The sequence below is a fragment of the Mixophyes fleayi genome, chromosome 9, assembly GCF_038048845.1.
Source record: "Mixophyes fleayi isolate aMixFle1 chromosome 9, aMixFle1.hap1, whole genome shotgun sequence".
NCBI lineage: Eukaryota > Metazoa > Chordata > Amphibia > Anura > Limnodynastidae > Mixophyes > Mixophyes fleayi.
In genome coordinates this window covers 62020815-62092903 of record NC_134410.1, presented here as the reverse complement: position 1 = coordinate 62092903, position 72089 = coordinate 62020815, and the positions used below count along the sequence as shown (strand labels likewise).

Below are 72089 nucleotides of genomic sequence, written 5' to 3'. Positions count from 1 at the left end.
AAATTCATCAAGGAGTAGATCTGTAGATACCTGCACTGATGAATTCGGGTGTAGGTCTGCTCTACTCTACTACACAAGACACTACACAATATATCCAATACCTATTAGGAATATAAATTCGCAAAAGCATGCACAGAAAAAAAAAAAAATGTCACCTGTTAATAAAATAAGCATTAATGATAAAGCAGTTTAATAACAAAGTATTTTTGTTATAATTCTCCCCATGAAATACATTTATTAATGATAATAATGTCTACAGAATATAAAATTCATTTTTACAGCTGCTCCTAATTGCAAACAAATGTTATAGCATGCATAAGCGACTGTGATCACTATTAATCAGGACTAAGATTACCCCTGTAGCTGGAGCAATAGATATGGCAGAAAAAACAGTAACTTTTAGGTGCCCAAATTTTGAATAGGACGTGGCTGCATGTGCTTGAGTCTGGCACACCCTTACTATATACTGACAACAGGCAAACATTCCATTCCAGCCTCGTTTGTAAGCTGTAGTAAGTGTCCTTTGCAAACGAAGATGAGTTAAACTGGTCAAGCTACAGAACAACAGGTCAGATGATGAGCTATTCCCTGTGACAGAGGGACAAGTGGTCAAGCATACGCTCGACATTTCCACGTCAGAAGAGTGGTGTTGTAGGGACCCAGCAACACTGGACCAGTGTCCAGCGAAGGCTTCTACAGTTCGGTGTAGCACACAGTTTCGTTAGGTAAAAATACTTTGCCTTCCCTGTATTTCGCAAAGTCACAATGGACCACTCTTCTTCCTTTCAGGTTGCAAAGAAGTGTGGAGAAAAACCTGGGACAGATAGAAGATCCAAGCTGTGGAGCAGCACATGATTAAGTTTATCCAAACATGCCAGGTGCGCGGAAAGAGTGACTGCATCGCATGCCTCATGGCTGAACCATCAGCACTGAAAGATTGGAACTTTTTGGGGGTGAAATTCTACATAAAGAACTGCACAACAGCTTTAAAGAGAGATCAAACTTGTAGAAACAACGTGCAGTGGTTGACCAGGGCTGTAACCTCCATGGCTAGGTGTCGTTGTATAAGGACATGTGCATATCTTCAGGGGTTGGGTACGATCTAACTATTGTAAGTATGCCGACATGGACAAGCCCTACAAAAACCCCCCAAAAAGCTGCAAAACTGAATGAAAAAAAACAGACTTACGTTGAAGACGATGCTGGAGATCTCCGATTGGATCAGTATGATGACAGCAAGTGTTTCTGATTGAAGAAGTGTTCAGCAGTGCAGGCTGACGTCATCGCGACATCTGTCACTAGAAATTTAAAGCGGCAATGTCAGGTAAAGTGTTTGAACACTTAACCTTAGGGGTCCCGACATTTCCGCTTTAAATTTCTAGTGACAGACGCCGCGATGATGTCAGCATGCACTGATCCAATCGGAGATCTCCAGCGTCGTCTTCAAGGTAAGTCTGTTTTTTTTTTCATTCAGTTTTGCAGCTTTTCAGGGTTTTTTTGTAGGGCTTGTCCATGTCGGCATAGTGGTAATCGTTTTTATGGTTACCACCAGTCTTCAGATGGTCAAAATATATGAAACTTTCCTCACGATGCAGTTTGTGTCAGTACTTTGAGAAAAGTCAAACTGTAAGTCTCAATTGTCAATTGACAAACAGCTCCTACACATTCCCATATGATTGTGCTGTTGACAGAGCATTAGGAAAGGGTTGTCCTTATGCACCAGACATGTGTCCTCACAGTGTAATAAAAAAAGGTCTGTGGGTGTGGGGGAATTAGTACTGAATGGCAAAGGGATGTCCCAGGCTTCCTGCCTTGTGTGAATTAAAACACTAGAGAGATTGTTTATGTGTGTGGGAAAAGCTTCCCAAATTGTGTTTCCCATCTGTAGGAAAATATGTAACGGTTCCTGGTGTAATGAATGGAGAGAGAAGTGAAACACAAGAGGGGGAGGAGGGGGGATAAAGGAGGGAAACTTAGAAAAACAGGAGAGGAGAAGACCAGGTGTAGGGAGAAGGGAAGGGAAAAGAAGGTTTAGCAAGGGACAAGGAGGAGTAGGAAGAAAACAGCCTGGCATCTTGGCGATTGTTAGATACACTATTCACAAAAAAAAGAGAGAAAAGTGTGTCCAGAAAATGAGGTACTCAAATGGCCATAAGCCTTATTAAAAATTATAACTTTATTAATTATCATTAAAATTTATAACCCAGAAAAATAGGTCCATCCAAGGACTTGTAGCAAAATATTAAAAACTGGATGTGGAATGTAATTAACATAGAAATAAATAAACTGTTAAGATAGGTAGAAATAAACTACCTAGCAGCGTTGCTGCTCAGTTTTATAATTTATAATGTCTTTTCCAATACTTAAAGACCTAGCTAATAGATGATGGCCCTTGATAGATACCACCTATGACCAATAAAGATATAATACCCATGATCATATATGGTTCTTATTTGTCCATATTTATTGTATTCTTATAAATAAATTGCTTCTATATCTGATATTTCGTTTTCTGTAGGGTCCATTATTTTATCCCAGATGTTAATTGATGTTCCCCCTTTAGTAACTAGTTTGAATGAGAATATGTATTCACTCATTTCATCGAGTAGGTGCCATTCACACAGAGCTAATATCTCGTGGTTCAGATGTAATTATTGAAGCTCCTAATCTCACAGGACTCAAATAAAGAGAGGTTTGTTTAAAAAAGATCATTCCATAACTGCCTGGGAATATGTTCTCTAAATAACTGGTCTTAGAATATTTTTAGGTCTAAATCATTGCGAGCAGCGAGTGCAGCGAAGGTCCTCCCACAATTAATGACGTCATTAATTGTGGGAGGACCTTCCCCTTTATAAGACCAATTAACGCTTATATCGGCTTGCCCTGACAAAGCCTTATAGCGGAACGCTGCTTGCAATGATTTAGACCTAAAAATATTCTAAGACCTGTATAGTAGTTTATATGCATTCTCTTTGGTCCGTACGCAGGCAGAGCTCTTTGCGATTCGTGTCCTGATCTTGGACCACTCATCCATTTCCAGCACCACACCAAGGTCTTCCTCCCACTTTAGTTTGTAGCGATCTTTGACAGGTTGACAATATTCCACCAGAAGACTATAAAATGTAGAGATTAAGCCAGTTGGGATGGATTTACTTTTACAAGAATATTCTAAAGGCGTGAGTTGGTAAAAGGTTTTAAATTCTGGGATTGAATTATATAAATGTCACAGATACTGATAGAAGCGCTTATGAGGAATATCATATCGATGTTTTAGGTCTGCAAATTCAGGGAAAATTTGCATAGGAGCTATGTCTGTCAATCATCAGCAGCTGTCCGGTGCAGGCGGCGAAGAGATCGCACATTGCATACTTTAGTTATTGATATTAGAGAGTAAACCTTTGTATGATGTTGGGTGTGAAAGGAGCAGACCCCCTGGAGAGAAGACCCCCACCTTTGGATTCCTTAGATTGAATCAACCTATTACCTGTCTGGCCTGGACCCACCCAACGTCTGGACCTATAGAAACAATCTACGTCATCTCTATTGTTAACAATGAAACACTGACTGTATATATATTAGCTGCATCTCACTGGGGCCTCAGTCAACTCTGACACAGTATTCTATACAGAATACTGTCCATCGGGTCCCGTGGGTGTGCAGCGAGCGCATGCGATTACAGCAGTATGTATGTATTATCTTTTGGTATTGGCTGTGCTGTACTGTACTTTATCATGATATAATAATGTATTGAATTGTTGACTATTTACATCTGCTAAAATAAATCACTTTGTGCTTTGGACACACATACAATTGATTGGGCAATGCTTATTTTAAAACGATAAAATTACTTTAATAATTGCTACTCGCTGACCATTGTATTCCACTGAACCTTTCTGCCTAGCCAAGCGTAGAATGGTATCTCGGTCACGATAGTGCAACAATTTGGCTATGAAGGTGCGTGGGGGGGCTCCAGGAGGGGGTGCTTGAGTTGGAATACGGTGGGCCAGCTCCACTGCGAATTGGGCTGTAAATGAATCTGTACCAAACAATTGGATTAACCACTTTTCCAAGAAGGATTCTGGGGAGACACCTTCTGCCTTCTCGGGCAATCCAACCAACCGAATGTTGCTGCGACGCAAACGCCCCTCCATATCCGTAAGCTTTTGTTTAAACAGAGAGGCTTGCGACTCCAGACTCTCCAACCGGCCCGCAACTGGTGCAGAAGTGTCCTCCAATGTAGACACACGTGTCTCCACTTCACCCACTCTCCCCCTGATTTTTTGCACGTCTTGCCGGAGAAGAGAGAGGTCCACCTGCACCTCTCCTATTTTATCCGTAACACGCTTTTCAGATGCCCCAATGGCCTGCAGGACCTGCTGTAATGTAACTTCAGGGTCCGCCAGTGGAGCCGACAAAGGGGGGATAACTGGATGTGATGCATCTCCTGAACCAGAGGCTGTAGTGGAGGAGCGAGCAAAGCGGTCCAATTTTCCCGCTGCGGTGGACTGGTTATGTTTGCCCATAATTTCACAGGAAAGATGGGATGATATTTATCCTATAAGTTTATATGCAACCCTGTAACCTGTATAGCTTTGATTACATATAGGTGTACAGCTCAGATTGTATTGCTAGCAGTGCATTGCAGACAGTTATCTTCACAGAGAAAGGTATATCTCCTCCAACAACACTGATAATGATAATCAAATAAGTCCAGAGCCCAATTCAGTTACTCCTCACTTGTACAAGGATATAAATGTACCTGTATCAGATGGATATCACAGGCTGTGTTCACCTAGGCCAGTATGTGGTATTACAGAGGCGCTATGTCCCAGCATTCATCAACTGCCACAAACTGCCACAGACTGCCAGTAGTATTCCTCTACCCAGATGCTCAACTCTTTCTCTCCCAGTCTCGGGCAAAATGGCAAGAGCACTATCAAAACAGGTACACTATGTACAGCAACTATTCGGATGCACAGTTTTGGGTCCAAAAGTTTCTTTATTCCACTATAACGGAGATCAACAGGATATCTGGGATGGAGAGCTCGTAACTGTGCTTGCTACTCCATGCTCGTCCAGGCCACGCCCCCAAGTTTATTGTCTTACTACTATTGTGCTGCGACTTGGTAAAAAACCTTGTCAATCTAAATAAATGACCTTGCTGATCTTTGACAGTGTTTGTTTAATTCTGGTAGCAATCAGTTTGGTGTAGATTTAAGTCAAGGAAATATTTTTATAAAATAAAGATATTGGTTGTTAACTTGATCTTAAGGAAGGAATTTTTGCACTTTTAGATTATTTGCCAAAATTGTCCACTCCCTTATCTAGAAAACAATATGGTAAAAGGAAGGACATATTCTTTTGTAAATATTACGAGTGCTACCTCTCAAAAAAAAGCTTAAACCCATTAGCAGTCAAAAATAAAGGGAAATAGGTTTCCACTTTGTGATGCATTTCATGGACATGAAACTTTTAATTAAATATCCAGGGCCTGAGTCATTAAGGCATGCATACCAAGCGCATTGTGCTTTCGGGTGAAACCGCACAGAACTGTCCGCTACGTACTCCCTAAGTCAACAAGACACGGATCATCACATACGCTGCCTAATGAATTAATGAGTAACAACTTTTATGTTATGTGCACACTGTCGTGCGGTGCACATCCGCCTGTATTAGTACATTTTTCGTCCTCTAGGTACTTCCCGGCTCTACATGCGGCAGCAAACGCTACGCATTTTAATGGGCTTAGGAACATTGGTGTGCAGTTCTCAGGCATTCATTTATTACTGACTACTCTTGTTTGTTATTTACCAAACAATACAGGGATGTTGGATGAATTATTCTACAGTGAGGGTTGTGTAGTGATGGTTGTAATTAGAGATGGGTGGGCTCGGTTCCCCGAGATCCGAACCCGCCCGAACTTTGCCTATCCGAGTAACGAGCCTGCTCGGCTCGGTACTCTCCCCCCGTTCGGATTCGAAATCGAGGCAAAACATCATTGTGACGTCGTCGGATCTCGGGGCTCGGTTCTCGCAATATTTGAAATGCATAAATATCCGCCTCCACAACAATCCATCGCCATGTGACAGAGGGAGAGAGCAGGGTTAGGTCACAGGCAGCATTAGAGCAGGGACAGAGCAATTATTGTATACCTTATTCTTTCAATTATTATTGAAATTCTGCTACCAATTCTTACAGCAATTGTTAGAGCAGGAAGAGATAGAGGAGGCATTTTTTGCACTACAAGTACTTCGGGGTGTCCCATATTCCCCAGTGTGAAACAATAATTTTTCTGGCTGTAAAAAGTCATATCTAGCAGCACTATCTATTGAATATTTTGCACTACAAGTGCTTTGGGGTGTCCCATATTCCTGTGTGAAACAATAATTTTTCTGGCTGCAAAAAGTCAAATTTAGCAGCAATATCTATTGAATATTTTGCACTACAAGTGCTTTTGGGGTGTCCCATATTCCTCAGTGTGAAACATTAATTTTTCTGGCTGTCAAAAGTCATATCTAGCAGCACTATCTATAGAATATTTTGCACTACAAGTGCTTTGGGCTCATTTAAATGGATTCAAAGCAGTCCACATATGAGCAGGATCAGCAAGCAGGTGCTGGCACCAGTCCTGATGGTAGTGTTCCCAGTACGTCATCTGGTAAAGCCTATGTAAAAGTACATAGTCTTTTTAAATCAGAAAAAATAACACACCCCCAAAAAATTTTTACCACATTGAAGCGAAAAAGAAGTGTAACTGAGGAAAAGTTAACTGCCAATAAAAAAAAAATTGCCAACATGCCATTCTACACACGCAGTGGCAAAGAAAGAATGAGGCCTTCGCCTTTCTATATTAGTGCCAGATCAAAAAATGTTACTGAGCCTTCTTCTTGTACGGTCACATGTGACCAAGCAAGACCAAGTAATTTGCAGTCCAAAAGTGGTGCACAACTACTGTTTCGCGTGAAAGCCGAGCTGCAAGAAAACAGTAAGGCATTAGAGGAAAATATATGCTCAGAATCAGAAAGGACACCAATCCCTGTGGAGAGTCCATCCAACAGTGGTATGTGTAATCGTGAGCATCCTGATAGTGTACCCATAAAGAAGGGCCCTTTCAGCAGTTCTGCTGATGTGTGCCTGAACAGCCCGAGTGTAGCCGGTGATACACCAATTGAGGATGCCACTTTGGAATTAGAAAAGGATGAGGGGGAGATTTGTGTATGCAACGAGGGCGCTAATGAGGATGTTGATGAGGATGATGCAGATACCAAACTGCCTTTCTCAATTTCTATTTATATTCTACAGTCTATAACGGCTGAATAGTTTTCTATTTTACTCCTAGTGGAGAGGGTGTCTGATGTAGACAGATACCAAACTGCCTTTGTCCATTTCAATTTATATTGTACAGTCCATACCGGCTGAATTTTTTACTATTTTCTACAAGTGGTGGGGGACCTATACAGACAGAAACCAAACTGCCTTTGTCCATTTCTATTAATATTATACAATCTATAATGGCTGAATTTTTTCTATTTTACTACTAGTGGAGAGGGAGCCTGATGCAGACAGATACCAAACTGCCTTTGTCCATTTCTATTTAACGTACAGTCAATGCAGGCTGATTTTTTTCTATTTAACTACAAGTGGAGGGTGTATACACCCAAAGACAATGACTACATTGCCAATAGTCAAATATGGAGGGGGAAGACAACCAGGTTTGTCTGTATAATTTGCAGGCAAGTGTTAGAATTAAGGACGCCCTACCAGGGATTAAACTATTTTTTTCATAATTTATTAGCTTTAGAATTACCTCACTTATCCAAAAAACTGGTGGAGCACTAAATTAGGTTATTTTAGACCAAAATTTTTTTATTTTTTTCAAAAATAGCAAAACAAAACCAAACAAAACCAAAACCAAAACACGCAAGGGTGGTTTTGCCAAAACCAAAACCAAAACACAAAGGTAATCCAGATCCAAAACCAAAACCAAAACACGGGGGTCAGTGATCATCTCTAGTTGTAATTTACATTAAAATATGTGTTCACCTTTTTTTATGCTACTTTGTTCACCTATAGGCACTAGTAGTCTCTGTGTATCAGAACATGCTGGTACTTGTGAATCCCAAAGTGTCAGTATGACCATTGCCCTGGCAGCTATAAATAGCTGATTATTGTTACTACATTAGGCAAACTTTGTCTCTAATAGGAGTTTTGCCCATAGGATTGAGAGACCCTGCCCGGTCAGCATGGAGCTGGGTGGGGGGTTGAGGGCTAACATTTTTTACTTCAAAAATCTTAATACCCATTTTTAAAACATAAATCAAACACACACAAACACAGAAGCTTTTCAAACTAAATAAACAATTTTATTTACAAAGTAACTTAACAAAAACTTAATACAATTTATTTAGTAATTTCTTTAAGAAAATTATTTCTTTTTTTGCATTTTTTTCTTGTTTTTTTATTTGCTCTAATAGAACCTTTTCATCTGCAAGAGGAAAAAAGGACTAAAACATTTTAGAAAATGCACTCTTAATACATTGACATGGTGAAATGTTAGGTCTATGGATGTACTTCAATACATTTTGCAAGCTCTGGAGAGTGCATGAATGGTATTTTAAGTAAAAACAGGACAAAGGTTTTTGTTATGCAAAACACAGTAGTAATCAGAAATATATAGTATAATAGTGTGTGTTTAGTTAGTTTGTTAGCATTTTTTATATTTTAAAAATAAAATTTCAGTTTAAATGTTGCCAATAGGCTGCTAAGCAAAGTCTCAACCCCCAGGCTACAATTACTGCTGTACCTGCCAAAAACCAGACAATATAAGAAGTGGGGGAAGCAGGTTCCCCATTGGGGGGTACTTAGGATGCCCTCCGGTATTGTAAACTGTGACCATGAGAATGGAAATCTGTTTCACATTTCGATGTCTTGCTGCTGGAAAAAAAATGCCAAAACTCAACTACATTACAATAACCCAGTACTTACTTTCTTTAATCAACACCTGTAGCTACTCATCCTGTTCAGGTTGGCTTCTGAAGAGGACTGGCGAGTTGGAGAAACTGTGACTCCTCCTCCTGAGCTGCCTCCTCCTACTGAGCCACTTCCTCCTCATAGGCTATTTCCTTCTCCTCCTCCCGAACCAGCTGGTCATGTGGCCCCTCCTCATGGCGGGGAATGCATTGGAGTCCTGTTGAACAGGGGCAGATTGGGAACTTAAAGTGGCCCTGGAAAAAATTATTGAAGTGGCCTCATGTGGACGGGGCCAACTTAAATGTAGGTGGGGCCAACACAAAAGTAGGCGGGATTTAGAACTTGGAATTTGGTTGGGGAAACATTTAGGAAAACCTAGATATGATGACTTAATACACAGTGGGTCATTTCTAAAGCAATGCAGGAAAAAAGCTGTAGCTCCCTCACATAGTTTTCCCAGATGCAGCCCCCTTACATATAGTTTTCCCAGATATAGCCTCCTCACATATAGTTTTCACATATGTAGCCCCCTCACATATAGTTTTCACAGATATAGCCTCCTCACATATAGTTTTCACAGATATGGCCCCCTCACATATAGTTTTCACAGATATGGCCCCCTCACATATAGTTTTCACAGATATAGCCCCCTCACATATAGTTTTCACAGATATAGCCCCCTCACATATAGTTTTCACAGATATAGCCCCCACACATATAGTTTTCACAGATATGGCCCCCTCACATATAGTTTTCACAGATATAGCCCCCTCACATATAGTTTTCACAGATATAGCCCCCTCACATATAGTCTTCACAGATATAGCCCCCTCACATATAGTTATCACAGATATAGCCCCCTCACATATAGTTTTCACAGATGCAGCTCCCACACACAGTTTTCCCAGATGTAGCCCCTCTCACTTACCTTAAGTCTCAGGTCCGGCGCGCTCTGCAGCGTTGCTCCGCAGACATGACCAGACAGACAGGAAGTGAATACTTCCTGCTTCCTGTCTGATCGGTGCACAGTGATGTATCACCCACAGTTCTGTAGCACCAGGCAGCCTCGCGATGCGTGAGGCTGCCTGGTGCTTACCACTGATCACCAATTTTTGGATTGTTGCCCTCCTTCCGACCGCGCCCGGTTAACCCAAAAAAAATAAAAAATAGAAGGCGGCCCCTGGGCGGCCTCGTTAGGCCACCGGCCTCCCGGGGAGATTCTCGGTAAAGGTAATGGCCAATCCGCCCCTGCTGTTGAACATATAGAACTTTTTATATATCTTTTGGAAATGTCGATGGACTAGTTGCTGGTTTTGGAGAGGTTGACGGCTGTTACCCTCCTGCGTTGCCACCAGTGCCTCGGCCAGTTCTAAGAAACACTATATTTGAGAGACAAGAATGAAGGGGTTCAAAAAATGTATTACCTCATGGCTTTGACACTTTCATGCCTGTTTGCACATTAAAGATTTCTAATATACTTACTCTTGCAAGTGGGTTACCAAGACTTATAATGGGACTGTAAAAGAAAAAGATTACATTTAATAAAAAAAAAAAAAGAACAAAATTATGATTTGGGCATAATTTTAGAAAATAATACAAGTAAAATCAGCAATAAGTAAATAAAATTACAATAAAGTAGTATTAAACTGACACATCACTAGGCCATAATATGAAAAAAAGTAAGAAGAGCATAATAACAAAGTGGCACATTACTAGGGGGATAAATGTATGACAAAATAAAAACCCTAAAAAAACTAATGAAAAACAATAAAATATTATTGCAGTATTAAACAGGCACATCACTAAATCATGACATGAAACAACAAACAGAGGCAAAACAAATGTGAAAAAAAAACGAATTACTTTTTTAATTGATTGTAGCTCTGAGAATTTTACACAGCAGAATGCAAGTAATAGCAGATATATATGAAATGGCAGCACACAGCTCATGCTCCAATCGGTCTTCATATAGTGGTATTTAATGAGCGCACTATATGCTGGTGATTAGGGAGCATACATCACGACTGCATACCGAGCCAGTGTACTATTGTGTATGTTGGCGGTTGACCACGGGAAGTTAAACTAGACCACTGGCAGGTGCATACTTTACGCTGTAAAACATGCTGCTACCTACGTTTACCCAACCGCGACTTGGATGTTACTGCACGGGAACGCCCATATTGTCCATTGACTACAGCACCCCGTGCCTTTACCTCCCTGTTGGCACACCGAAATGGTAGACTGTAATAAGTGTCTGTTGTGTGTGCATATGGAGTAGACTTGTGTGTCTTGACAGTCGAGTGTCCCAGTTGTGAGCATGTGCAGATGTGATTTGCATTCGATATGCACAATAAACAGAGATACGTGCCTTAATAACTCAGGCCCGTAGTCTTTATGTTTTTTCAATTGAAATGCTTGTACTTAAAATGGCAAGGTATATGTTTAAAACCAGCTAAACAAAATCAAATGTATAGTGTCAGGACTGTGTCCTGCCACTATGAAACATGAACAACGCAGGTAATGGGCTCCAAATTAAAATATATACTCAAAAAATAATTGCAGAAATCTTACAAGGAGAACCATATAGTTAAAACTTGATGCTTTACAATTTCAGACACAAAATGTTATAAAACCTGCATACATATAAACATCTGTTCGATATACTGACTAAAATATTCAGAAAAAAATAAATGATAAAAAAACAAATATAAATGAGCAGGAGTACTGGATCAAACCATAAATCTAAAGTATGAGCTCATACACTTATCAGATGTAAAGACCTTTTTCAAGCCATTTCTATACACTACCAATCATAATAAGGGATTAAAAAGAATAATTAGGAAATGTATGGTTCCCACAAAACAATCTTATAAAAAATAGTCTCAATTAAAAGTCAGATATCGGTAGATAAACTTAATTGAAGTTGATCCTAAGTGCAGTGCCGTAACGAGGGCGTTGCGGGCGGTGCGGTTGCCCCGGGCGCAAGGCCAAGGGGGCGCAGCAGCCACCCGCTACCTGCCTCCATAGCTTCAGCCCTAAGAGAGAGAGAGAGATACTTACAACAGTTGGATGCTTCAGCCCTTAAGTCTGTCCCGCAGTGGAACGCATGTGTTCCACTGACAGGAAGTTCGGCATTTGGAACGTATATGCGTTCCACTGTGGGACAGACTTAAGGGCTGAAGCGTCCAACTGTTGTAAGTATCTCTCTCTCTCTCTCTCTCTTGACGTTATCAAATATGCCACAAGCTGTCAGAGGTGCACGCTGCGCAGTAAGCATGGCCCAGTTCAGAATACTTCACTGCATGCTTAACCCCAACTGGAGTCTACTCTGCAATCTGTACTGTGCTTGGAGCAGTCAGGTCAGTACATTTTTTTGTTGCGCACAACTGTTCTTTATTCTGTCAATTATTAATGAGCTAAGCAGTGGCACAAGAGGTCTAGCCTTATTTTTCAAAAAATAGAGGGGGACTAGTACATCAATGAGGAAGTATAGGAAGGGTTACAAAAAGGGAAATGGACACAATATTAATACAGATACATTAAAATATGTAATAATTGATCAAAAATGGTCATAGATTTAAGTTGTTCCTAGCCATATTATGTAGATGCTGTAAGTTGAGGTTCCATTAAATTGAAATGTGTGGGGTCTCAGTATTTGCCAACATTTCTTGTTTACCTATTACACTCTGAATTAGTGGTGAACACCTGGAGTTTACATGAATATTGTAAAAACTGATTTTTATATACTCTGTACATTATTCAGGTCTTGTGAGTGCTTCATATCCTGTCTCTCTCTCTCTCTCTCTCTCTGCGTGTGTGTGTGCATATATATATATATATATATATATAATTCTTCCAGTAAAGTGCTAGCCACACCCACATTGGGTTGGTCACACCCACATTGGGTTGGCCACACCCACTTGTCACATGCCACTCCCACTTATATGGGGGAGCGCCGGTGCCCTGTCTCGCCCAGGGCACCAAAATTTCTAGTTACGGCACTGCCTGAGTGTAAGATCCTAGCAGAAACCGGGAGACAACATCCCTCCAGTCCTAACACAGGTCTAATGTGTAAAGTGTCACCAGATAGTTGTTCCTCCGATAAGCTGGAATGAATGCCAATCCACATGCAAAGTCAATTTGGATGGTGATAGTATAAATCAACTAAATTACACAGATCTCTCACACTCGCTTGGACCATCCATGTGTTCTCAATCCTCACGGACAGACGCCAGCTTTGCATCAGCATCACCATTGTTAACTATGAGAATATTGTGTGTCGGCTCAGCTGTCTGGGCGGAAACAAATGATCAGTTTTAAAGGTTCCACTTGTTAAACAATAGATAGGTTCGTTCATGTAATAATAGTAGTAGATCCAGCACCTCCTTCAAAGTTACATTAGCGATGCATTTCGCCTACTTCAAGCTATGGATTTGAGATTAACATAAGCATGTTTAAATAGGGTTGTGGGACAGTCTATCCACTCTGCATTCCCACAGATTACCCATCTGTTCTCATTAGTGAAACAAATTGTTAGCCTTTATCTGTATAAATAAGGTAACTTATATATATATATATATATATATATATATATATATATATATATATATATATATATATATATATATATATATATATAACTAGCCACATAAGGGGAATAGGTTTTATTAGGCATGTTCAAAGCAATCAAGACGTAAATAAAAGGTCTTGCGTGTCCGGCACTAACTAAACATTCCAGAAGACACTCTCTTCTGTGAAAGATCTTATGTCCCACACACATACCAAACATATAGATAATTGCTCACCATTAGCAGATTCTTTCAGGAGGCATCCAACCTCCTCCCCAGGTCTGAGAAACTGACTAAGCTGTTTTGCAGCCTTTTACTTGCCACACCTGTTAATTATTGAATTGAGGTGTTTCAAACTCAATCAGATCCATTGTCAAAAGGTGTATAAAATTGTCACACGCCGGGCCCATAGCTAGGTACTGGCGTTGTGACTTGCCCTTTAAGACCTATGTTGGTGCTTTTCTTTCGCTTCAGAGTCTCTACCTGTCCATAGGTGTTTCTCGTTATATTGATTGGGACCTCCTTCTGAAGCCTATTGATCCTAGAGGACTATTTCAAGTGCCCGTAATCATGGACTCATGGTCTGATCTTCGTGTTACTCACACTGCCGTGGGTTCTGGCTGCATATCTGACCTTTTGCCTATCTGCTGGATACTATCGGTGGCCGAAGTTACCTGTCATCATTGCTCTCCATCGGCTCCGCTGTATGCCAGTTCGTGGTTCATCTACAAGCTGAAGTTACGTGGTGTCATTCATCTGCACATAGAACTATTTGTGAGTTGTCTGCTACACCTGCGCTCATGTTGATTGGCTCCAGTACTATTCTACTCGGCTGTCTATGTTGCGGTATGCTATGTTGAACTACAATCAAGTTCTCTTGTCATCTGTGGTTCTATGTCTGGCACGACTATTATTATTCTGCTGATTATTATTGCTGGACTGTTAATACGAATATACTGCTAAGCCGGGAGCCTCTACTTCAATACAAGTTGTGTGCATTACCAGCTGTCGTCTAATTGTGATGAACTCTCGCTTACCTGTTAACCGGATCTTCTGTGACCTGTAGTTCTACGCTCAGTTTTGATTTCATTTTCACGCTGTACTTCTAGGCAACACCTTCCTGCTTACCCAAGTTCCTGGATAGCATATAACGTTCTTTGTTCCGCTATATGAACTATTGTGATACCTATAACCACCTGCTAAAGTGAATCATATTATACGTTTGAATCAGTCAAGTCTACATACTATTCTCATCGGACTTTTAGCTGTATCAGTGGTTCACCTTCATCTGCTGTGTGTTTTGTGTGGGATCCAAGTGTTCTATTACCATCTAGCGTTGAACTGTTATATTGTCTATTTCACATGCTGTTGCCATTGGTTACCAACTGAAGTGCATCTGTGATTACGATTGTATTTTATTATAACTGCTGTTGTATCTTCTATCAATATATCAAGTTGCAACACACTACCATCGTTTGTGTTATTGTTCCTTGTGATGCTCTCAAGTGAAGAACTTCAATTCCACTGTGTCCTGTCTCCCCAATCCTCTACTATCACCATCTACGTAGAGGCTGGGGATCCATAATTATCCTTAGCTGTGACAAAAATCAAGCACCCAGCCATGGAGTCTCCATTTGCAAACATATGTGATACAAAATGGGTCGTTCTGAAGAACTCAGAGACTTTAAGCATAGTACTGTGATAGGATACCACCTTTGCAATAAGATGGTTCATGAAATTTCATCCCTGCTGGATATTCCACGGTCAACTGTAAGTGATAATATTAGAAACTGGAAGCGTTTAGGAACAACAACTCAGCCACAAAGCGGAAGACCACGTAAAAAAATCACAGCGAAAAAGTCGCCAAACGCTCTGCTGATTGCATAGCTGAAGAGTTACGAACTTCCACTGGCATTAATGTAAGCACGAATACTGTGCCTCACATCACCATGACCAATGTCAAGCGTCGGATGGAGTGGTGTAAAGCACACCGACACTGGACTGTGGAGTGGAGATGTTCACTGACCCCCATGTTCTGGTTTTAGATCTGGATTAACTTTGTGTTTTGGTCTTGGTAAAAACGCCCTTGCGTGTTTTGGTTTTGGATCCCGATTTTTTTTGTCTAAAATCCTGATTTTTTTTTTTTGCTAAAATCACATATTTTTGCTTTTTTCCCCCCTACATTATTATTAACCTCAATAACATTAATTTCAAGTCATTTGCAGTCAATTTTGACCTCACAGGTCACAATATTATTTGCATATACTTTCAAACAAAGACTGCAAATTTAGAAGACCAAGCCTGCCAGACCTATTATTTCAATTTCAGTAATGACTATTAGCAATGAAGCAATGGAGCTCTCCTCTTTGTATGTTACCTATACAACACAGTACAATGTGACTACAGATTTAGAAGACCAAGCCTGCCAGAGCTATTATTTCTATTTCAGCAATGACAATTAGCAATGGAACAATGGAGCTCTCCTGAATGTCACTGGAGACTTTGAAGAACACTGCTACCCCTCCTCTTTCTTTTCTACCTATGACGCTGCACAACTGCACTAGAGATTACCCAGAACTGTGCTACCCCTTCTGCGTTCTTCTGTGAAATGGCGCTGGATCGCCGTGCAGGGCGGTACTTATAGAATCCAAAGCTCGCGAGATCCGACAATGTAACAATGACGTTTTGCCTCGTTATCAATTCCGAGGCAACGCGATAGTACCGAGCCAGCTCGGCTCGGTACTCTAATCTGCTAAGTACGGGTGTGTTCTGTTTTCAGGGAACCGAGCCTGAGCATCTCTACTGTAGAGCAGTGGAAACGTGTCCTGTGGAGTGATGAATCACGCTTCTCTGTTTGGCAGTCAGATGGGCGAGCTTGGGTTTGGCAGATGCCAGGTTTGGGCTAGGCCCCTTATCTCCAGTGAAGGGCAATCTTAATGCTTCAACATACCAAGTTAATTTGGACAATGTTATGCTTCAAACTTTGTGGCAACAGTTTGGGGAAGGCCTTTTTTCTATTCCACAGTGCACAGAGAAGGACTAAAAAGACATAGTGTGATGTGGAAGAACTTGACTGACCCAGACAGAGCCCTGATCTCAACCTCATCCAACACCTTAGGGATGAACTGGAACTGAGGTTGTGTGCCAGGCTTTCTCGTCCAACATCTGCGCCTGACCTCATAAACGCTCTACAGAATGAATGGACAACATGGATTTGTGAGGGATAGGTCATGTCAAACTAATCTAATTAGTTTCTACGAGGAAGCTAGTGGGAACTTAGACCAGGGCAGCACAGTAGATGTGGTCTACTTAGATTTTGCAAAGGCCTTTGATACAATGCCACACAAGAGGTTGGTTTACAAAATAAGGGAACTGGGTCTAGGAAACAACATTTGTACTTGGTTCGAAAACTGGTTAGAGACTAGGGAACAGAGAGTTGTGATTATTGGAACATTTTCTAAGTGGTCAAACGTTTTAAGTGGAGTACCTCAAGGTTCTGTGCTGGGGCCACTCCTTTTTAATATATTTATTAATGACCTTGGTGATGGTTTAGAGAGTAAAGTTTCTATTTTTGCAGATGACACTAAACTCTGTAAGGTAATAAAATCAGAGCAAGATGTAGCTTCTCTACAGAGGGACTTAAATAAACTGGAGGATTGGGGGGATTTTCACAATTGAAACAGATTGGCGGTTGCTTACTCTGGATCAATTTCAAATATAAGTGAAGGATCGCAGGAGAGCCAAAAAAAGTTGAACTTGATGGACTGCTGTCTCTTTTCCACCTCATCATGTGGAAAGCCGTCCAAGAAGAGTGGAAGCTGTTATCGCTGGAAAAGGGGGATCAATTCCATATTAAAGTATATGTATTTGAATACAATGTCATTACAGTACCTGTTGGTGTAATGGTCAAGTATCCGAAAACTTTTGTCCATATAGTGTAAATGTTTAATACATGTTTATTACATCTAAAACACCCTAATGATTTATTTGCGAGCCAAGATACTTTTAATTGCGGGGTAGTAACTGGGTTCATCATACATGACGCGAGGAGATCTATTAAATCATTATTCTTCTTAAAAACATTCCTGGGTTTGTTTTCTAACACATTTTCCAGGATGGGTCTTGTTTAAGAGTCTTCTAATTATCAAAAATGAGTTTCCTAATTCTGTGAGATTTGCTTTTAAATTTAGAAATAAATAGGGATGAGCTTCTAGTTTGTGAAGTAAATTTATCCTCCTTATTTTTTGGTATGCACCTTAATAAGTCACTTTTACGCTTTTTATATGCATAATGATTTGCTTCTTCTATCAAACGGCCAGTACAACTGGGAGGATATTCTCCCAGTTAAACTACCTCTTATTAGCTTGAATTAGGAATTCCTGTATTGAACCCCTATTCCCAAATAATACAAATATAATCAATGTACTGGCCATAAAGCCCCAGGTTCATCCCAAATGGACCATCCCAGATGTATTGGTCCTCAAATGCCCCATGTGCAGGTTGGCAAAATTCGGGGCAATCCTGATGCCCATGGCCATCCCCATTGTCTGAAAATGAAAAGTAGAATAAAAAATAAAATAATTGTGAGTGAGAATAAAAATAATTGAATCCAAAAGAAAATCTTTATGTTTCCACAAGATCCCATCATCTCTGTCAAGTGTATGCTTCATGGCTTTAATATCAGCCAAATGAGGGTTATGGGTATATAATGCCTACACATCCAGGGTCCTAAAACCAAGCCCTAGATGCCAGCATACCCCTTCCAAAAGTTACAATATATGCATGGTGTCGCTGTTGTGAGATCTCAGGGAGATAACATGGTGCTGAATGAAGTGATCAACATAAAACGATAAATTATAGGTTCGGCACCCTATACCCGATATACCGTATATACTCGTGTATAAGCCGAGTTTTTCAGCATACTTTTGTATGCTGAAAAAGGGCACTCGGCTTATACACGGGTGAACTTACCTGGTGTCCGGTCCCTGGCTGTCAACTTCTGCATATGCGTTCCAACAACAGGAAGTTCGGCATTTGGAACGCAAACTTGCGTTCCAAATGCCGAACTTCCTGTTGTTGGAACGCATATGCGTTCCACTGCCGGGTAAGTAAAAAAAAAAATCTCTCTCTCTCTCTCTCTCTCTCTCTCTCTCTTTCTCTCTCTCTCTCTCTCTCTCTCTCATTTTTTTTTTTTTAATTTACAGTGCAATTACATAATGAACAAACAATACAGCCACCATGTTCATACATTTATATCCCTAACCCTTATATACCCCTTTTTTTAGGTTAGGTTGTACCCAATGATTTTATAATCATTTATGAATGTTCCTTGTCATCTAGCTAAAAATGATTTCATAGATTGAACCTATCATTTTTATTTAGGTTTTTAAATTAGCGCTCTTTTCCACCCTAGGCTTATACTCGAGTCAATAAGTTTTCCCAGTTTTATGTAGTAAAATTAGGTGCCTCGGCTTATATTCGGGTCGACTTATACTCGAGTATATACGGTAATAGGACATCCAGGAGGTGAGTGTAGTGATTTGTATATTTTCTGTAAATAATAAAATTGAGGTGTAACAGGGTGCAAAGAAAATAAAACAGTATACTCTTTATTAGTTAGCACCGCCTCGGTACGTACTGGCTCAATCAACACCTCTAATTCAATCTTATATTTGGCAGTGGGATCACCATTGATAGTCTAATAAAAGGTAGTGTCCTGAAGTTGTCTTAAGGCCTCTTTGAAATATTCTTCACAGTTAAGGATCACCACCCCACCTCCCTTATCAGCAGACTTTGTAATCAAAGAGGTACCTTTTTCTAAATCCTTTGGAGCTTTTCTTTCAAATTTAGACAAATTAGTTTTCCCTAAATTGCTATTGAGATTTTTATTACACAAATTTCTGAAGTAATTTAAAGTGTTTTTGTAAAACCCTGGAATCGCTGAACTTCTTTGACTTGTATAGAATTTTGATTTCTTTAAATGTGCTTGCAACTGGTGCAGATCAATGGCTAACAATATCGAATAAAGGTCTTTCCATTGCTGCATCATCAAAACTCTTATTTTGTCTCCAGAGGTATTCTAAGAGAGTCAGACTGTCAAAATCTCCTGAGTGTAAAATAATTGGATTCCCATCTGTCTTTTTTTCGTTCTTTAAATTTTTACATGCAAAATAATAATAATAATTAAGCTCTGTAAACAAATCAAATAAATTTGGCTTTGTACTAGGGGCAAAATTCAATCCTTTTACTAAGAGTTGCAATTGAGCTTTATCCAAGTGGGTGTATGGGGCTCAGAGAATTGCGTCATTGGTCCCGCCCCTTAAAGTTCATAGCCATTTATGACCTATAACAGCAGGGGCCCCCTCATTTAACCTTACCGAGCTGCCAGGATCAGGGAAGTTACGGAGTCTCCCAGACATTCCCGGAGAGTAGGCAACTATGCAGTTCTCTCACTTATATGAGCCTCAGGTCACTTACTCATGTGCCTACTAATATCTGCGTGTGAAAATCCATGCTGTGAAGTTAGACTCGAGCTTATAACATATAAGAACATTTGCATTGAATTGTCTCTTTCTGCTTGCTGAACTGCTGTCATTGGGCTGTTAGTTTATTGCACTTTTGTTCACATGTGTGTGCTAAAATATGCGATTGTATTTCCTCATTATTTTTAGGTTATTGTGTGTTAGAAGTGTTTATTCTGATATGTCGCTAGGTGGAAGAGTTAATCAAAGATAAGACAGGACAAGGGGTCTGGACTAAACAAGGAAAGTAAACAAACTCCATATCATCCACTTTTGTCCTCTATCAACAAGGACTCCAAGGCAAACTCTGCCCATAGAACCAATGGTCACTAGTCAAGAGGATTTTAGCTCCGCACCTCAGATTTTGCGATATAGAAGAGATACAACGGGAATGAAAGGAGGACAATGAATAGAAACAGGAGGAGTGGAGAATTGGACCATAGATACAGCTCAAACAGGAATGAGGGGTGGTTGGGAACACACATACATAGATTTGGTTTCCTCCTTTCAGAAGGGGGAAAGTATTTTTTGCTTTTCTTTTTAAAAGGGAACTAAAATCAAATGTTCTTATTATCTCCATACCACCTCTTCTAAATTTCCACTTTGACCACTGATCCAAATTCTAAATTGGCATTTTCCTTGCAGATGGATCTAATAATGCTATAAAATTACAATATGTATCAATGTTAAGTGCATATAAGCAATCTACAAATGTTTATGGTACGTAGTACAGTATAAGGAATAGGAAGTTAGTTAGGTAGTAGGGAAGTACAATACTGGTAAGGCAGGGGAGGGCTGGCAACCTTTAACCGGGGGGTAAGATTCGACCCACCAGCCTATTTTAAAGGGAAAAAATGCAGGTGGACCAGTTACCCAGCCCAATGTAGTCCAATATGGCACTGGCCCCAGGGCCGTCTCTCCCATTGGGCACAATGGGCAGGTGCCCGGGCGCCCTGCAGCCCAGGGGGCCCGTCAGAGGCAGTGCAAAAAAAAAAAAAGAAGAAAATACTTACCTTACGGTCAGCTGGCGATCCGGCTCTCTCCCTGGTCTCCTCCTCCGTGCGGCACTGGCAGTGCATGTTGGGCGTGACTTCATCACGCCCGCCCGACATCCATTGCGGAGCGCAGCACGGAGGAGGAGACCAGTGAGGGAGCTGGATCGCCAACTGACCGTAAGGTAAGTATTTTCTTCTTTTTTTTTGCAGGATCTATCACTTTTTTTTACACATTAAATCTTTATTAATGTCCTGCATTATATGATAAGTTGGCCAACTGCATCTGTTTATATGTGAAAACAAACATCCAGCATCCCTACTAATTACAAATACTCTAAGGGTATGAACATAAATTAATATAACATAAAGCTAATATTTCTTTGTTGAAATGCCTTAAAAAACAAATCTGAAATTGAAAGATTTAAGAGAAGCCAGAGATGAAATTGAAATGTGATATTGCACTTTGTCACAAATGATCCTAATTCCATATTTCCGTACACATTTTACATTGTGCCCAATGGGAGAGACGGCCCTGTCACCAAGTCCTTTTATTCAAAAATAATAACATCTTGTCTGCTTACACTATAAATTGTGCAACACGCATTCCAACATTTCCATAATATCACAGTGGCGCACGCAGGGGGGGTTTCTGAGTCTCTAGAAACCCCCCCACCTGCGCTAAGTGGCCACTGTCCTATACAGCAGCTATATATGTATATTATATATATGTATTGTATACATTGTATTGTATTATATACAGCACCGCCGCAGACGCTTCTTAGACAGCGCCGCGGCTGCTGTATAGGACAGCGCTGGCGAAACGGAGCTTCTCGTGGTTTTTTTTTTTTTCGGTCGGCGGGGAGAAACCCCCCCTCCCCGACAATCCTCCGTGCGCCACTGTATCATATAGGCTGGCTGTGTATTTGAGTCCTAGGCCACAAGACATCATTTTCAAAAGCCCTAAGTAAATTAGTGCTGTAAACAAAATTATATATAATCACTTTTTTATATATATATATATATATATATATATATATATATATATATATATATATATATATGCGCCTTGGTGCACTGCTTTGCCCGGGGGCCCATAATGTTGTTAAGAGGGCCCTGACTGGCCCCCCAGCACACCCTGTGGTAAGGTATTAGAACCAGAGAGATGAACGTCATGTTTTATTTTCAGTGTTCTTTAGGTTTAAATGCATGCAGCAATACCTTAGATAAACCCACATGCAGCCTACAATGACAGTGCATATGCTCTGGTGGCTTGGCATTTGTTCAGCATCTGTCTTCCACGAGCATTAGTCAAGGCTATAAGAACAAACCAGAGATTTACACTAGATGGCGCTATGTTATATGTGTCTCTACTCTATTGCCACAACCAATATGGTGGTCAGCCACTGACCTGACGTAATAGTACCAAGGTATCCACGAGTTCTATCGCGCGACTTCATCCTCCTTCTTAGTTGAAGCCACGCCCCCTTCTCTCACTTCCGGGCTGCCTTCGTAACAATGGAGAAGATGGCGGAGTAAGGAGAGGTCTGGGCGGAGGAGCCGGAATACAGCGGACAACGGAGCTAACGAGCTCTCTTCACGGTATGTGGCCACGAAAAAATCCAAGGGAGGGAGTGGGCTCCTAACAGCCCTTCTCTTTCCTAGCGGAGCACGTACAAAGTGGCCGCTGTGCAATGTGCAGTTTTGGGTTACAAACTACGAGAGGCCGAGGCTTTTCCTGAGGATATTAGGCCCGATATGTCGGGAGCAGGATTCCGACAGCTCTGGCTGGTTGGGAAGTTAATATAGTCACTAACTGCTTCAATCTTGTGTTCCCTTCCCGATGTGTAATGTCTGGAGCGCTTCTTATATAACCATTATTTGTACCATCGTCGTCCTCCTGTGTCTGTTATTCACACTATGTAATATAATTACTGATATATTTTTCCTCCGAAATATTTTTTTCCTAGAAGCAAGATAAGCGATGTGTATGTACATATTTACTCATTTCCAATCCTAACTACATGAAGTGTTTTTCTATTCCTCTGTGTGTAAAATATTTCGAAATATTCAGGTAATCTCGAATAACTGTACACCTATATATTTGAAGGTCCCCCTAAATAATATGGCGTTTACAGGCTCTTTACTATGTGTGTATAATACCAGTGTTGGGAACACATTGTGAAGTGGGTAGTATCGTCACAGTATTAGAGATGGCCTGGGTTGCTCATGTAAAAAAACAGATAATAATGACTGTGCAGTATGTTTCCTAAGCAACAACGTTGTCTTTCATAAGGGAGCTGGACTGTGACATCATAAAACTGCTTTGTGATATGTGAATAAGATGGAATGCAGGAAATATAGCTGTTATATTTCTTCCTATTCCTTGTATGCTTTGTAGAGTAATCAAGTCTGTCATGACATGGATGAAGCAGTTGTATGATTATGCAATGTAAGTGGCCTTTGAATATTGTTTGGATTTCATAAGATTGGTGCTACATCATTTAGTACTAATTTATTTTTGTCATACATCGGTTACACAGCACATATAGATTTATATGTAATGTATCTGCACTGCTATGAAACTCCTGTACCAGTTCACAGTTTGTTTCAGTTAAATGTTTTTTCTGAATAGTCAAATACTTTCAGGTAAATTTAAGTTTCAAAAGTTGCTGTTGAATAATTTAGAGACACATAAACAAATGCTCCAATTATTAAGGGTTAATTAACTGGAGGGATTGATCATTAGAAACTATGGTTATTTTTTTATTTTTCCGGAAAAGCCACACAAATTCCTGACTGAGAAAATATTTAACGGAACCCTAAGGAAAATGTAAGTGGAGTTTGCTACTCCGGGATGTTAGTAACACTACTTTTTGAAAATGATGTTGTAAGAAAAGCAGTGTACATTACTGCATCTGTGGACTTTGTGACCCTTATTTTCAGAGATGTATTACCCAGTATTGTTTTATTAATGTTTGTTCCCAATTGTAAAGCGCTCCGGAATTTGCTGGCGCTATATAAATATTGATGATATATAGCAAATGTATCATTTAGACCAGGCCTGTCCAACCTGCGGCCCTCCAGATGTTCTGAAACTACAAGCCCCAGCATGCTTTGCCAGTAGACAACTTGTTGATAGCTGGAAGGGCATGCTGGGACTTGTAGTTTCACAACATCTGGAGGACGGCAGGTTGGACAGGCCTGATTTAGACCAATCTCCAACAGGAAGTGATGTGAATTGCAAATATTCCCTGTAAAGCCCTGCGGAATTGGTGGTGCTATATAAATAAATGGTGATGATGTTCACGTGATGTATGTTTACACTGCATTATCAATCCGTTTCTCCACCCGTCATGCTTCGTTTTTATTCCTATGTGAGGGTAAATGTTCCACCATTACCCCCTAAAGTGCGTGCATTTATTCTAAGTATTCACTAATGTGTACAGAGATGTAAAGTGCCCGCTGATCTGAGCAGATGTATGCCAGTCCATTCTTTTTCTTCTTGTTTTAAAAATATTACATCTAATGAGTGTTTTTGTAAGCTATATTTAACAGACCACAATATCATTTGAATCTAGCTGCTTTATCCCTTGGAGTACACATTCCACAAGTTGAAAACCTAGATTCTGGAGGATGAATGCATGCTGCCCTCCCACTGCAATTTAACTGCATTAATCTCTGTCAGTTAGACCCACTTATGTTTTTTATGACATTCAAGTAATTACTATAGCCCTAGGGTTTAGAAAAATAATGTACCATTTAGGAGCCAGTCAGATATAGGTGGTAATTGCATATTCTAAGAATCTACATCCATTGACTTTAATTTAAATGACTCCCAAAAGTTAAGTGTGAGCCCTTCCAGCACCATAACATTCAAGTACATGTACTATCAAAATAATCAGCTGCACACCTTTTCAGAAAAGATATAGTTAATCTTCACAAAATCGAAAATGTGTGTATATTTTAAAGCAGCACTACATCTATGTAAAAATGTTAATAAATAGTAAATATAGGTCAACGTTTGTAGGCCTCGGTGTATACGTTTTTCCTGGGCTATGTTCGTTCTGTAATACAATACAAAATTGGCAAATGAGTTTAGTTCACCACTTTTAAATGACAGCGGAGAGTGTGAGTGGGAGGATCAAACCACAATCTTTTTTTTCTGTTTGTCAATGGATGCATATCTTTCCTGGCTCCTAAAGGGTAAGTACAGAAATGTGTTCAATTAATGCATTTCAAGCAGCACCAAATTAATTTTCTTCTATCAATTGCAAGTTAAGTACATTTTCAAGCATGATATTTCTTGGCTATCCTCCTACAAAACATATCCTTTTCAAAATCTCTCTGGTTGTCAAACAAAAACTGGCACAGTCAGTTTGCTACACAGATGCGCAGCTCTTAGCATGTCCTGTGTTTGCATAGGGGGGAGAAGGAGGATGTCACAATACCATCAGAACTCAGGGTCTTTCTATAGCTTCTCTGCGCTCTACATCATGTGACTGTGGTTGCCTTGGTAGTCCAGAAATATACATAATTAACAGCAGCCTAAATAAGAGAAACAAAAAGCAAAGGGAAATTGTGAATACCAACATTCTTCTTATAGTCTTCCACAGAGATTTATGTAAAAAACCAAAAACCCCAAAACTCTTGTTTTTTCTAATGGGATCACTGCTGTAACATGTGTTTTTAATACAAATTATGCACTTCTACATGGATGTGAAAGTAAAATCATTATACCAAATGAGGCGTACATATTTGCATAACATTAACACCACCTGATGTCCTCTTTCATATAGTAATGTTCACACTTCATACCTTTCAGGAAGAGACATCTGACCTAGAACTTACAGTAGCTGCTGCTTTTGTAATAACTAGTAACAGTTTGTACAGGGATATTTGTACTAAAAATGTCGGAGACCATTGCAGTGACTGACTCCTGAAAGTCCAGCTACATTAATTAATGGTGAAAATAAGTCTGTAAAAGTAATCATGGGAAAATATGAAAGTTTGTATTTTTTCTTAAATTTTTGTCTTTGCTTAATTGAAATAAATATAAGATTGACTTAGGTAGATTACAAATTCAAAAGTTAATTGTGGGCAAAACAGATGCAGCTGGGTACACACTACAGGGTTTTTGTCCAATAATCGGCTCAACCAGCCAACATCCGACCGCTCGTTCGAAAGTCGGGTCAGTGTGTGTAGTGACACGATGGTCGAAAGTCTGCCCAAATGGACGATTGTCGCCTCATTTGGTTGGTCGTACCGTTCAATATTTTCATTTCAATCTCCTTTCCGTTGTGTAGTGTGTATAAACTTCCGAACGATCCACGACAATCCTCCGATACTTCCTTGACCTGGGGGGCGTGTGTAGGTAAATTTGTGATGCCTGTACCAGTCCCACGTGGTGTGGTATCCACACATCACTGATTTGTGTTTTGTATAGAAGTGTATTGCACCTGTATGGCTGCAGACCATACACTTGTATAAAGCATGTGTGTTATTACCATTTGCATCTATGTTGGGAATCTATTCATATTTACCCTTTATAAACTTATACCTTTATAAACTATTCGTTATAAATTCATATTAACCTTTATTAACTAATATTTGTAAAATACCCAGAATAAAGCACACAGTGTTCATGCAACAGTTTTATTGCAGGAAAAAAAAGTAAAAAATTTTTTATTGCAGAATATGGCAAGTGAAAAAAATAGTATTACACTTTAAAGGTGCTACAGGTTTGTGGCAGAACAGTTCCAAACAGCATACACATTTCAACAAAATTTTTCTCAAGGTTTTTAATTTTTTTCTTGATGTCGCTTGGACTTCTATTTCCTTTGATTTCTTTACCTACGAAACAAGGAACCAAAAAATGTTTACCATTAAACTTCTATATCTGTAATTTATATCCAACGCCAGAAATACATTAAATTTTCTCACCTTGCACACTGCTCGAGATCAGTTTGTTTTGGTCCCTGTGGCGCAATCGCAATAGCTGGCTTAACCTCCCATATATTCTGGAAAACAGGCGCCATTTTGGTTATTATAACGGTACAGGTATGTGACCAAAGCATTTAGTTGTCTATAGGTGTTCACTGAAATACCTTTGTGTCTAACTTCTTTCATATCTTGGGATTCAACATAAATTTTTTCTTGTTTGATAACAGGTGTTACATTAGTGGTATCTAAACAGGCCTTGTCACTCTTAATTCTTTGTTCTGACAAAAAAAATCTGTTACAAATTAGGCGTTTACATTGCTTCGTGTGAAACTAGAATGAAATAAAGTCCTTCAAACAGGTACACTACATGTGCTACTGACCTTTTTAATGTCGTAGTCGTACTGGTCCAGTACTTTGACCATCATCTCCACCTTTCTTGGGCTCATTGGATTTGCTCTTTGCTCTTCTTGAGTATCTCCATCCCCCACCCTAACTTTTTCAACATTTTTTGGCCCTTCCAGCACCATCTCTGACTCCGTCTCCGTCTCCATAGCTGCAACTTGCACTGACACCTTCTCCTCACTCGCCATCTTCTCACGCTCCTCGGCGCCAGACAGGCTCCTGCCATTTTATACACTCAGACATGGGCATTCGTTTCTGCTGTGGACCAATCAGCTTTTATGCCCGCAGAGAATGGGGCATTCCATTACATACGAAGGGATTTTATTATTAGGGAATAATTGGTGCATTGCACGTTACCAGTTACATGTTTTTTTCTAGATATTATGTATGGTACTAAACTTCTATTTTATAGGAATGAATGAAGAGACAGTGTTGCCTTCTCTTTTAATGCGGCTTTGGGTGTTAACTATAGTGAAAACTCTGCCTCTTTTATGCTAATGTATTTGGTATATCGTTACATGCCCCGCAAATGTTGCTTCAGTGTGTACGAAATTGCAATCACTGCTCACGACAATATGGCTGTAAAAAGTCGCTAAAGGGACGTCCGCTGTTCCCATTATCGTCTAAAACAAGGCTAGTGTGTATGCAGTCCATGGACCGAGCGATCGGACCATCAATCGGATGTAAAACCGGCATAAAAAGTTGGTGGAAAATTCTGTAGTGTGTACCCAGCTTTAGCCCTTAAAGTGTTGTAAATCTTTTGTTTACCCACTCAAACATTGTGTTAACTTTATTACCCGATATGTATAAGATATGGTCAAATCTGATCCTGACAAAATAAAGGTTTTTGTTTTTTTATTGTTTGGTAAACACTTGATAAAAAAAAACCTTTTAATTATCGTTTATTTATAATGCACACAAGGATTCTGTACCGCTATAGAGGGTGGGAACATAAGCAAAAATGACAAAATAACATAAGCAAAATTACTTGAATACATGCAGCAAATGTACATAATTAAGGAAAATGCTAGGAGCGAAGGCCTCTCTTGTGAGAGCTTACATTCTAGAGGGGATGAAATATATTGCTTGCATAAATGAATATTTAGATTTTTTAGACACATTTTGCCACAATAACTTCAAGTATGTAAGGGTTGATGTCTACCAAATTTGCACACTGCTTAGGAGTTATATTTAGGCTGGGTACATACTACAGAATTTTTCGACCAACGTATTCGCTACAACGATTGTACATTCGACTGGGAAAAATAGCCCAGATCAGCATGCCGATTCATTCGTACACACTTTCTGTGCTCTTCAACTGTCAACCGTTGGCTGAAAAGATCATGACTCTGTAAACTCTATGGAGATCCTGATCGTGAGTACATACACACTGCAGAATTGGAAGAACGTTGTTCCATAACTGAACGAGATTTATAGGTCTGCTGAACAATCAAATGATGATCTTTGCTTTGGAACAATCCTCGTTGTTTAATGCCATAGCATCAGAGTGTACTTCCGTATTGTAACAGGAGATTCCAATGATGTCACTAGGGATGTCCTTCATGTAGGTATTCTCTCTTTTGACAATGCTGATCACACTCTTCTCCTACACACCCATCACTCTGTTGGCCTTCGTGACACCGTTCTTTTCTGGTTCACTTCCTACCTGTGGAATTGCCCCTTTTAGTGTTGATACCTCTGGTACATCCTACCCTCCACTACCTGTTGAGGCTCCCACTAAGCTCTGTTCGGCTGTTACTTCTCTTACTGTGCATCTCTTCTGTTGGGGAACTAACTCGCTCATTCACCCTCCAGTGTTGCTTCTATGCTGACAACACCCAAACTTGTCTCTTCCCCACAACTCTCCTTTCTGTACCTATCTCCACATGAATGTCTCAATGCTACCTAAAGCTCAACATGTCCAAAACTTGTCATCTTCCCTCTTTCCTACCTACCACCTCGCCTCAAATCACCGTTAATGACCCCATCATTTCCTCAGTCTCCCGAGCCTGCTGCCTTGGTGTCACACTTGACTCTGCCCTATGCTTTATTCGTCACATCTTGACTCGCTCCCAATCCTGTTGATTCCACCTTAGAAATATTGTTAGAAAACACCCTTTTATTACCCAACAGGCTACGAAAACTCTTACCCATTTCTCTTATCTCCTGTCTTGACTATTGCAACCTCCTGCTATCTGACACCCATATATCCACACTTCAATCCAGCCTTAATGCTGCTGTAAGACTGATCTCCCTCTCAACGCTCATATCAAAATACTCTTCCTCCTGTCCTCTTAGATCTACCACTGAGCTGCGCCTTGTCTCGTCTCTGGTAACCACATCTCGCTTGTGCCTACAAGACTTCTCCAGTACTGCTCCCACTTATTGAATTCCCTAGCACACCCAATCAGACTTTCCCACAGCCTTCAACTCTTTAGATGGTCTCTCAAAAACATTTTTTTTTTTTTTGAGTTTACCTTATCCCTGATTATACTATTTACACCAATACACCCTAACAGCTGTCCCAATCTCCATTCTAAGCCACACTTGCTCCTCTTGTTTCAGCTGTGCCCTCTTCCACTTAGAATGTAAGCTCTCTAATGTGCAAGTTCCTCATACCCTTTGTTTTCATGTCTACATTTATTTTGTATGTGTCTGGTTTATTTGAGTCCTGTTTTCCCCACTGTAAAGCGTTGCGTAGCACTGTGACACCTTACAAATTTGCGATAAGCTCTTCTGTGCAAGGCATTACTATTCGGCCTGTGCTGACTTAAATCTAATAGTAACTTGTAGTTACTAATAGATTCAGTTTACATTGGCTCTGTTAGTAACAAATAGTTGAGACCTATTGACCCATTAAAATATCTTCTGGTTTACCAGAAAAGGAAAAATAAGTTTAAACAAAATTAAACTTTAATACCTTTTTCTGTGTCTCTAAGACCATTCTTAAAAGTATGTGTGTGTATATATGTGTGTATATTATAGAGAGCTAAAATTAACTGGTCAATGTAGTAAAAAAGAAACCACTGTGTCCTGACAAAACGATTTAAAATGTATTTAGGTTGATTGAGAAAATAAACTCTTTTTTTGCGGAACCATGAAAATTAGCCTGGTCATAAGTGTTCACCACTGCTCATCTTGAAAGGGGTTACGAAAAATCACTAGTGCAGTATTTTCTATTAAATATTGTTGCGCCCCCCCATTTATCAGTGATTTTAGAATAAAGACCAATGACTGTGTTATACAGTGTATAATAATGTTGCAGGACATCTTCGTCTTCAGATACCTGGGAAACCAGAATAAAGACAAGCAAAGCAGCTCATTAATAATAGTTTGAGTTAAATACAATTAAAATAACCTAGTGTTTTTCCTTTCCCCAGATTTATTAATTATGCTCACATAACTTCAGACATTTTATTCCATGTGTCTGCATTGAGTGTAGGACTGTCAGGTGAAATTTAATTTTCTTATTTCAACATACTTTGCCATAGTTTTTTTCCAAGTGTTTTAAACCTTTTACCTTTTCTTGAGTGGCACAACTGTTTTCAGAAATTCACTGCCTGTTGCTATTTTTCTTTAAAGTCCAGGTCCATATCCTGAGTGACTGACTATAATCAATAGATGCTACTCTTTTCACCAATGTATACATTTAACTCCATTGACTAATTACATATGAGGCTTTAAAAGAAATTGGAAAATTAGAGCTGAGTATTACATTTCATAGAAATATCTTTCCATAATTACAGCACAGTCACATGACAGATTTGTACCATCAAACGCTGATACTGTGGAAATATTCAGTATCCTATACCTATGTCGCGTTCACAAACTTAGATATCTCCCTTGTACATAGTTTTAAAATGAGTGTATTCATTTGTTTGTGTAGTGTTACTCTTCGTAAGAAAAATGAAGACTAGAAAAAAGTAGGGCCAATCCATAATGATATATTTAGAAGACTAAAGGTTGTACTTGTAAATCCAGAGGAACTGACTAGAGCCTGTAGACACTTCTAAGTTTATATAAAAATTCACCTATTGTCTAAAGTGGAGGCAGCCATTTTGTTGGTCCAATGAATGTATGTGAGCATGTGGTATATTAGTGATGGTTCAGTTTTGTTGTTTAACCCCCCTCTCTATTATTTGTTACATAATTTGCTATGATACATCATTTGTGTTTTGTTAATTAAGGAGTGATAGAGACAGAAATCATTGATGTCGACTCCTTTCATCTATATCTTTGCTTTGTGACCTTTTATATCTTTGCTCTTAGTGGTTTGAAATGTTCTGATATATACCTATACCATGTATGTTTTTTGTCCTGCCTGCACTTTGTCCATATATTCAGTGGCATCCACTCGTCCTTTCTGCCAGCACTTGAATGTTTATGGTAGTTTGAATGATGACGTTAGCTTGTTGAACCGTGTAAATTTTCTACATGCAGCCAGCCACTAGCTTTATTGAAGAGCTGACTTTGGTTGTGAACAACTCCTGAACTCGTGTCGGCACTAGTGTGGCAGTTTGCCTTCATATTCTCTGTTGCAGATGCCACTATAACTTTTTTTCATTGCCTTGGTCACTGAAATGTCTTTAGCACTACCTAAATGTCTGCAGATGGCATCCTGTACGTCTGGTTATGTTTGTGTAACCATTTAGCGAACAAAGCAGACATAATTTGCTGATGCTATTGTTTTAATTAAGGTTCCTGTTATTTTTCCAGTAGTGCGTCTTTTTAGACTTGCTACAGGACTTTAGACTCACTACTCAGAATGTTGAACTGAACTAAGCAAAAAGATCCTTCAAAATTAAGATGGTAAACTGCTTCTTACCCTTTATAATAGTTAAAAAATCATACTCACTGAAGGCGGTCACCTCATTGATAAGTGTCTTATGTCAGTGCTGTTGACTAACGAGTGACCAGTGTCCATGTGATCTGGTTGCTTAAGTGCAGGCCCCTTGTATCCAGTCTGCTTTGGAAATTGGTCTGAATAGCAGGATAGGGCTATTGGGTTATATATTATGCTATCAGCAAGTAACTGATAAGGCTTGCTTATTGTTTTGTAATATAGTGAAAATAAATATTTAGTGGCTCAAATATGCAAACCCAGCAGGGAAGATGAATTTGGGTGATCATGACGTATGGGCGGACCACTAACCTTAATACAATCTTATGTTCAACTTCAGCATAAGTAACAGGTGTTAATGCTTTATATACATTAAAATGTTTTCTTTTTTCAAAGACTATTTCTCTGCTTACCCAGTCATTTATTTTGACTCTGTACAGCCTGTCTATAGGTCACAAGTGGTGAAGATCAGAATAGAGATTTCAGGTATCAATTTTCCCTGTCTAGGCTGAACTGCAACTGTGTTGTTTTTACTTTTAATTGTGAAATGGTACTGCTTTTATACACCATTTGCCATGGATGGATTGAGTTTTGCCTCGTGTCATAAGGTTGATATTGTACTCTTGCAGAGGTTTTAGGTTTTTTTTGTGTTTTTTGTTTTTTTTACGGAATCTGAATCTCCTACTGTGCATACACCTTGAAATACATTGCTTTATTCTAGAATGTACACACATGACAGTATAACATTTAGATTTATTGTTGTTTTTTTTTTTTTAATACACTGCACTTGGTTTTATTTCTGGTACAATAAAGTTTACAGATTATTTAATGTTGTCTTGGCTCCATGGATTCCATGCTGATTCTCCATATGACAGACCGCATTTTATATTGCTGATCTTGCCTCCAGGTAAACCACACATTAGCTGCAGTAGTGCTCATACTTTTCCTATGTTTGTAAATGTGCAATAATTGCTGTGCTGAGACATGAAGTAAGTGGTTCATAAATAATTCTCAAATCAGTTTTTATGCTGTTCAATCAGTGGTATGTGACTGCATGGATTTGAGCCTAACTCACAACTAGTGAGCATTATTTATTACAATCGTACAGATTTTCCAAACCGTTCTCCACCTTACCACCTTGTGCAGTGAGAATGTTTTCGTGTATATTATGAGATTGCAGATCAGAATAAGGATTTGATCTTTGGTTATAGTTTATTACATTGACTTATAACTCTTATGTGGCCAATTTGCTTATTTGTGAGTTGGGTGATTTCAACACAGTTGATCAACCATCTTATTTGTGTCATACTGCAGAAAAAAACTTGACTGATAGGAGATTGCTTATTGCTTTGAAATATTATTGTATTGAGACACCTGGAGGTGGAAGGACACACTGTAATTTAAGGTTAAACCAGAGAAGTTGCATGTGTGAGAAATGTACTCTTCAAAGAATATGTAAAAACTATACTTAGAAGTAGGTACCCTTGTTACTGGGATATATTCCAAGTTTTAAGTTTGAACCTCTAATATAAAGATCAGTGTCACACAAGTATTTTGTAGCCGTTTTTCTAAGTTGTGGGTACCTTAAGTTCCTTACTTTTTCTAATTTGTTGTATAATTATAAAGTTGATTATGGGTAAGTGTATATGGAGGGAACATAAACCGATGAGCCACAACATTTAAACCACCTGCCTAATATTGTGTAAAACAGCTGTGATCCATTGAGGTATGCACTCCACAAGACTTCTGAAGGTGTCCTGTGGTATCCTTCACCAAGTCGTTGGCAGCAGATCCTTTAAGTCCTTTTACGTTGCGAAACACTTCCCACAGATGCTCGATCGGATAGAGATATTGGGCATTTTGAAGGCCAAGTCAACACCTTGAATTCTGTCATGTTCCTCAAACCATTCCTGAACAATTTTTTGCAATGTGGCAGGTTGCATTATCCGGCTGAATGAGGCCACTACTGTCATGGAATACCGTTGCTATGAAACGGGTTTGTTTGGTCTGCAACAATGTTTTGGTAGGGGATGATTCCATTTGCTTGCCATGCTTCTTCCCATGGTGTCATCTCTTCCCCAGGTAAATGACGCACATGCACCTCCGCATGATGTAAGAGAAAACATGATTCATCAGACCCCAGACTACCTTCTTCCATTGGTCCATTTCTGGCGCTCATGTATCCACTGTAGGCATCTTCAGCAGTGGAACAGGGGTCGACATTTGCACTCTGACTGGTTTGTGGCTACACAGCCCCATACGCATCAAGCTGCGATGCACTGTGTGTTGTGACACTTTTCAGTCATAGCCAGCATTAACTTTTTCAGCAATTTGTGCTACAGTAGCTTTTCTGTGGGTTTGGACCAGATGGGGCTAGCTTTCGCTCACCACACGCATCAATGGGTGCCCATGACCTTGTCAACCATTCCCCTGCTGTCCTTTCTTTGACCATTTTTGGAAGGTACTAACCACTACACATCCCGAGAATACTTCAAAAGACCTACTGTTTTGGAGATGCTTTGACCCAGTCTAGCCATCACAATTTCACCCTTGTCAAAGTCGCACAGATTCTTACTCTTGCTTATTTTTCCTCCTTCCAACAAATTGGCTTCAAGAATTGACTGTTTACTTGCTGTCTCTTATATATTGAAAGGTGCCATTGTAATGAGATAATGTTACTTCGCTTGTCAGTGGTTTTAATGTTGTGACTAATCAGTGTATATATAATTGATTAAATGGCATTTATGTTAATAAAAATTAAGTTTAGATCTTCAATTCTTATCAGCCTATTAGTGTATTTTCTGCAACATTCTTCAGACTAGTTACCTTCGGGAGCAAATGCAGGATTTCCACACCATACAGCGACAGTGTATGCAATGAACATGGCTATAATTTAAGACACCAACTGTTCCCATCCCCTACAAATACACAGGCAATGGTAGCCAACTGCCCTGATGCTGTTAGGGCAGTCCCAGCTTTGTGTCATTGTCCCAGTCAGGACATGGTTCCAACTGCAAGTATGTTTGTCCTGCTTTACACTGTATATAGACCTATCTCCCCCCGATGAATGGTACTTTTCGTTAATAAATGACCATACACCCCCCCTCAAAACAACCATAATAAATATCTAGCATTCACATTTAGTAAATAGCCCCCCTTCTCCCCAAACTCAGCCCCGCATTCAATTAGATCCAAACCACTCCTTTAATTAAATAATGCAATCACCCAGCTTTAAATTATTAGTCACTGCTATGACTCCACTATTAAATAGTGCCTCCATGAAATAATTTATCCCCACCAATAAATTATTTCCCACCCACTATTTAAATTATTTCCCCCACCATCACTGTTAGATTGCTGCAGTCTACACTCCCATGCAGTGAGAACTATCCCCCCTCTCCACCCACACTTCCACCTGGCTCTGTATATTTCAGAGGCAGACTCTTCTGTTTGCCTCTTGTTCCCTGCACGTAAATCATGTGCACAACACACGTGTGTGTGTGAAAGGATGCAATGCAGGAGGGACAGGGACGGGCAACATATTTGCAAAGATGCAATTGCCTAAATGGCAGTGAGCAACTTCTTTTACAAATTTATTTTTATATTATGTAACACAAAATGCCTAAATGTTTTATTTTAATTAGCAATTCATATTTATAATCTAATGTTCTTTTTTTTTTTGTAACTAAATTTTTATCCCATTGTAATTTCTTTCTGTGCCAATATATTTAGTCTATTGACATATTTTTTTTGCCAGTTAGACAGGTTCACCTTTATATTCATCAGTCAACATGGAGAGTACTGATTCTACCGGGAAAGGAAATTCTGAACAATCAGATTCTCAACGCCAGAGTCAGATGGACCGGCTGGATCGAGAGGAAGCTTTCTATCAATTTGTGAATAACCTCAATGAAGAGGACTACCGTCTCATGAGAGATAACAACTTATTAGGGACTCCAGGTATGCACTTCAGACATTGTCTTAAATATAAAATTGTAATGGGTCGGATGCAAGTTTTTTTAAATGGTTATTAATCTGTGCTGTAGTCCCCTCTGCTAGATTCCTCCTGTGTTCACTGAATTATTAATTGAAGTTCTCTAATCTGAATAGTAAACAGTGTCTCAACCATGAGTATTCTACTACTTTTGATGTGGTCAGTAGCTAAATTGATTCTATACTCGTGCTGCATTTACAATAGTGATCTGTGAATATCATTTGAATGTATCCAACATTTCTTTTCTGTCATTACTTCAGACCGTTACATGGAGCAAAGACTATTGTCTGTGCCCATAAAACTGCTTCCCATCTTCATATAGAAAGTAGGGCCCCCCACTGTTACCGCCATCAAGCTGTTAGAAGTTTTTAACTTGTTAAGGCAGTGGTTCCCAAACTGTGCGCCTAGGCTCCCAGGGGTGCCTTGGAGATCTCACAGGGGTGTCTGGGCCAGGGCCAGTGGTAAGCAAGGCGGGGGAATACTTGGTAATTATTTTGGCATAGGGGTGCCTTGAAAACTTTTTGGAGACCCTAAGGGTGCCTTGAACTGAAAAAGTTTGGAATCCACTGTGTTAAGGTGTTCCATATAATACTTTTTGCCATTAGACAGCCACAACTCTGTTCCAGTGAGCTGTTACTTTATAACAAGTATCAGATTTTAATGTTCCTAGGTATTGGAGGCTGTTAAAGTAACTGTGAAGTATCTCCACATGACTTACATAAGTAGTAACTTTGAGTGAGCAGGGAAGCCTTATTTATGGGGAGTGGTGGTCTGAAACAACAAAGTGATACTGCTGCAGAGTGTTTGTAATGTAAAATCACTACGCAAGCAATCTTAATAGTTCTGGTAAATTGTACAGCGCTGCAGAATATCTTTGAGCTTTATAAATAGTCAGTCCCTTCATATTAGAATTCTGTGGAAACAAAATGAGTGTTAAGCATGATCACTGATATGCACTTTATTTGGTTTACTCAATATGGTGCATCATTAAGCCCTTGCCTCCTTATGCTCTGCTTACTCATAAATAATGAAGAGTCAGAGGGTGGGAGAGAAGGCACTGATCACCAGACAATAGCACCCCACACTACAGAAAACCTGAAGCAGGGGTTTTGTAATGAGCAGACCTCCCCATTCTGGCACCAAGGAGTCATGGGTACCCTTGTTTGAAAGAAGTGCACTCTTTCAAATTAGGTGCCCACTTAGTAGTTTCTGTCTGATCACCAGACAATCACACACAACACTACATAAATTGTTCATTCCAGAGAATTGGGTGGGTAAGAGCAAATATACCCAGATCTCCCCGATCGTTTTTATGCATATGTTGTCTAGTTTTCAGAATGGTATGCCATGTTTAGCTACCTATAATGTTCCTAGTCGTTTTGGAAATTGGACTGATGTCATTTCAAGAATCTCAAATTATTTCTTGGTGGTCTTTAGAAAAAAATATATACAATTTATTTTAGTTCACTATCTTGCGATTTAAATAGAAACACTTTTTGCCCATTTTTGGTCGAATATTTTTTTGCTGTGACGAAATATAAGCAAACTAATAGTGTTTCTGATTTCTGGATGGGGGGTAAGCAAAAACAAAAGTATAATTTGTGTGGGTGGTGCATAAACAAATTACTGATATTGATGTTGGAATTTGACCGGACCACAAAATGCCAAAATAGGCTCAGCGACGAAGGGTTTAGGGCTCTGTGCAAGTCAGTCAAGTTCTTCCACATCAAACTGCGGTAACCATTTTTTTTATGGACCTCGCTTTGTTTGGGATCATTGTCATGCTGAAACATGGGGCCTTCCCCAAACTGTTGCTGCAAAGTTGGAAGCTCACAATTCTCTAGAATTTCATTGTATGCTGTAGCATTAAGATTTTCCTTTAATGATATAAACAGCCATAGCTAGCCAAGAAAAACAGCCCCAGACCATTATTCTCCCCCCCCCCCCCGCTAAAATTTATAATTGACAGTATGCATTTGGGTAGAAAGCGTTCTTCTGGCAACTGCCTAAGATTCATCTGTTAGACTGCAGATGGTGAACCGTGATTTACCACTCCAGCCACTGCTCTGAAGTCCGATGGCCGCATGCTTTACACTACTCCAGTCGACATTTGGCATTCTGCATGTTGATCTGATGCTTGTGTGTGGCTGCTTGGCCATAAGAGGCCAATCTATGAAGCTTCCAATGAACAGTTGTCGACGTTTGATTCCAGATGCATTTTCAAACTCTGTAGTGAGTGTTGCAAGGACAGACAACTTTTTTATGCTGCAATTGGCGGCCCTGTTCTGTGAGCTTGTGTGGCCTAGTGCTGAGCTCTTGCTTCTAGACATTGCCTCTTCATAATAACAGTGAAGCGCTTACAGTTGACCGGAGCATGTCTAGCAGGGCAAAAATTTGATGAACTAGCTTTTGGAAAATGGCATCCTATGACCGTCCCACATTGAAACTTGTTAAGCTCTTTAGTAGGACCCATTCTACAGCTAATGTTTGATTATGGCGATTGCATGGATGTATGATTGATTTTATGCATCTGCTCGCCATGGGTGTGGCTCAAATGGCTAAACTGTCTGATTAGAAGGGGTGTCCACAATAGTTTTGGCCATGTAGGGTATTATAAGATAAGAATTTATTTTCTCTAGTTATTTTTGAAATTGAAAAGAGGAGGTCATTTGATGTTTGTTGGCAGCTTTAGGCAAAGAATATGGTCAAGAATTATGACCTGTTTAGTTTAACCCACTGATCCAGCTTTAAATAAGAACTGGAGCCATGGTGAAGCTCAGTGGTGGATAAAGCAGAAAATAAGAGCTGAGTGGTGCAAGAGAAAACTCAGATAGATGCATTGTGGTTCTAAGGACTTGCCCATGATCTAATATATATGAAAAGTAATTGTAAGATCAAGGGGGCCGACAATTGAATAGCGAGATCTGGTGATTTGGTAACGTGAACATTGACACTTAAGCAGATTCATGTGAATCTGCTGAAGTGTTTTGTATAACAAATGGAACCAAGTAGTTGCAATAAGGTGAATATTTAATAGATTGGAACCAAATTGTCATTTGGATGTATGTCATAACTTTTAGGTCTGAATCAAAAGCAAATTTGATATGAGCAAGAAGCAATGAATGCATTTTATGCAGATATATACCAAGGAAGAAATATTGGAAGAGATACACATTACATTTTATTCCATATACGAACTAATGGACAATTGAAAAAAAATATATTGTGGATGTTATACAATTGATTATATTTTACGAGCTGGAGATTAGCGCCGTCTTTTACATAATTGTGTTGTCTTATGTTATGTTTCAGGGTGAGGTGGACCCTGTTTGTATGTAAATATCGGCAGCTGTCTCATCTTTTGCGCGGATAGTTTTTTTAATTTTTGTTTGATTATTGAATAATAGTTTACTAAAATTATGCACTGTTTTTGCATGTATCTATGACTATTAACCGATTTGGTGATTATTTGTGTGTATATTACTACTCAACCGATTGATATGTCATCACCATCAGCTATTTATATAGCGCCACTAATTCTGCAGCGCTGTACAGAGAACTCACATCAATCTCTCCCCCATTGGTGCTTAGTCTAAATTTCCTAACATATATATATACACACAGACCGAGAGAGACTAAGGTCAATTCAATAGCAGCCAGTTAACCTATTGGTATGTTTTTGGAGCGTTGGAGAAAACCGGAGCACATGGAGAAAACCAACGCAGACGCAGGGAGAACATACAAACTCCACATGGTCAGGAATGAAACTAATTTCCACAGTGCTGTGAGGCAGAAGTGCTAACTACTAAGCCACTGTGCTGCCTCCAAACTGCTATTTTAAAGGGGCATATATGGCGTGTTCTGACTAGTGAATCTGCTGATGTACACACTATCAGTAGCTGTTCCTACAGTTCATGCGACTTGCTGTCAGTGGATGCGCCGTTTCCTCTGAATTTTCAACTGGCCGTATCTTTTCCTGCTTGAGGCTACACACCACAAGACAGCAGATAAACTGAGGAGAATATATATATATATATATATTTACTGTACAAAAATTTTAGGCAGGTGTGGAAAAATGCTGCAAAGTTGGACTGTTTTCAAAAAGAAGTGTTAATGGTTTATTTTTTATCAATTAACAAAATGCAACTTGAAACCCCAGTCTGCTTCGAAATCTTTGCCTGGGAGAGACCTTGTGGATGCTGTATAACTACCTTGTGTCTTGTTTCTGTGCTCAGTTTTGCCATGGTGTATGTCCTGTGACATGAAACTGTTTTCCACAACCTCATCTTAGCAGCAGAGTTTGGCTGCTCCTCAACCCAGTTTTAAGCCTTCTATACAGCTTGGTTAATTATACACCTAACCTTAATCCTACAAGATTCCTGACATGGAAGAATTAATGCTGTTTTGAAGGCAAAGGGTGGTCACACCAAATAATGATTTGATTTAGATTTCTCTTCTGTTTGTTCACTTTATTTTTTATCAATTAACAAAATGCAAACTAACACTTCTATTTTTGAAGCATTCTTACTTTGCAGAATTTTTGCACACCTGCCTAAATCTTTTGCACAGTATTGTGTGTGTGTGTGTGTGTGTATATATATATATAATACTCATCTGAGTTAGTTCATTTGATCTCCAACTATCATTTGGCCAGTTTGATTTACATAGCCCTAAGCTACTGGAGATTTTCTCTACCACTTCAGGACACTTGTACATATTGATGGGGGTAGTATGGAGTTCAGAGAAAATGGTGGAGTCCCAACACATGCACTAAGTGTGCGGAGGGGAATTTTACTATATACTTTTACTATTCTGTAAGTGTGTGTGTGTATACATATATATAATTTTCCGATCAGTCACAACATTAAAACCACCTGCCTAATATTGCGCAAGTCTCCATCATGCTGCCTAAACAGCTCTCATTCGTCAAGCGTAGACTCCACAAGACCTCTAAAGGTATCGTGTGGTATCTGGCACCAAAACATTAACAGATCTTTTTTAGTCCTTTTAAGTTGCGATATGGTACATCTATAGCTTGTGCTTGTTTTTCCAGCACATCCCACAGACACTCGATTGGATTGAGATCTTAGGCAATTTGGAGGCCGGGTCAATACCTAGAACTCGTTCATGTTCCTCAAACCATTTCTGGACAGTTTTTGCAGTGTGGCAGGATGCATTATCCTGCTGAGAGCCCACTGCCATCGGGCAATACCGTTGCCATGAAGGAGTGTGCTTGGTCTGACGCATACCAGCTACCTAAACATTGTTGCAAAGTAGCATCCACATGAATGCCAGGACTCAAGGTTTCCCTGCAGACCTTTGCCCAGAGCATCACTCTGCCTCCGCTGGCTTGCCTTCTTCCCATAGTGCATCCTGGTGCCATCTCTCCCCCAGGTAAACGATGCACATACAACCGGCCGTCCACATGATGTAAAAGAACTTGATTCATCAGACCAGGCCAGCTTCTTCCCTTGCTCTGTGGTCCAGTTCTGGAACTTTGTGTGTCCATTGTAGGCAGTTTTTGGCGGTGGACAAAGGTCAGCATGGACACTATAACCAGTCTAGGGCTACGCAGCCCCATTTGTAGCAAGCTACGATGCACTGTTATGATGCCTTTCAATCATAGCCAGCATTAACCTTTTCAGCAATTTGTGCTACACTAACTCTTCTGTGGGATTGTCCCAACATGTTAGCTTTCACTCACCACGCGCATCAGTGAGTCTTGGGCGTCCATGAGCTTTTCATTGTTTCACCGTTTGTCCTTCCTTGGACTGCTTTTAATAGGTACTGATGCTCTGACCCAGACGTCTAGACATCACAATCTGGCCATTGTCAAAGTCACACAGATCCTTACATTTGCCCATTTTTCCAGCTTCCAACACCAAATTCAGGAACTGACTGTTCACTTGCTGCATTATATAGCCCACCACTTGACAGGTGCCATTGTAGCGAGATAATGTTATTCACTTCTCAATGGTTTTAATGTTGTGGCTGATTGGTGTATATAATATATGCCTTTGTATTTGTGTCTGTATCTGTGCTTGTTTCAGTGTCTGACTGTTTGTTATAATTCCATAATCTGTATAAAAGCATAAACTTCTCAGTTGCTTCTAATATCCGTCTAATTTGCAGTAGGGACTACGTTATCCAATACTATAATGGGTCTTTCCAACTAAACTCATTCAATTTTCAATTACTTTTTTTTACAATACTTTTCCCAATTCTAATTGCAACCAGTATACTTAGTGCTGTCAAAGTTTATAACAAATTATACTTTTTTTTATTTTATTTATAAGAGTTTGACATTTTCAGTATTTGACAATTTTCTCATGCATCAATGTAAAAAACCCTCATTTTCTCATGCAAGGATTGAGATTTCAGTAAACAATTGTTATTGAGGTTTCCAATTAAGTGTTGGTACATACTATTTATTATTTGATTTATTTAATTATGCATTTCATAATCTTTTATAAAGCTCTGACCTATTATGCAGCTCTGTATATTGAGGCGGGTAGTGACACAAAAAAATTCCATACAATGACATGAAACAGAAGTTAGATGGCCCTGCCCAAATAAACTTACAATCTAAGAGGTGTATGGAATTCTTGATACATAAGGTAGTGAGTAGCTACTGGTAGATACAGTTTGTGTGACTATTTTAATGCAGCACTATCAGCCACATATAATACAGCAGTAATCTTTTTTGCAGTTTATTACAGGGATCCAGATTAAATAAATGAAATGTGATCGCTTTGTCAGTGAATGGGCAGAGCTTCATCCCGCAACAAACGATTTAGTTTTGTGAGCAGTCAAAATTGATGACCGCCTGGTCTCTTTTAATGTTTTTAATAACGTGTGTAGTACGCTGATTGCTGTTGAGCTGTAAAAGAATGTGTTTTCAATGTCGGGTTTATAAAAAGTGTCAATAAATGTAATTTATTGTAAATGTCTCAAAACTGCACATCTCAACTGAGACCCACTGTTTGTATAACACTCATGTTTCAATTGTTCATCAGCTGTTCCTTTAACGGATCAGTACCTGGATAGTTGTTGCCTTCATCTAAATCAGAGGTGTCCAAGTTCAGTCCTCAAGGCCTTCCAACAGTTCATGTTTTTATGCTTTCTTTAATCATACACAGTTAATCTATTTGACTGGGTCAATAATTATCCCACCTGTTTTATACAGACAGAAATCCTGAAAACATGATCCGTTTTATAGCCCTTGAGGACTGAACTTGAATACCTCTGATCTAAGTAACAATCTTTTCTAAGGAAGTGTATGTGTATGTGTTGCCCATAGCAACAATTTATATTCTGGTACATTTTAGAAAATGATAGCTAGAATCTGATTAGTAGCTATGGGCACCACTTCCTCTTTACCTTTTTAGAAGTTTTAATAAATCTAGCCCCTGGAGTTGCAGCCTTACACATGTTAATTTGCTAGACATACTTTATTTTGCAATAAAATAAAGTTGTTGTAACTGGGACTTGATCTGTCATCCTATACCATTTCTTCAAACATCAAGGAATAAACACAAACTTTAAGTCCTGTTTCTTTTTTAAATTTGTTCTTAAATTTTTGAATTTCTGAACTTTGAAATGTGGACTACCTCAAACCTAGTCATGTGGGTTTTTTTAATTGAAGCATTTCAGTCCTGGCCTAAAGTTTTGAATACTCACAAGTGTGAAAATTTGCAGATGTTGACTTAGAAAATATGTGTGTGTGCACACACACACTAACAAAAAAAGCGCATTATATGGTAATTTGCGTTCAATCACTTGACATGGAATGATCCTAGTGGTTTTAATGTTGTAAGTTTAAACATGTACATTTAACCCAACTATATATTAACTATCTTGTGTTATCACTTGCTTTAGGGGAGATTACTAAAGAGGAATTGCTGAGAAGGCTGCAGCAAATCAAAGAAGGACCACCTCAACCAAATACTGATGAAAACAGAGGTAGTTATAATGTAACATTAAAACCTTATGGCGAGGAAAAGTTGCCTAGTATCAGGAAAACAGCCACTAGGAATCTGAAAAGATTCAATTACTCCATGCACCTCTTGTTGTTTTTGTTACATTGTATGTGAAGCTAATGTGTGGGACCTTGGTAAGATTAGAACTTATGCACTGCTCATTTCCCCTCACCATCGGTGCTGTGCATTCACAAGTGTCAGACAATTGCCATGGTTTTGAACATAAGTGCCTAGCAAACCAGTGGTTCCAAATACAAGCAGCCAGGTGGATTGGATAGTGTGTAAGTTAGTGTGCATTTGCTGAGCAGAAACTTTATGTAAGCAGGCGAAATGTTTTGTCAAGGAATGATTTCGGAGAATGCGGATAGGTTAGATTTAGAAGTAACACAATTAGTAATTTCTATGTGTCGGCAAAAGATAATCCATCTGTATTAAAATTGAACTTGCTAGTTTGTTGGCATATTAGTTAAGTGTGGTTTTGTAGGTATACAGATGATCTCAGTATAGAGATTTGTATTTGTACTTTGTGTTCTAAATGTAATATAAATGTAACGCTGTCCTGATTAGTAATAAGTTTGTGGTACTTTTTTCTTTTTTTTTTTTTTCTTTGTCTTAACATATTAATGAAAAAAGTCCCTTGTGTTTAGTTTCTACAGGAGAGGCTACAGAAGACTCCTCAAATGGCGATTCTATAATTGACTGGTTGAATTCAGTCAGACAGACTGGAAATACAACAAGAAGTGGACAGCGAGGCAACCAATCTTGGAGGGCAGTAAGCAGAACAAATCCAAATAGCGGTGATTTTAGGTTTAGTTTGGAAATAAATGTGAATCGCAGTGCCGCTAATCAAAATATGCCCTCAGCTGAACAGTCATCAGAAGCCCCTGGGGTTGAAGATATGGAAGTCAGCAGTCAGGGTGAGGCTGAACCTGATAGAGAGACTGAACCTGAAATTCCAGTCCCATTGGCAGTCCCAGTGGCAGTTCCTGTGGCAGTCCCATTGGCAGCCCCAGTGCCATTCCCTGTGGCAGCCCCTGTGCCAATCCCCGTGGCAGTCCCATTGGCAGCCCCTGTGCCAGTCCCCGTGGCAGCCCCTGTGCCAGTCCCCGTGGCAGCCCCCGTGCCAGTCCCCGTGGCAGTCCCATTGGCAGCCCCTGTTGCAGTCCCCGTGGCAGTCCCTGTTGCAGTCCCATTGGCAGCCCCTGTGCCAGTCCCCGTGGCAGTCCCATTGGCAGCCCCTGTGCCAGTCCCATTGGCAGCCCCCGTGGCAGTCCCATTGGCAGCCCCCGTGGCAGTCCCATTGGCAGCCCCTGTGCCAGTCCCCGTGGCAGTCCCATTGGCAGCCCCCGTGGCAGTCCCATTGGCAGCCCCTGTGCCAGTCCCATTGGCAGCCCCTGTGCCAGTCCCATTGGCAGCCCCTGTGCCAGTCCCATTGGCAGCCCCTGTGCCAGTCCCAGAAGTAACTGTAGAGGAGGCTACTCCTCAGAGAGGTCAAAGGAGGGCAAGAAGTAGAAGTCCGGACCAAAGAAGGATCAGAGCAAGGACTGATCGAAGCAGGTCACCTCTGAATCCAATTGTTGAGCAACCCCATCGAAGGGCTCAACATAGCTCATCACAGACTGTTGATGCTTCCCCTGTTGTAGAAGCAGAGGGAAGCTCCAGGACCAGACAACTTGTGACTGCATACCTGAGCAATTCTTCAGTTGAGACAGAGGGCAGCTCTAGAACTAGACAGCATGTAACATCCAGACAGCAGGCACTTGTTACCGAATCTCAGAATCCAAGTGCAGCTCTATCAAACCCAGAGACAAGAAATACTTCCCAATCCCCTCCAACAGAGACTCAAGACACTGCAGAGCCCACAGGAACAGGTCAGAGGCCACCAACCATAGTTTTAGATCTTCAAGTTAGGCGAGTGCGCCCAGGAGAATATCGCCAGAGAGACAGCATAGCAAACAGAACCCGCTCTCGCTCTCAGACCCCTAACAACACAGTTACTTATGAGAGTGAACGGGGAGGATTCCGACGCACTTTCTCACGATCAGAGCGTGCTGGCGTCAGGACATATGTCAGCACCATCAGAATCCCAATCCGAAGGATACTGAACACTGGCCTAAGTGAGACCACCTCTGTTGCTATCCAGACGATGCTGAGGCAGATAATGACTGGTTTTGGGGAGCTCAGCTACTTCATGTATAGTGATAATGACGCAGAGCCTGGCACTCCTGCAGCCACCTCTCCTCCAGTAGCAGAGGGAGGGGAAACTCCAACTATTGAAACGGCAAATGTCAGACCTCCTGCACCGGAGCCAGTAGAACCTCCCATCCCTACTGTTGAACCTGAGGAAGTAAACCAAGAAATTGTTTCAACCTCTGGGGCAAGAAGGGAGGTTCGAAATAACAGAGGATCTGTTACCTTTGAAGAAAGTGGATCTCTACCATTTCTCAGATTAGCTCAGTTTTTCCTACTCAATGAAGATGACGATGATCAGCCAAGGGGACTCACCAAAGAACAAATCGACAACCTGTCCACCCGAAATTATGGTGAAAATGATGCACTGAAAACATGTAGCGTGTGCATAACGGAGTACGCAGAAGGGAACAAGTTGCGTAAGCTGCCCTGTTCTCACGAGTACCATGTCCACTGTATTGATCGCTGGCTTTCTGAAAATTCTACTTGTCCCATCTGTCGCCGAGCTGTACTGGTATCTGGCAATAGAGAAAGTGTTGTGTAAACAAATTACTTCAAACTGTACTAAGCAGCCACCATTTATAGGCTGGGCAGAGGAATAAAATAAACCGCTTTTTATGGCCACATTTTGAGTGGTGCTTAAACTAGGATTTTGGCTTGGAGTGCGTTGTCCCGTTGAAACTTAAACATTTGTAGTTTTCTTCCCTCACAAAATCTTGAAGTTTCAAAACAAAAAGAAATAGAGTCCACAAACAAAAGCAACTGCTAATTACACTTAATTTCTCCACAATCTAAACCTCTACTTTGCAAGGATATCAATTCTTACACCTCTGCTGGAGCAGAATCCTAAACTTTTCAGTGCTGGAAAGATTCCTACAAAGACCCTTTCAGTACTTAGAGCTACTACACTTTGCAAGCTGGATCATTGCGAGCATCACTTATTTTTTTAAGTAAAATAAATTAATTGCAGGAATAGCCTTAAAAATGCAGTGGTACATTTTTATGCTAATTGGTTTTTTTTTTTTAAGGAATTTTTGATTACTATAATTCGTACCAATCTCTGGCCATATGACAGCGTCACCAGTATAGCACATACTTGTAAATAAATAAGCACCAGTTAATTGCTCATATTGTGCTTTCCTGGCTTGTAATTGCATTATGCATGTGTTTAACCTACACCAGACCTATTCTCATTAAATTAGAGGAACTGTTTGGTTCTCTCCCCAATTGCTGTACAAATGAAGCTTGTAGCTTCACTTGTTTTAAAGTTAACATAATTAGTGTTGAATACTTATTTTTATATGGATGTATTTGCTGACATTTTGAATACATTGATCCTTCTTTATTACAACTGCAAATGATTTCCCAGCCAACATATAATTTTCATTTGCAGACTATGTATTGCAGCAAAGGAGATATACAAATTACCTGAATACACTGCAACAGCTATGGGTTTCTTTTATTTTGAATGGTCAATTCTGTATTTATGTTCATAACATGTACTTCAAAAATGCAACACACTTGAGAGAAAAAAAAATGAATTTTGAATTGTCCAACTGCAAATATATGAAACCTTTGTGCTAAGCACTTATGTTATTGAGATGGTCTTGTGTCATATTCCACATTGACAGTGTTAGTTTATTACAGTGGTTTGTTTAAAACAAGTTACAATATTATTAATGTTTTAAAGACAGTTTTTTTTTTTTTTTTTTTTAAGGGTGTGATAATCAATTTGTAATTTTGAAGGACATTAATAGTTCAAAGTACCCAATAATTGTTTTGCTTTCAAAAATGATCTTAAACCAAATTTTCAGTGTTTTAATTTTAACATGTCAGCTTGCTTCCTATGAACAGTTTAGGGTCTTCCTGCTCTACAGCACATAAAGCTGAATGCACCCCTTGCATTCTAGTTGTACTGTGTGGCAGTGAATATTTTCACTTGTATAAGAAAACACGTACATAAAACAGCATAGCTTTATATAACAAGTCAAATTTTTATTTTGCTGGGTAAGGGATCTCCAATGCACAAAAATATTACTTTTATTTTTTTCTATACTGTTACTTAATTTCCATGGAATGGGGTTTGGTATTCTTATTTACATATTGAAAGGGTGAAGAATTTCCTTCCAGCACTGAAGGGGTGGAATGGCCACACATTTATTAAAAATAATGTCTAAGTTTATTTCTTGGACAACCTATGGATTGTAAGGTCACGTTAGGATTTGTGTAAATAAAGACACTTTTCTCATTCTGTATGTCTGAGAGCCCATATTAATGGCATACTGTAGAAATTGCTGATTTAGTTTAAAATTGGAATATTTATCTTGTTGTGAAATAACAAATGTCTATGCTTGTTGAAATAAAAAAAACACTTTCTTTAAAATGTATAGCTTTTTGTAGCAGCAGCTCCATACTCCTGCCACTGCACAGTTGTACTTAATGTGTAGCAGACAATCTGTCTGATGCCCGCTCATCATTCACATATACACTTAGCTGCCAGTTTAAGAACTGCGTTTGCAATTGTCTTATCGTGAAACAGGGGGTATAGTTCATGTTTTAATATGTGAAAAATAAAATTGAGGCTGCTACCCTGAAATGGGAATAAAAGTTTTAAAACAAACAGAACAATGCTTCTATTTCTTGTCAAGCGCTGTATCTGACAACATCTTTATATGAAATATATCAGTTACCCCATAATCCATTGTATGTTTTGCTCACTATATGCCTTCCTTTGGGGCTTGTGTTCCCCTTGCATAGTTAAATGGTTTAGTATTATACTTTTCCCATTTATAAGGCAAGCATGTACATTATTGAAACTGATACAATGTTTAAATTATGATTGCATGCAGCTTTCATCAAATACTGCAAGTATTATAATAAACAGTGTACATTATGATTGTGCTGAGGTTCTAGTTTGTTTCTAATCCTCCATCACATAGGTAGCATATATATATATATATATATATATATATATATATATATATATATATATATATATATATATATAGCAGAAATGGATGTTTAAAGAGTGAAGTAAAGGAATTCTTGGTGTAAATTAGTGATCTGGTTTGCCTAAAGATGATCCCAAGGTACAGGTTTGTTTTCCTGTTGCCAGTCAGTCTGTTTATGGAACCCATTGCAGTATATGCAAATAACTCAAAATTTGCCCATCCACTTGAAAACATATTGGTGACCTGCTTCGCTTGCTGTGGTTGAATATGCTGATTTCCTTGAAAATATTATATTGTATAATTATTTAGTATTCTTGTAAATACATTTACATACATCCTTATAAATCTAAAATGTTGGTGTGCGCACAGAGAGAGAATAAGCTCTCCCCACCACCAAAAGTATTTATTTCCAAGTATTTGCTGGTGGTTTGTTTCAATTATCGAATACTCCTTCAAAGCCAGGACTTCTACAAAGGTGTAGTTTATATACTCTGGTTGGTTCTACTTCAAGGAACCAGCCATTCCTTGCAGGATTGCAACAGTGTGTTTGTCTTCAGTATTTTAATTTGTTGTGTGTATCCCTCAAATGACCAAAAACAGGATCCCCATAAAATTTCACTAATATCTGTGAAAACAGGCTTGGTTGCATAAACTAATAGAATGGAGGTATCAAAAGTTGCTTGTGCAATATTCTTTTCATAGATGAAATTTCACTTTATAGTCAGTTTGTCTTTACATTCCACAGAAATAATAGATTGAGAGGCTACAACAACTCTGTAATAAAGGGTCACATTCATGTATAAATATTTTCATTATTTGCTGCAGTGGATTACCAACATCATTTACCCTTGTTGTTGTTCTGTTTTACATAGTTTCAGGTTTTGAGTGGTTTAGTCAGGTTTAAAAACAGATTTTATTATATTGCTACATCCTCAAAATTCTATTCTTGGTTCATTATATTCTCAATCTGGTGAATTCTATTTTTATAAACCAGACATTCTGTATTATTGTGATGAAACTAGTGAGCTTTAACAAGTCTTCTGAGGCATTTAAAATTACATTTGTAAATTAATACAAATCTGCTCTAGAAAGATGATTAATGGTCACTACTATGAGCTTCTATCATTCTCTGGCCTTTTCATATTGTAGTGTTTTGTTTTTTTTGTTTTTTTTTTACAAACTTGCTATACAGTAATGACTCCCTAAACTGTTCAAACTCACCACAAGGCAAATTAAAACTTTCTGCATGGCTAGAATTTGGAATATTTGAATGATTTGTGAATTCCTATACTGTAGGTCAGCAAGCATTATAATTGTTTTATATGTGAATTTAGATAATTCAGATGTCTGTTTCCAATGAGAATGAAATTTCGGATAGTTGAATGAGTTAAACCAGTCCATGATATTTGTAATTATTGTATACCACCAGTTCATATTTTCCAGATTTACGTCTTGTACAACATGATGGAGCTAGCCATTTAGATTACTTGCCATAAGTCTTTATGGCTTTGCATTGTCTTCTAAAAAATAAAATAACTGTTATTGAAAGACTTGTTGAGTGCTATTTTGTTAAATGTAAGCTTACTCTCTTTCCTGTCTATTGGTAGATATTTCCAACAGAATATGAAATATTGTAAAAAGTGAAATTGAGGGAGTAAGTTTTTACAGCAAGGATTGTTCTGTCTATATTCCCACCCCACTGACTGCACTACATTCTGTAGTCATTGGGGGTTTATTTTTTAGTGTTTTGCTATTGAAAATATAAGTTTTTTTTTTTTTTTTTTTTTAATGCATTACATGTTTTAACAAAGATTATTAATAAAGACTACATTTATATGATATGTGCTGATGAAGAAGACCAGCGTCACTTTTTCATATACATTGTTAGTGAGAACTCTAGAGGTGCAGACAGATGTTATGTTCCTGCAAGAAAATTATTTGCAAGATTAAACATGAGAACTCCAAAAGTACTGTGTATTCAAGGTCACTGACAATCCTTGTATTGAGCTTGGTCATTTAAAGTATTTGCCTTTGACCCCACCCTCTTAAGACTCTATAGAAGCATGGAACCCTTGAGACATACATAGCATATCAAGTATTTATCCGGGATGTCTGCACCTTCTATTATTGACCCCTTCTTTTCACCCAAAGGCGTGTATATATAAGGGACAAGTCCTCTAAATCCACTCTACAGTTCGTCAGGTTAACTTCTGTTAAACAAAAGACACTTATACAGAACTTCTTAAGGACACCTTTGAGCAGACTCTGCTCTGGATGGTACGGTACCTATTAATCTGCAGTCACGATTAATTTACACTTCCTTTGAACCTTTTTTGTACATATTACAAGACTCATTCAGATTTTTCACAATTTCCTTGTTTTTGGAGACAGGGTCAACTGCCACTCACACATTTTAGACAGTAATTGTCTTCACCCCTGGTTTTCTGAGTAGCATTCTTAGCATACCAACACCTAAACCCAAAATTAAGGAATGCTGATGGTGTTATCTGGTATGAGCGCAAATAATTGTCTATTTCTATACATATTAAAAATATTGTCGGAAGGTTTTTTTTTGACAGCATTACGAGTTTGATCAAAGATTATTAATAAAGTGCTGGCATACAAATTTTATATTGAAAATAAGTAGCATGTTACGTTAGATAATTTTGTGTGTGCTGATGAAGAACCACCTTGTACACTGTTCAAATGTGATGTTAAAAATGTCCTGGCTTATAATTTATTGATGGTCTAAACAGATGCTGTAATAAACCAGGTTGTTTCTCCACCTTAGATATAGTATATACACAAACAATAATGTTGATAGGATTCAAAATATAAAATAGTGTATTGTAACAGATTAGGAAGTACATTGTAAATACTAGAGCATGGAACTTTCAACGTGTTTGTTGAAAGTTCAATCAATCTGATGGTTGCTAGCTTTAACTTTTGGGGATGTCCACTGCAATTATAATAAACATGTGCTCATCTTCTCAAGTACCATAAATATATTATATTCTAATGCAAACTTTAGACAGTAGATGGCAGAAGTGCTCCAAGTATAAAATATTGTATAGTTATGTATATTTCAAGTAACACTGCTTCTAAGACTTTTATATTAGGTGTATTTCTTATATATTTTAGCTAAACAGAACAATACAGTCTTTTTCTAACAGTCCAGTATATCATTCTGAAATCTAATTTATGCCTAGTTTTTTGAGACAGAATCTTCCATTAATTTATACATACTGGGTATGATTCATTAAGAAGCGAAAATGACCATACATGCTGTATTTTGTGTAAAGTTGAACTGTGCGTGCCCAGAAACGGACTGTGCGCCAGTGAACACAAGAACATCCAGTTCATCTTCAAACGTAAATGACACTTCTGACGGCCTATGGTTTCATGGGCAGAACAGGAAGGGGAATGGGCGAATGCACATAGTCAGTGTCCAGTAAAGGTGTGCCAAGCTTGAGTGCACACAGTAGCGATTCAAGCTTTGTACATCTTTTTCAGTCCAATCACTTTCTACACGTCAGATGTAAGTGCCGATCGATAGAGATGACTGTCGCGTATGCAAGCTAGAACATGTATTTACAATCAGGGGCAACTGTAAATTTTTTTTATGTACAATAGACATTAGTAACATCATAAATGTATTGTATAGGGAAAAATTTTGTTTTATTTTAAATGTTTTTCACTAATTATATTAACAGGTGATGATTGAATTTATTTTTTTCTGTACTTTCTGATGGGATTTTATGTTACATCTATATATTGTATGTATCTGGCAGTGTGTTGTCTGCCTCAAAATGGCAAGTGCTGTATTTGTAGAGCATACCTGCACCCGTGTTCAACAAGAGATGTTTCCTTTAGATCTGCTTGTAGTAGAGTATGGCCGGTTTTACAACTCAGCAAGTAGATCAGGATCATATAATTTGGGTCCGTGCATAAGAGCAGTGGAAGATAATGGAACTTCCTCAGCATCAACTAGTTCCCCCCTTGGTTGTGAGGTTACGTGTCTCTACTGTTTCTCCCTCTTTTTTGTTTCCACATCTGAAGCAGTTTATCAGTACTTATCCTATCTAATTTCTCTTTTGGATTACTTTTTTTTCACACTTCAAAAAAGCTTTTGTGTCTGTTTTATTTTTCTCTCAACATGATTGTAGCATGTACAATCTCCATGTTTGAGATTGCCCAATTTACTTAATTATGTAGCCACCTTATTTACTTGTGCTGTAGTACCCATATCACTAAACACAGTGAAGAAATATGCCTTTATAATGTGGTGTATAATATGCAATTTACTTATTGATGTGGAATAAAATTGTCATATCAGAACCATCCTATTTTACTAAGTTTCTCCAGCGATAATGGTGCAGCAGACCAACTTTCTCTTCCATGGTGTATACCTTCCCCAATTGAACGCCCTGGAGTCATGTACTTTAATTTAGTGGGATTGGTGTACTCGTCAGTGATTCAGTCACACTATATTTAGCAAGGTATAATCTTTCCTCATTTTTCTTATTTGTAAACACATTCTATGATGTGTGGTAATGAGTTCTAAACCAATGACTTTGTACAACTTCATCCCCCAAGTTCCCGATACGCAAGACCCATGTTAATAAATTCACACTGGTTTGTCTGTGGTTTACTGCCAAGTCACTCCACATTTCTGTTATTTGCTGTGTTGGTAATTGTTCATGACTAGTTTTGTTTGAATTGTCACCACAGTCTCTTAACATGTGATCCTCCAACCTGCTACTTTTTGCTTCCCTTTTATATAATTTTCCTACCATGTCTGGATATGCGGCGGGGAAATGAATATGGTACCATCCTTATTCTCAAGTTGTATGAAATCAGCCTTGTCACTCTTGGGTTGCATGATCATTCTAATGCATGATGTTCTTTCTGTTCTTATTTACATCCACTAAACATTGCAAATAAACTGTTACTACATTTTCTCATCTGTTTTGTTCTTAAACACTCTTAATACAGATCCCAGCAAAATCCAACCCACATCTGTTGCTGCTTTCTTCTTTGTGATTATACCGGCTCAAATCTAAGGCCTTTATTTAAATAAGGTCCTTGCACTGCTCAGCCACAATATTAAAACCACTTTTCTAATATTGCACAGGTCCCCTTTGTGTCACCAAAACAGCTCAGACCCGCCAAGCCATGGACTCCACAAGACCTTTTAAGGTGTCATGTGGCACCAAGACGTTGGCAGTAGAATTCCGTAGCCATGAATGCATCTAGTCTATCTGCAACAATGTTTAGATAGGGGATACATGCCAAAGTAACATCTACATGAATGCCAAGGTTTCCCAGCAGAACATTGCCCAAAGCATCACACTGCTTCTGCTGGTTTGCAGTCTCACGCACAATAGTGCATCCTGGTGCCGTCTCTTCCCTAGGTAAACAATGCATGCGGCCGTCCACATGAAACCGTGGTTCATCAGACCATGCCATCTTCTTCCACTGCTCTGTGGTTCAGTTCTGCTGCTCATATGTCCATTGGAGGCACTTTGTGTGGTTGATAGGTTAGCATACTGGTCTATGGCGATGCAGCCCCATACTCTGCAAACTGCAATGCACCTTACTATCATAGCCAGCATTAACTTTTTTTTAACAATTTGTGCTATAGTAGCTCCTCTGTGGGATTGGAGCAGATGGGCTAGCCCTTACTCCCCACAAGCATCAATGAGCCTTGGGCTTCCATGACCCATTCGCTGGTTATCCGTCCTTGAACCACTTTTGGTAGGTACTTACCACTGCATATTGGGACCTGCTGTTTTGGAGGTACTCTGACCCAGTCATCTAGCCAACACAATTTTGGTCCTTGTCAAATTTGCTCAGATCCTGATGCCTATTTTTCCTGCTTCTAACACCTCAACTTCAGCAACTACCTTTTCACTTGCTGCCTAATACATTCTACACCTTGACAGGGGTCATTGTAATCAGTTAATCAGTGTTATTCACTTCACTTGTCAGTGGATTTAATGTTGTGGCTGCTCGGAGTATATCGTAGTATTGGGGCTTGATAATTAATGCTTTAATTTTCTACTCTTTGTAGGAAATAGACTATTTGCTTAATATTGATTCTAACAGAGAAAAGGCATTGTACTTTCTACTACACACACTACTCATACAATTTCCTCTACAAACATGGACAAAAATACTCTACAACAATGCTTGTGTACTACATGAACAAAATCAATCTCAGAAGATAATGTTTGTGATTTCCATACAATACTTTAAAAGAACAATTAACTTCAATAATAGAATCACAGCTTGCTGATGATTCAAATCACTGTTATACACATACAGAAAATACACAATTGCATAACATTCCCTAACTGAGCAGACTTCACAAATATAATCCTGCTTGTAGTGTCGAGTATATCCAAATATAATCATAAAATATTAGCACAAAGCATGACAATTGTCATGAATTATGTAATTGAAAAATAAATTTACTTTGCTTCAAAAAGAGGCTTATTGTATTAAAAAAAGGTGTAACAATAATGTACATTGTGCTATGTATCATCAAAATAATTATAATCCAATAGTAAGTTTAGACCGTAGATATATATATATGATTGTAGGCAGCTGTAAAACTACATATAAGACTTACATTAGAAAGGCACATTGCTTATATATTCTGGCAAAACAGAATATAGCCAGTCTATTTCTAACAGTCCAATATATCATACACATATAAACTTTAAATACCTCTTATGATGTTACATATATAAGCATACTATCAATGTTTCTTAATTCACTTCCATACGGATAGAAAGCCAACTTTGGGGAATATCTTTCACCATACCACCAGTAACCAGTCAGAGTGCCAGATCCTTAACAATCCCATAAATTGCACAAAGAATCTGAATTTTCAAAGAGGCACATGGATTCACTAAGTGCTTTCAAAAGAGAAGATCTAGATATGGATCTATTTGAAATGATTTTCACTGGTCTTTACATATAGGTAGATGAGCTTGTTTTAGGCCTAGGAAATATGCGGCACGACATTTGCAAAATTAAGTATGGCTCCTATTTGGGAATTTTTAAGGAAGCTGGTGGAAACACTGGCATTTTTTTAATTTAGATTAGGGTATCTTAAGAAATGAGGGCTCATATCCTATAATAATGCCTAAAACTGCATATACCCTAAAAGATTATATTGGTGGAGAGTGAATTAAAGAGGAGTGGTGGATAAGTGACCTGGTTTCAAAGTATGGACACTGCAGAACGCAAATATGTTGAGAAGAGTGTTACATTTGGAGAGAGTGTTCATAATAGGGAATGTATTTGCTGTGCAAAAAGGGTAGTATACCAAACAAAGTATCTCTGTAATCGAAGCTCTGCGGGAAATGCAAAGGGTAATTAAGAACCAATATACTTGAACGCATAAGGCATATGTGAACTAAAAGTGAAAAAGTACATTGGCTGTTCACTTTTAAAGTAACACCACATTTCACCTGTCAATCTAACCTTTTTTTTTTATTAATTGACATTTTTGTTGAGTTGTAAATTTATGCAGGGGCAAAACAAAAAAACAATGCAAGTAGGAAAAGAAAAAAAGGAGGGGAGGGGAACGTGTGTTACACAGTTATGCTAGTACATCAGAGAATACAAAGAAACAGGTATTGTATAACAAAATACTGTTGTTTTTTTTGTTTACAGAGAATTGGAGGAAGATTGAAGGGCTGTGTGCTCATTAAAATAATTACTCCAGTTGAGCCATTTGATAAGGGGAGATTAGGCAGAAGATGAACAGGAGAATGCCAGGGTCCCCATAGCATAACTCTTGGATTTTGGCAGTAATTACCGAAAGAGTTTAGAGGAAAGTAGATTTCCGAAACTGGGCTATTGCAGCTTTTGTAGCAACAAGGATATGACCCATGACATACCGCTTATGATTTTGAAGCTGTGGGGGTGAAACATGCAGCAGGACCACCCGGGGAGGGGACCAAAGCACTATTCTTTACCAGGTTAATTAGGTCAATTATTTAAGACCACAGAGTTTGAAGACACAGGCAACTCCAAAAAGTATGTAATAAACTCCCAGCAAAATTTAAGAGACCGAAGGCATAAATCTATGTAACTTCTCAGGTGACCAGTACATTTGATGTATGAGCTTTAATCGTCATTTCAAAGTGGTTAATAGATTTTGATACCGTAGAAACAGTTTGGAAAATATGCTTCCTGTCCAATTGTTAGACATGTGAAGATCAACTCACAGATAATTGACAGATAATTTGTTAACTCAGAGTACCGAAGGAACGTATACCAAGAGGAAATGCTACCTGCATGTTGAAGTGGAAACAGGTGAACGTTTATGAAATGAGAGGGTTGCAGCAGGGTAGGCAAAGAACAAACAACCCAGTAAGAAACCATACTGGGTAATAAAGACAAGGCCCTGCTCGCAATCTTACAACCTATAGGACAATGGGAGTTGAATACATGAGGTCTACATATTGCATTTCGGTTCAGCGAGAGTACAAAGGTAGAAAGTGATTCCTATGCTATATGATCCAGTCACACAGCAATGTAAATCAGGTGGTTAGAGGGTTGTCTTGGCTGAGTTGTATAAAGGGTGCTAATAGGGTAACCTAGTGAGGTTAAGAGGGACGGTTGAGGAATATTATAAGCTTGCCTCAAGAGGTGAGTTTTCAGAGACCACTTGAAGGTTTGTAGACCAGAGGAAAGTCTTATTGTGCAAGGGAGGAAATGCCATAGAGTGGGTGCAGCGCCAAAAAAAAGTCCTGTTACCAAGAATGGGAGGATGTAATGAGAGACGCAGAGCAGAGTTGTTGGAAGATATTTTGAGACAAGTGAGGAGATGTATGTTGGTGCAGTTCTGTTGAGGGCCTTGTAGGTTAGTAGAAGTATTTTATATTGGAATCCGTTAAAAGCAACCAATGTAGAGACTGACAGAGTGGTTCAGCAGAGGAAGATAATAAATCAATTTATCTGCTGCGTGCAAAATAGATTATAGGGGTAAGAGTCTGGTTCAGGGAAGAATAGTAAGGAGAGAATTGCAATAGTCAATGAGGGAGATGATAAGTGCATGAATTACAGTTTATGCTGTGTCTTGTGTAAGATATGTGCGTATTCTGGAAATGTTTTTTAAATGCATACAACATGATTTAAATATAGAGCCGATGTGCGGAACAAAGGCAAGTTCTAGTGCAAGGATCACTCCTAGAAGTGAACTTGCGGGGTTGGGGTTTATGGTCATTTTTTCCAACAGAAGTAGAAATAACTTCTGTTGGTAGGTGGGTGTCACGGGCACTATCTTGTAGAATTGGATCGTTTCTCTCCCACAGAGGGGAGGCCCAAGCCAGGGCTTGTCCAGAAAACAATGAGATAAGATAGGCCACTCTGGAACGATGGGTAGAAAAATTTTGAGGTTGAAGTTCAAAATGGACTGAACATTGGTTAAGGAAACCTCTACAAGTTTTGGGGTCCCCGTCATATTTTGACGGAGTAGGCAGGTGTAGCGTAGGAACTGTAGACACCTGGGATGGCACTGGGGAAACGGAGGAAAGCACAGGAGCTTCAACATTAGCTGTAACGGTCTGTCCAGATGTTCCTTGGGAGGTTAAGGATTGGTAACATTGAAGTAACAGCTGTTGGCGAGCATCCTGTTGCTCCACACGGCTGACCAGATGCTGCAGCATCTCTTTAGCGGTAGGTTCCGTATCTGGGTCTGTCATGGCCTGATCTTACTGGCACGGGCACTAGGAGTCTTTACCCAGGGATCACCAGGTGATAGGCTTACCAGAGCAGTATAGGTGGTAATATGGTACTCTGGTAGCAGGGTGATCACGGAACAGGAAATAGCAGATGATGAGATGCTCAGGAAAGTCTATGACTAGCAGCACTGGCAATATGGAAGTAGTAATACACGAGGAACTGTATGGACAAAGGACACGTGAAGGTAGTCAGTGGTCTGCGGTAGCAAGTTGTACCACTGCTATAGTGAGGAGGAATGTCCAACAGAAACGAGGAGGTGATGAGAGTCAGCGGTCTGCGGATAGCAAGTTGTACCGCTGTCTGAGTGAAGGAATGGAATCCAAGTGGAGATATCCGGGGAGTCAGTGGTCTGCGTTAGCAAGTTGTACCACTGCTATGTGAGAGGATACTGGAACGGGTGAAACTGTAAACAGGAGTCAGTGGTCTGCTACTAGCAAGTTGTACCACTGAATATATATGTGAGGAGGTGCACGGGGAGAGACTGCAACACAATATATACACGGGCACCTTGACTTTGATCCACAGTAATATGGACAATATATACACGGGCACCTTGACTTTGATCCACAGCAATATGCACAATATAACTGTATAAATGACTGAACAACACTGCTAATATAGAAAGTCTCTTGAAGTAATCCAGCATGAGATAACACAGTCAATGATGGCAATAGAATCAGCAGATAGTACACTCCAGAGGAGAACCGACACAGTCAATGATGGCAATAGACTCAGCGGATAGTACACTCCAGAGGAGAACCAACACAGTCCAGCAAGGTATGCAATACACAGCACAGTCAATGGGAAGTATGCATACCGTGGTTCAGGAGAAGGCAGTCAGACAGGAGTGCAGAGATACCTGAAGGGCAGGAGGCCGGCAGGATCCAAAGTCCCTGGATGGGTGAAGAGGTGGTCTAGCAGGTGCAGCGCACAGGTAGGTAGACCAGCAGGGAACACAGGAAGGCGTGGAGAGCGGATCAGCAGTAGATGGATGAGTAGCGCTGAGAAGTAACAGCAGCGGGTCTCTGCGGGAACACGGAGGTAGCCAATAGCAACCAGCAGGTGCAGTAACGATGGGACACCGGAGCAGAGATGAACTGGAACAGTTGGTCACGGAGAGTAGCGGGTAGCAATAGTGGCAGCAGACTCAAGAAAACACGGGAGAGTTGACAAGGGCTGAAGACTGAAGCGCACAGAGACAGCGGATAGGAATCAGCCAAACAGTCACGATGAAACACAGACGGGTTGCAGGTTGAAGACTGTAGTGCACGGAGGCAGCGGATAGGAATCAGCTAGCAGTCACGATGATGAAACACAGACGAGTTGCAGGTTGAAGACTGTAGTGCACGGAGGCAGCGGATAGGAATCAGCCAAACAGTCACGATGAAACACAGACGGGTTGCAGGTTGAAGACTGTAGTGCACGGAGGCAGCGGATAGGAATCAGCTAGCAGTCACGATGATGAAACACAGACGAGTTGCAGGTTGAAGACTGTAGTGCACGGAGGCAGCGGATAGGAATCAGCCAAACAGTCACGATGATGAAACACAGACGAGTTGCAGGTTGAAGCCTGTAGTTCTGGAGTGTGCTATCCGCTGCCTCCGTGCACTACAGGCTTCAACCTGCAACTCGTCTGTGTTTCATCATCGTGACTGTTTGGCTGATTCCTATCCGCTGCCTCCGTGCACTACAGTCTTCAACCTGCAACTCGTCTGTGTTTCATCATCGTGACTGCTAGCTGATTCCTATCCGCTGCCTCCGTGCACTACAGTCTTCAACCTGCAACCCGTCTGTGTTTCATCGTGACTGTTTGGCTAATTCCTATCCGCTGTCTCTGTGCGCTTCAGTCTTCAGCCCTTGTCAACTCTCCCGTGTTTTCTTGAGTCTGCTGCCACTATTGCTACCCGCTACTCTCCGTGACCAACTGTTCCAGTTCATCTCTGCTCCGGTGTCCCATCGTTACTGCACCTGCTGGTTGCTATTGGCTACCTCCGTGTTCCCGCAGAGACCCGCTGCTGTTACTTCTCAGCGCTACTCATCCATCTACTGCTGATCCGCTCTCCACGCCTTCCTGTGTTCCCTGCTGGTCTACCTACCTGTGCGCTGCACCTGCTAGACCACCTCTTCACCCATCCAGGGACTTTGGATCCTGCCGGCCTCCTGCCCTTCAGGTATCTCTGCACTCCTGTCTGACTGCCTTCTCCTGAACCACGGTATGCATACTTCCCATTGACTGTGCTGTGTATTGCATACCTTGCTGGACTGTGTTGGTTCTCCTCTGGAGTGTACTATCCGCTGAGTCTATTGCCATCATTGACTGTGTCGGTTCTCCTCTGGAGTGTACTATCTGCTGATTCTATTGCCATCATTGACTGTGTTATCTCATGCTGGATTACTTCAAGAGACTTTCTATATTAGCAGTGTTGTTCAGTCATTTATACAGTTATATTGTGCATATTGCTGTGGATCAAAGTCAAGGTGCCCGTGTATATATTGTGCATATTACTGTGGATCAAAGTCAAGGTGCCCGTGTATATATTGTGTTGCAGTCTCTCCCCGTGCACCTCCTCACATATATATTCAGTGGTACAACTTGCTAGTAGCAGACCACTGACTCCTGTTTACAGTTTCACCCGTTCCAGTATCCTCTCACATAGCAGTGGTACAACTTGCTAACGCAGACCACTGACTCCCCGGATATCTCCACTTGGATTCCATTCCTTCACTCAGACAGCGGTACAACTTGCTATCCGCAGACCGCTGACTCTCATCACCTCCTCGTTTCTGTTGGACATTCCTCCTCACTATAGCAGTGGTACAACTTGCTACCGCAGACCACTGACTACCTTCACGTGTCCTTTGTCCATACAGTTCCTCGTGTATTACTACTTCCATATTGCCAGTGCTGCTAGTCATAGACTTTCCTGAGCATCTCATAATCTGCTATTTCCTGTTCCGTGATCACCCTGCTACCAGAGTACCATATTACCACCTATACTGCTCTGGTAAGCCTATCACCTGGTGATCCCTGGGTAAAGACTCCTAGTGCCCGTGACAGTGGGAATATTATTAACTCTGATTTTGAAAGATTGATTTTGAGTTGGCGAGAGGACATTAAGATGAAATGGCAGGAAGATCGTCCATAAAGTGGGACAGCACAGATGGTGAGTGGTCAGGGAAGATAGATAAATTTTGGTATCTGCATAGAGATGATAATGAAATCTAAAGGAGTTTATTAGTTTTCCTAGAGAAGTGGTATAGATAGAGAACAACAGAGAACCTAGTACTGAGCCTTGTTGTACTCCAACTGATAAAGGAAGCGGAGCAGAGGTGGATCCAAAGAAATTAACACCGAAAGATTGATTAGAAATATAGGATGAGAACCAGGATGGGACAGTGTCTTGAAGACCAAGATATTGTAGCATTTGTAGGAGAAGTGATCAACAGTGTCACATGCAGCAGAGAGATCCAGGAGAATTATAAGAAAGTAATGGTCCTTTATAACAGTGATCAAATCATTGACAACCTTAGTCAACGCAGTCTCTGTGGAGTGTTGTGCACGAAAGTAACTGAAGTGAATCCAATTGGTTGCAGAAAGAAAAAGTGTGAGTCGAGTGTAGGCAAGTCTCTCTAGATGCTTGGATGGGCATGGGAGCTGAGAGATGGGACGGTATTTTGAGGGAGAGTTTGGGGCAGAATTTAGTTTTTTTCAGAATAGGAGTAATTGCTGTGGTCCCAAAAGGAGGAAACTTTAGGGCAGGACCACCAGATATGTAAAAAGGAACCCAACTGGCCACAACCCTGCCAACATAACGGTGAACTAGAGGGGAACATTTTAGTTAGTTTGTCGGGGGTGTAGTACCACCTATAGAATATTTTATAAGCGTTATCCTTAACCAGGGTGGAAATAGAGCTGGTGGCAACCTGTTCCCTTATGATCTCCCAATAGTCCTCCGGGGGGGCCCGGATCCCTCTCCCACCCCCTCTCATGTCTACCGCCGGGAGGTAAATGTACATTGAGAATTAAGCTGTAGATATAGGAAATCATGCCTCTACCCAAAGGTGAGGAGAGACATAAAGTTTCAAAGGGGGAAACAAGTGAGGGGGAAGGAACACCCCGTGGAGAGAGCTCACAAAGTGACGCAGCTGAAAGTACTCGTAGAATTTAGGATGAAGATTTGGATACTTTGAGCGCAGATCATCCCAGGAGATGAAGGCACCTTCATATATAAGATCTCCAAAAATCGGACACCCGCATTAGATCAGGAACTATAAAAGGCAGAGGAGAGCCCAGGACGAAAAGCAGAGTTAACCCAAAGAGGTAGAACAGGAGGAGACGAAATCAGAATATGGAGATGGGGTCGGCAGGTCTCCCAGACCGCAGCTGAGAATAATAAGGTGGGGCATCGACAGGTAAGGGGAGATCTAGCTTGTTTTGAAAGACCCCATATACAGGAAAGAATTGAAAATTTAAGATAGGCGGATTCAATGTCAACCCACGACAGTGCGCCGGGGGAGCAAAGGAGGCTACAATCTGACTCAAGTGGCCACCCAATAATAAATCTTCAAGTCCGGGAAGCCCCTACCTCCACACTTGGTGGATCTCTAGAAGAGCCAGTATGATCCTGGGAGACCGGCCGTTCCAGACAAATCTAGAAAAACATTTTTGGATAGAAGAGAGTTCCAAAAGTGGGGACTCCCATAGGAAGGTTCAGAAAATAATAAAGAAGCTTAGGGAGGAGGTTCATCTTGACAGAAACGATCCTGCCCAGCCACGAGATAATCAGTGAACGCTTACTTGATTTTAGCAAAAAGGTTTGGATATTTCTCCCGGTACAAGGAGTCGTAGAAGTCGGTAATAAAAATATCTATTTGAAATACCTATTGATTTTCTCTTTGCCACCGAAAGTTAAAATGGCAGGTGAGTGCTAGACCCTCCTGGGTGGAAATATTAAGCAGAAGGACTTCTGATTTGGCAATATTATTCTTATAACCAGAAAGGCTCCCATAATGGTGTAGAATTTTGAAGAGTTCGGGCAGCGACTTCCCCGACTGCTAGAGAGTCAAAAGGACATCATCCGCGAAGAGAGAGAGCTTACTCTCCAGATCCTCCGTTCGCACACCTCGTATATCAGGATGGGCTTGGATGGAAGCAGCAAGAGGCTCTATATCAAGGGCAAAGATGAGAGGGGAAAGAGGACAACCTTGGCAAGTACCGTTAAAAGTAATAAGGTCAGACGGAGAGCCGTTGACCATGACTCTCGCAGAGGGTCGAGAATACAAGGCTTGAATACAAGTACGGAGGCTACCTGAGATTCCAAACGCCGGCAAGGTTTGGGACATAAAGCTCCAGCAGATCCTGTCAAAAGCTTTCTCGGCGTCGAGAAAGAATAATAGCCGGAGCCTTACTGGTATTAATGATATGAATCAGATCACCGACCCTCCTGGTGTTATCTCTGGCCAGACGGCCCGGTATGAAGCCAACCTGGTCGTAATGTATGAGGGAGGGAAGGACCGAATTTAATCTATTAGCCAAAATTTTAGCATATAATTTAACATCTGTATTAAGCTGGGAGATAGGGAGATAACCAGCGCAGTCGAAAACATCTTTACCCTCTTTATGAATAACAGATCCGGGCCTCCAAAGAATCCCTGGACCAAGAACCCCCGGCCAGGATTGAGTTGAAGAGTGTGCAAACGGGGGACCAGGAGCCCAGCAAACCTCTTATAATAGACAGCAGTGAAGCCATCAGGCCCCGAAGCCTTACCTGATTTCTGGGACTTTACAACCTGTTCAACCTCATCCCTAGTAATCTCGACTCCCAGGAGAGCATCAGCCTGTGAAGAGAGTTTCGGAAGCTTAGCAGAAGAAAGAAAAGAATCGATCAACTGCTAGTGTTGCTGGGAGGCTAAGGGATCAGAGGGCTGAGGAAGGTTATAGAGTTTAGTATAGTAGGATTGGAAGGCAGCACGTATCCGCTGAGGGTCATAATGTGACCCTCCATCGTAGTCCCTGATAGCCAGGAGATACCGGGCCGCTATCTTAGCTCTAAGTTTGGTGGTCAGCAGTCTATTGGCCTTTTCATAAAAATGTTGATTGAGCCACTTCAGCTTATTGGCAGCCTGATGGGATAATAAAAGATTCAGTTCACCCCGGATAGATGCAATTTCCTGGAGAATTAGGGGATCAGGATTTACTTTGTGACGTTGTTATAAGGATCTCAGCGAATCCGTCAGTTGAATAGTTGTGGCCAGACGAAGTCGCTTAGTCCAAGAAGCCAGAGCAATAAGATGACCCCGTATTACCGCCTTATGAGCATCCTGAAGAGTTATAGGAGAAATATCAGGGGTATCATTCATCACAAAATACTCGGAGAGAAGAGAATGAAGGCGAGTAATAGTTTCTTTATCATACAGTAGCGATTCGTTAATTCTCCAGGTTGCTTTAGGAGGGTGTTGGGCAAGGGAGGGAAGTACAGCCAAAACAAGGCATGGTCCGACCAAGTAACAGGGAAAATCTGGGAAGAGCTAGGTCTAAAAGTGAGGTCGTGGCTGAACAAGATCATATCAATCCTGGAGTAAATATCATGGGGAGAATAGAAGAAGGTATAGTCCCTGACCAAGGGATCTAGTACTCTCCACGAGTCGTACAAGTTATGGAGTTTCAGGAAAGCTTGTAAAGCGCCAGTATTGTGGACATCTCTCCTCAGGGGAGGGGAGGAAAAGACTGAGGCTGAGGAACGATCTATAGTCGGGGTTAAGACAGCATTGAAATCGCCAGCGACAATAAGGTCACCCTGACGAACACGTGCTAGCAAAGAACCCAATTCTTTGAAGAATTTATGCTGACCAGTGTTGGGCGCATATAGGTTCACTAGAGTGCAGGGGAGATTGTTTAAAGAGCCTATGAAGATCAGGAATCTACCTTCCTTATCTTTATGACAGTCACAAAGTTTGAAAATTAAATGGCACGCAAACAAGATTGCAAAATCCTGCTTTTTCTGTCTATGATCACATGCATGGTATGTTAGGGGAAATTTTCTTGAACAAAGCTCAGGGTGGAGATGGTTAGCAAAATGTGTTTCTTGCAGGTATATCAAGTCTCCTTTAAGGGACTTGAGAGAAGAATGGAGCTTAGCACATTTCTGAGGGAAGTTAAGGCCCTTGACATTGTAGGAGATAAGGTTAAGGGTCATAGGTAAGTCAATGTTTGGAGCACAAGAGACCAGAACAGAAAAGAAGTGTCAAGGAAGAAGAAAAAGAAAAAAAAATATACAGGATAAGACAAGATAAGTGACGACCAGTGAGGAGGTAAGGACCAAAGGTTAAGGGTAAAAAGGGACCGACATAGAGGGTCAAAGTCCACTTGTCGCAATTGCTGGTAAAGGACGGGACATGATGAACAAGTCATCAGAGGAACCAGCATAGCGCCCTAGGCTCTAAGGGGGGTGGAAGTCTAGCAACAATCAAAAAGGGAGGGCCGGGGGACCCACTTAGAGTGTATGACCTATGGATAAGGAGGGAAGGAGAAAAGGTATGAGGGAATTACTGAACCTTAAGGCAGAGAAGAAAAAGGGAAAAATAGGGGAACAAAATCAAGGGAAGTAACCATCAGCAGTAAACATATTATGTGGAGCAAAGAGTAACTCAATAGCAAAACGCAGATTGTGATGTCCACAGAAGAAGCAACCGGATGCGGTCAGATGTAAGAGCTGTAAAGAAAGAGACAAACAGACAACAAAACAACAGCAAATACAACATAATAATAAAAGAAACAAAACATCTTAGTTACTTATCAGTGGCAAAGACAGGAGCTGTAGTCTGCACATCATCAGTGTGAGCACCTTGAGGGAAGGGCGAAAAGCAGCAACATGCCTCCTCTTGAAACAACCGAAAACAGGGCAACAGTCATTAGAAGGCAAAACAGTATCTGGCGATAGCAACACAGTCTCGGCACAATAAAAGATGAAGGATGAAGACAGCTGAAGATGTGACATCCTTGAGTTCCATGTCCAATTGTAGAACTTTGTCAGGCAGCTGCGAGGACCACACCGGTTCATGTAGAGGGTAGTGCAGATGCACTTTGAAAAGGGAGCAGCCACAGAGACAAGCTGGTCAGCGATCTGTAGATATGCGGTTTAGAATGGCGAGGAACAGTAGACCACTCTCTATGTGGGGGCCGTTGTGCTTTCGGTGTAGAGGGTCCCGCAACATTAGCAAGAGCCTGAGAGGCATCCTGCAAAGCATGCTGGTTAAGGCCCATCTTGCAGAGAGGGTCACATGCTTCGCCTAAGTTTTTAGCTGACAGCTGTTGGTTCTGGTGCCAAAGATAGAGGCGAAAGGGAAACCCCCACCGGTATCTGATATTGTTCTTCCTGAGGACTGAAGTGACAGGTTGAAGCTCTCGTCTCCGAGTTAAAATGGTGGGAGAGAGGTCCTGAAAGATTTGGAGTTTCAGGTATATCCCTCATAAGATAAGGAGGGAAGCTTTTTGACTGCTTGTAAGACAGCTTCTTTGGTCGTGAAATAATGAAGACGGAGGATAACGTCTCTAAGTGCAGATTGATCAGATGGATGAGGTTTAAGGGCCCTGTTTGCCCTGTCCAGCAAGAGTTGATCTTCCGGAACTTCTGGTGCAAGCTGGGAGAACAGTTAAGGGGTCCAGATGCACAGATTCAATGGACCTTGGGGCGCCTTTAATTCGGAGGTTGTTTCTCCGTGCTCTATTATCCATATCCTCCTGGCGTTCATGGTTTGTATTGAGCTCCTGGCGAAATTGAGAAAGGTTGTACGCTGTAGATTCCTGAAATGAGACAACGTCTTCCATTTTTCTTTCAATATGGTTCATACGAGAGCCCAGCGAGGACACTTCTGATCTAAAACTATGAAGATCGTGTTGAACCTCAGTGTGGACTGAAGATCGAAGCTCTTTCATTTCCTTGATCAAAGTGTGAATTTCTTTTTTGGTAACTGGAGCGCACACATCTTTATCAGAGTCTGAGTCCTCAAGGAGCGAGGAGAAGCTGCTTGTTCGGTTCCAGAGATTGAGGAGGTCCTATTAGGGTAATATTGGGGGATACCCTTAGAGTGAAATTTTTTGTTTTTCGGCATAATTAGGTAGAGGAAAGTCAGAGGCAAAGAGGGGTTCGGGAAAGGTAGATCAAACACAATAGAAATCTTCAAGCAGAAAATTCGATCGGAAAAAGCCACTCGGGAATGAGGTGACAGCTACATCACAGAAGCATAACAGTTGAGGTCTCCGGCCACCCAAAAGCCTGTTCCCTTTTACGTAGTACCGTAAAGGGAATGGGTAGGTAGAGGGCAATAGTCACTTGAGCAGTCCAGAAATATGATTGTTCACAGACCAGCACAGGCAAATTTCGGCAGGAAAGAAAATGAGTCCTCACCGTAGTAAACCGCAGTGATCTGGTGCTCCAACCCAATGAATGGGAGCAGGTCCAATCTGCCAGTATAGGCCTCAGGCAGAGGAAGAGCTAGCGGAGCTGCGACTGGCGGATGATCTCTAGGGAATAGCTGATCACACAAAACCCACCCACTGACCTGCGAGTCCTGTCCAACAGCGATCACAGCAGGCAGCGGGGAATCACGTCCGGGGTCACAACGGCCAGCAGGCAAGGCAGAGGTGGTCTTCAGAGAGCTCTTAGAATGATGAGAGCATTTTTAAACATTCTTGTGCGCCCCAGCAGAGCTATGGAGATGTTAACTGCAATGCCAGCAACGACCATTAGGTGGCATCAGATGTTTAATCATCCACACTAGGCCGAATTCACAATACCTGAAATTGCAGATGATTGGTGCAGATGATAATATGTATGGGAGTTGTGTCCCTCCACAAGCCCGGCTGTCACACAGAGAGAGGTCCCAGGCGCCGACCAGAGCAGGAGGCAGTCAGCGGCAGCTGCGGAGCTGCTACTTGCGAGGTGATCCAGGACAAAATTTACCCGATGGAAAGTCAGTGCAACTCTACAAACCGGACCGCAAGGAGAGCACAGACTACTCTCCTGCAGATGGAGGATCAGCTGCCAGCCTAGGGAGCAGGTATATGTGTATGGCTACACGTTCTCGAGGGCTATCAGCCAACTTATAGTGGACTTTGAGGCAGTCAGGAATGGAGCTATCTCCAACTCCTCTCTTTTAAGCACTAGACTGTAGTGTGCTCAGTGTTGGATACAAACAATCTGTTACTCACTGCCCATCAGATGACTCAGGTGCACAGGGACCCCTGGGACTCACAGCATGAATACCGAAGCCACACGCAGACACCTCCTAGCATCCAAAGCGTCAGGGGCTGCCGGAAAAGAAGCAGGGCAATGAAGATCAGCACTTCTGGCACTGTCAGTGCGGATATAAATATGCAGAGGCTGCCTCTGCGATTTCCCCACGGCCAGTCCGGATCCTCCTCCGAGATGCAGCCAACCCTCCGTGACATACAGGAAGCCAGCTGATAGGTAAGAGACTTTCCTCCGGTGTGTGTCCCGCCAGTAATGGCAAGGCAGAACCAGGTTGGTGTCCCAAAAGTCTGGTGTCCGCTGAAACAGACGAGGGGCACCCAGAAGTACTGGAGCGCTCCCTGGAAGATTCCTCACACTTGTGGCATAATAGGGGGCCAAAAAGTCACCGCCAAACTGAAGCTTAGTCTCCAAAGTTGAGGAGCGCTCTACTTTGCTAACCACTCGATACAGCTGCCAGGCCATGCCCACTACGGGAAAGTTTTTGAAGATTTTGTGTTACTTTAGTGTGCCACAACTGACATTGAAATCTACATGGCATATGAATATTCGCTGGAGCCACTTAAACAAGGGCTGTTGCTAGGGTTTGGTGCAAATGAGGTACTGCTATATCAGGGGAGAAAAAGGTGGAGATTGCGGAGAGAAGGTGTTACAGTGTGTGATAGAGAGTTTAAGATTTTTGCGGGTATGAGGAGGCCTGGTAAATTTTGACAGCAGAGAGGTTAAAGCAGTAAGTATGAGCATGTCGGTGATAAGCTGTGATCTAAGAAAGGGAAAGGCCTGTTAAGGAAATCAAAAACTGAGCATAGTCTAGAGAAAACAGGATCAAGGCAATGACCATCACAATGAGTAGAGGATTCACCCCACTGGGAGAGGCTGAGGGAGGAGGTTAGAGGGGAGTAGTTTGGAAGCAGTACTGGAACGTGGATTAGCAATGATGGTGTTGAAATCACCCAGGATGAGGGTAGTGATGTCGGAAGATAACAAGTGAAGGAGCAATGCAGAAAAATCTTCAAGAAATTGTCGGTAAGGCCCAGGGGGGGTGATTGATCACAGCAACACACATATAGAATGGATTAGAAATCTGAATAGCATATACTTTAAAATATGTGAATGTAAGTGACAGGACATTTGTTAGAACTGTGAATGTGCACTTTGGGGAGAAGCAGTTCAACCTCTGCATCCTTGTCTGCCTTCAGGTTTGGGTGTATGGGTGAAATGGAGGCCATCATGTTAAAGGGCTGCAGGTGAGGCAGGTTGTGTAAGCGAGGTTTCAGTTATTGCCAGAAGGCTGAGCTTGTTTGAGAGGAAGAGGTCATGTATGGAGGTAGGTTTGTTACAGACAGAGCTTGCATCCCAAAGGGCAATTTTAAAGCACTTTTGAAGAATCAGGGGACAGGTGATGTGTTTGAGGTTTGCTGGATTTCGGTAGTGTACTGATTTATGTGTATTGGAGGAGTGTGGGGGACCTGGATTAAGTGATAGATCACCAGCCAATAGAAGCAGAGAGAGAGAGAAAGATAAGTAAAATGTTTGTAAAATGTGTGACCTTTTTATTTTATGGCAACAGGATGAGGCTGTTCTAGTTAGTGAATATAAATAGGACAAATGTTCATGACTGTAGACTAAGGGTGAGTGGAGTAATGAAGTAGCAATATGGACAAATGTTTGTATAGCAGGAAGGGTGAAGGATGATATAGTATTAAAGATAATGCCATGAAAGGAGAGTAAGAAAAGCAGTTTGTTAAACATTTCTATTTAAGAGTAGAAAGCAAGAAAATTGAGGGTGTTAAAAAAAAAAAAAAAAAAAAAAAAAAAGTACCTAATTGCAATATGCAGTGAAGTTAGAGAAGTAGTGCAGAGGTAGGTTGCAACAGATGTAGCTTATTCCTGGTTTTCTTCAGATATTGTTCCCTGTTTGTCCCACTGTGTTGTTTAATTGTGCTTTTCCAAACACTTTGTGAGAGAAACACTTAGTGCAGAAAACACAGGTCTGACCCCTACATACGTCTCCCCCTAGACTGAATGCTAAGATAGAGTGAGGCTGGTTTCAGTATACACTACATCTGTGCTAATTGGTCGGCTAATAAAAAAAATACCCAACCGCTACTTGTCTTATTAGGCTAGATCAGACCAGAACCCTGTCATAAATTAGGCATCAATGATCACTAGGCCAACAGGATAAAACAATATATAAAACATTCCTGTTACATACTTTTAAACACGCAGTTGCACGGCTGAGAGATACCAATTAATTTAAGGAGGTTCAGGTTAGCAGAGGCTGTAAGGAGTAGTATTTGATGAACATACCTGGAGGCGAAAAGAGAAAATCTGCAAATATTTTTAGCAATCACAGGTAGGGATATGATGTAGGTGAAAAAAAAGAAAGAAGAGTACCGTTCTCAAATAAGTGATGCAATTTAACTATGCCTTCGACAAGCTAATTGAACAGGCACACAATGGGGATCAGTTTAGCCAATCCAATGATCGATAAGTTAGAGGATGAGAGAATGAAATCGGATGTCAGATGAAAAAGTTTTTCTCAGGCCTTAATGGATCTCGTGTATATTAGAAATGGCCTCTGAAGGCCTATTTTTGGCATCCAACCATAGTAAATCTGCCAGAGGGAAAGGTTCGGAAGTATCTTTTTCTATATGGCTTGGTCATATCAGGGGCAAACCAATCCTTAATTTGGTCCAATAAACAGATAAATTGGTAAAATTCTAG

General features: G+C 40.4%; 1 protein-coding gene across 2 annotated transcripts; it reads left to right on the top strand.

Annotated features, from left to right (window-relative positions):
* The first annotated feature begins 22560 nt into the window (after window positions 1-22560).
* RLIM (ring finger protein, LIM domain interacting) lies at window positions 22561-50898 on the top strand. 2 transcript variants are annotated; one of them, XM_075184429.1, is made up of 4 exons: window positions 22561-22653; window positions 36002-36196; window positions 44109-44192; window positions 44857-50898. In XM_075184429.1, exons 2-4 carry the CDS (start codon window positions 36028-36030, stop codon window positions 46941-46943), a joined length of 2340 nt encoding a protein of 779 aa, XP_075040530.1. In that variant the 5' UTR covers window positions 22561-22653; window positions 36002-36027; the 3' UTR covers window positions 46944-50898. The 2 variants fall into 2 exon arrangements, with proteins under 2 accessions (XP_075040530.1, XP_075040529.1); XM_075184428.1 differs by having other exon boundaries at window positions 35998-36196.
* The last annotated feature ends 21191 nt before the right edge of the window (window positions 50899-72089 follow it).

Coding starts and splice junctions, on each gene's coding strand:
- RLIM (XM_075184429.1), top strand. CDS start 36,028: ATGGAGAGTACTGATTCTACCGGGAAAGGAAATTCTGAACAATCAGAT. Junction 36,197..44,108: donor CAACTTATTAGGGACTCCAG/GTATGCACTTCA, acceptor CACTTGCTTTAG/GGGAGATTACTAAAGAGGAA. Junction 44,193..44,856: donor AAATACTGATGAAAACAGAG/GTAGTTATAATG, acceptor CCTTGTGTTTAG/TTTCTACAGGAGAGGCTACA.